The following is a 70,271-nucleotide window of genomic DNA, read 5'->3' on the forward strand; positions in this document are numbered from 1 at the left end:
TGTAAATATCCTGACATTCTCCATTACAATTTATATAAAATCAAACATTTGCTGTGGTTGTTTGTGTTTTGGGAAATCTAGTACCAATTCCATATAAATTTTTTAATTTTTAAAGAAAAACAATATTGAATAATAGGAGAAGCACTTATATTTTGGAGTAGAGAGACCTATACTTGAATTAGACTCAATACCTAGCTGTGTTTGAGCAAACAACTTTAGTTTTTCAGTCTTGATTTACACATTTGTAAAGTGAGGCAATAAAACCTGCTAACCTATTGAAGAATTGTCATTAGGATTAGAGATAATGGTTCTTCAATTCCCAGTGAACATTCAGTCAGACAAAAGGACAAAGCTTGATCTGTTAGGAAATTCTTCTATAGAACGGCATCCAATTTTATAATGTTAAGGGGTTCAAAATGGTCCATCACTCAGTATGATTTACTCTTAGGCATTATAGCTTGTCTGTTTTGCAAAAGGCAGTATAAAGTAATAATTAAGAACATGGACTCTAGAGCCAGACTGCCTGGTTTTGAATCATGGCTCCATTGTTTACTTACTGAATGATCTTGGACAGGTTATTTAACTTTGATGTTTTTCTTGGAGTAATAAAAATACCTTTTTAGTAGTTATTTTAAAACTAGGGACAAATCCTTTTTCAGTCCTGTAGAAAGAAAAAAGTTGGAGAGAGCTGGTACAGTACTAGTGATGTAGCTAAAAATTTAGCAAGTGGCTAGTCCAACCCCAACAGTGTATTTTTACATTCTGGTTGTGGACATGTTTTCTGCCTCATTTAAGAGTGGTGTTTGGTTGTTAAAAAACAATTCAGTATTAGTAATCATAGGTTTCGGGGGCGAAGGATCTTATACACCAGAAGAGATCTAAGGTTATTGTTAGTCCCTCATTTTACAAGGGAAGGTACTTGCTCAAAGTCACATAAAGCACATTTAGCGGCAGAATCAACCTGGATCCTACACACAGATCAGGACTTTGTCCTTGTTACAGAACATAGGATACTTTTTAAAAAGGCTGGATGAGCAATTCTTGCTAGTGAAGAGTAGCAAAACTTAGTATTTAATAAATTACAGGAAATCTGCAGACATGGGGAGTTTGTTTTTTCAGAGTTGTGGGCCATCAGACTCTACTTAAGTGTTTGGAAGACTGAAAGGGAATAATCAGTGAGGTGGGGCTGTCAGGTAGGACTTCTCAGAGAATAGAGGTCTGGAGCCAGAGCTCATAGGAAAGGGTGTGTTCCAGAAGTCTTGTGTAGGGCACCTGACTTGGAATGTTAGCCTCAAATGATACACATACCATTTCCATAAGAGTAGTGGAAGCATATTTGTAACCATTTTGCAGGAAATTTAACATCAGAGTAGCTAAGTAACTTGCCCAAGACAGAGCTGTAAAATAATGAAATCACATCTGATTCCAAAGCCAGTGTATTTACCAGAGTACAGGCCGCCCCCGAAGTGTGAATGAACATTCTCAGAACTGTTGAGTTTAGGCTGGAGTCACTTATCAGGAAGGTCTCTGAAACAGCATCAGAGACAGAGGCAGGCTGTCTGTGCCCTATTTTTCTTGTCTAGAGTCAGTGGTTATATAGATGTCTGCAGTTTGGGTTCCTTAAGACAGGGAGGTATCTGCCTCTCAGAGGCAGAGTCTGCTCACTCAGATGTTGGGGAGAGGGCATGGAACAGTTATTCAGGGAACCTTGGATGAGATTGGACTTAATACCAGTTTGAGGTGGTTAAGGCCAAGTTATTAGTGCTGGCACTAACAATGATAGATTAATTCGTCTGCTAAAAACAACTGGAAGGAAGGGCCTTAGGATATTTAGAGCAGTCCTCTTTTTTTGGTGGGAGGGGATGTGTGCAACAGTTTTACTGAGATAATTTACATATAATAGAATTCACTTAATTAAAGTAGACAATTTAGTGGTTTTTATATATTCACTGAGTTGTGTAATTATGACCATGATATATTTTAGAACATTATCTTGACTTAAGAAATAAATCCTGTACCCTTAGCTATCACTTTCTAAACCCTTGTTCTCCTGCCTCCAATCCCTTCAGCCCTAAGTAACCATTAATCTTTCTGTTGTGGTAGATTTACCTGTTCTGGACATTTCATGTAAATGTTAAGCATACAGTGTGTGCTCTTTTGTGATTGGATTCTTTCACTTAACATAATGTTTTTAAGGTTCTTTAATGTTTTAGCATATATCATACTTCATGCCTTTTTATGGCTAAATATTTCATTTTATGGATATACCACATTTTGTCCAATTTATTCATCAGGTGATGGGTTCTTGAGTTGTTTCCACCTCTTGGTTATTATGCATAACATTCCTATGAACATCTGTGTACCTGTTTTGTGTAGCCTCTCATTCTCAGCTGGAGAAATTGAGTGAGGTGATTTGCCTGATTCCCCCTGCTGTGTCTGGTGTATCCTGGGGCAAGTAGTGGTACTATCTATTTGACCAGAATGTTAACTAACTGTCAGGAGCTTGGAACATGCACGAATTTGTGGAAGAATTGAGATCATCTTTAGTGTTGGGCCTTCTTTTCCTCTAGGAGGAGTGATAACAATAGCATGAGGATAGACTTGGGCATCGTATTTTCCACTGGTCAAGTGATGTTACTTTTTTTTTTGTTTGTATTTTTTTCTGAAGCTGGAAACGGGGAGAGACAGTCAGACAGACTCTCGCATGCGCCCGACCGGGATCCACCCGGCACGCCCACCAGGGCCGACGCTCTGCCGCGACCAGAGCCACTCTAGCGCCTGGGGCAGAGGCCAAGGAGCCATCCCCAGTGCCCGGGCCATCTTTGCTCCAATGGAGCCTTGGCTGCGGGAGGGGAAGAGAGAGACAGAGGAAGGGGGGGGGGTGGAGAAGCAAATGGGCGCTTCTCCTATGTGCCCAGGCCGGGAATCGAACCCGGGTCCCCCGCACGCCAGGCTGACGCTCTACCGCTGAGCCAACCGGCCAGGGCCGTGATGTTACTTTTAAGCCTTGGTTTTCATATTTGAAAAATAGAATTCTCACTGTGCGTTGTTATGAAGACTAGCAATAATATAGATAAAGCACCCAACATAATGCTTGGCTGTCTAAATAATACCGTTATTTAGGAAAATGATGGAGGGACCAAGGAAAATGACCACAAGGTCGACCTGTGATACTCCAGATGAGCCACTAGATGGCAGAGAAATAGCAAGAAAGTCTGGCTGGTTGTGGGACTAAGCAAGGTTTCTTGAGTTTCTGTTTTTCTAGTTGCTCCTGGGAAGAGTGCAAACTCTCAAATTGATGGGAAAAGAGCTCACTAACCACAGTGTCTTGTCATCCATACTTGCAGCCTGTACTTCCAATTCTGAGAATCATTACTACCTTATAGAGTCAGTGATCTTGCTTGCTATTTCCAAATAACAATGTCTTTTAATTCAGTGTTTTTCAACTGCTGGTCTGCCAAGGAATGAACTACCCTGGACTGGCACTGTTATGGACCAACACTGGTGTGCAGACTGGCAGTTGAAAAACACTGTTTTAGTTAACGTCAGGCAAACATCAGTCTTTATTTTTTCTATTTTTTTTTTTTTTTTTTTTTCACTTTTCTGAAGCTGGAAACGGGGAGAGACAGTCAGACAGACTCCCGCATGCGCCCGACCGGGATCCACCCAGCACGCCCACCATGGGGCGACGCTCTGCCCATCAGGGGGCGATGCTCTGCCCATCCTGGGCGTCGCCATATTGCGGCCAGAGCCACTCTAGCGCCTGGGGCAGAGGCCACAGAGCCATCCCCAGCGCCCGGGCCATCTTTGCTCCAATGGAGCCTTGGCTGCGGGAGGGGAAGAGAGAGACAGAGAGGAAAGTGCGGCGGAGGGGTGGAGAAGCAAATGGGCGCCTCTCCTGTGTGCCCTGGCCAGGAATCGAACCCGGGTCCTCCGCACGCTAGGCCGACGCTCTACCGCTGAGCCAACCGGCCAGGGCTATTTTTTCTATTTTTAAAAAAATTTGGATCATGAACCAAGCCTTTGTGCAGACTCCGTCTTTGAGGAGCTTGTTATAGACAGATACACTCTGCCCCTATGAGCAGCCGCATCATATTTGGGCTTCCAGGGAAGAGTGAAATGTCCATGTGGGATGGGAGTTGGAGGGAATTGGTTTATTTTAGGGCTGTAGAGATGTTCTGGGGTCAGTTGGAATGTGTGCAAGCAGAGAACCCCTCTTAATGATGTCCACTGGGACTATTACACCAGATGTCCTCCGCATTCTCTTAGAGTTCTGAGCCTAGACGGCCAGAATGAGTAAGGAAGAGGAATCTCTGTGTCTTTCAGAAAGATTTTCTACTGTTTGGTTTGTCCCAGCCCTCTTGTGTTCCCAAAGAGGGAAGCTATATGTCTAATAGAGTTGAAGGTACTTAATTTGCCAAGGCCCGCGAGTTAAGCATGGAAAAAGCAGGGAGTTAGGGGCAGATGGGTCAACTCTTGGGGCTGAAAGTAGCCTTGAAAGATGCGGTCCTTATCCTTGCCTGTGGGCAGATAGTGTCTGAGTTAGGGGGACGCTGAGCCTCTAGTCCTGAGGTCCCACAGCCAGGCCAGGAGGGTCCTGGGCAGGCCTGAGGCTTAAACAGACCCTGGCCGTTCCTCAGCAGGCCAGCCCTTCAGTTCATTTGTAGCCAGTTGGTTCTAGTTTCATACTGTCTGATGTTAGGTCTCTATCATCTTTTCTTAGCCTGTATGTGAGCCTCTCCTTGTACCCAGCATGGTGTTGAGCACACAGTGAGTTCCAATATTTGAACAGAAGGGGGAATATTTGCAAGGCAGGGGGAAGAGGAGGAGTCAGAATGCAGAAGACACCAGCAGGAGAAAGAACATGCATGGAGCTGCTGATTAAAGCTTCTATGTCTGTCCTGAGGAAAGCTGGGAGGCAAGTAGAACAGGTGATTGTTTTCTGAACGAAAAAACTGGCTTAGAGTTGAGCTTCTATAAGTTCACTCATTGAACAAGAGTCCGAGTCTTTTGATTGAGTCCAGTGCTCCCTAGACTTGAGCATTTTACTGTTGTGTGGATGGTGCCCTTTGTAGTTGGGAAAGCTAGGACTGGCATTTCACTAATTCACAAAATGGATAGGACTGTCCTTCCCTCCGTGAAGCCACATGCCCTTGGGACAGATGGTTGCTAACATTTGGTCAGGTTGAGATAGGAATGACTCATGGGATACCAGGCTGGCAACTTTGGTTTTGACTTCCAGATTAAGGAGTTTGGGTTTTGTTTCCATCATGAATTTTTCTTTTTAGATATTAAAGGGTTAACTACTCCCTTTGAGGTTGAAAAGCTGGGCATTAGGGAAGAAGCATTAAAGGGAGGGGTGAATTTGTTCGAGTTGCTATAGAAATTGTAGGCTTTGGAGTAAACAGATCTGAGTTTTAAACCATCCTTGCCATTGAATAGTTGTGACTTTGGACAAGTCCATTAACCTCTCTTGGCTTCAGTTTCTTCATCCCTAAAATTGAAAAGTTCCTATTTTGGAGGGTTGGTGAGAATTAGAGATGCTTACCCAGAGAAAGGTATATTCCCCAAGTGAAATTCCACATCCTGGTTACTCACTGCCTCTCCTGTCTGCTGCCATGGGATGGAGCCCTGATTGCCTTCTGCTCTGGTGAGACGAGAGCAGGAATCCCAGGCCTGGTTCTTGGGAAGCTCATACCAGGGGCTATAGAATCTGATGCATTTGTACTTTCCCAGGAGAAGGGGGAGGATGTCTTTAAACTTCTTGCTGGCTGCTGGGCCCGGGGACAAAGGGGAGACAAGCCCCAGGGCTGAGACAATCATGTCTTTATTATCTCAGATGTCTCAGGCCTGTCCCCCGCCTGGAGATATATGGCCGGGAAGGCTAGCTCTATGGCCTCGGCGGGATTCCAGGTCCTAGGAATGTCTGGCTGTTTTATAGCAAACAGAATCACGCACAACAGCCCAACATCCAGGCATCTCCACCCCAGCAATCTCCTTTTCTCGCCAACTTGTAAAACAGTGAGACCTACAGCAGAGTGACAGAGGCTCCATACCTCTTGGGGTCCCAGCAGCTGGCATAGGGCAGCAATCCTGGGCAATGGCGAACTTATCCAAGACTCTGGGCACAGGGCCAGCAGTATAGGATGGGCCATACCCACAGGCCATCTTTCAGACCAGGCCTCCTGGTTCAGGTCTCTCTAGTAAGCCATGGGCTGCCCTGATTCTAGCCTGTTTTCCTCCTTTTTGACCCCTTGGGAGTAGCTGCAGGGATCCATTGAGAAGGCTTGTTTATAGATGCACTTGGCATGGGATGGGGAGACCAGCAGCAATGAGTCCTTGAGTTCCAACTTCCAGCTGCTCCCAGGTGCTGGGGAGCCTTCCATTCTGGGCCCCAAAGAAACAAGTCCACACTGTTGTCTTTGGCCGAGGCTCCAGGAACTCAGAGATGAGACCAGGAGACAGTGGGTCAGATAGCTGTTCAGGGCATCATTTATAACAAAGCCATGTGGGCTGGCCCTCCAGGGAGGTCTTACATGGGGATCAGGGGTTTTGGACCTAGGCGGAGGCTTTTTTTCTGGGGCCTTGAAAGGGCAGTGGGGTTCTGTAATCCAGGGACAGTAGTAGATGGAGGTGGTTTAATCTATTCCTCACTCCTTTATTCTGAAGGACTCCAGAATACCAGCTATAGAGCTGTTAGTGTTTTAGAGCTTTTAAGGATGTGAGCCCACTCTGTTGCCTCTCATCAGGCTGCAGGCCACCTTGTGCCTCTAGCAGATAGCCGTGTTGCATATCTTCCTAGCGTGCATGCCTCAGTTCATTTGACTTTTATTCACTGCTTCCTGACCCCTCCCCCCTTTAAAAAATAGTAGATCCAGAAACCACTGTGAAAGCTCATAGAAAGGCAAGGGTGGGACCGTGTAAGCAATAGTGTGGACGGCAGAAGGTGGCATGGTCCTCGGGAAGCACGGGTCTGTAGAAGGCGCACCCACCCATTTTTCTCTAAAGTGTCCTCTGCCCAGCTGAAGTCAGGGAGCTCACTCTGAAACATCTGGCTCACTGAGTCTCAGAATCAGAGGTGAGCGGTGACTGCAGGCACATTCTCCAGTGTTAATAGCAGTAGTAGTAATAGCTGATGGCTGAGCAGCAGTGGTGTGACAGGATGTGCTAAGTGCTTTATGTTCTCTATCTTCACAAGAGGTCTGTAAACAGGTTCAATGACTTATCCAAGGCACACAGCTAGGATGCAGTGGAGCTGGGGTTATTTGACTCCAGAGCAGTTAACTACTAGATTCCTCTTGGGAAGTATTAGAATAGCTAGTGGACAAATGGTATATATAATTTGAAATGCTTATTTTAGTCACAAGATTTATTTTGAAATGTCAGCTAACAAAGCAAAGCAGGGGGCATAGGTTAAAGCAGGCGTCCCCAAACTAGGGCCCCTCAGGCTGCATGCGGCCCCCTGAGGCCATTTATCCTCCCCCCGCCTCACTTCCGGAAGAGGCACCTCTTTCATTGGTGGTCAGTGAGAGGAACACTGTATGTGGCGGCCCTCCAATGGTCTGAGGGACAGCCCCCTGTGTAAAAAGTTTGAGGACCCCTGGGTTAAAGGGTGAGAACCTCTTTTTTGCTAATGAGCTGATTCCTCTGCTGGGTAAACTGGACAGCTCTGACCCTTGAGGACAAGTTGGAGGGGTGTAACCTGCCTTTCCCCTCATGATGTGAGGGTCTTCCTGTCAAACTTGAAGCTTGCTGTGTTTGTAAAGGGGCAACTGAGCAGCTTGGAATCATGCCATTTTGAATGTTCCTGAGGTGTTGAGAGGAGATGGTTGGGGTAAGGTGTATGGGGTGCCATCACCACGCACGTGACAGTAGTAACTGGCCAGATGGGAAGGGAAGAGTGCAAGTCCTAGTCCAGAAGTGAGGGGACTGGGACAAGGAACTGTTACTAGACACCTGTCTGCGTTATGATTCAGTTCCCACAGTAGCCTGTGAGATGGTGCAGGTGAGGAAGCTGAGACTCATAGGGTTAACTTATCTGGGGTCACCCAGCTAGTGAGCGGCCTTGAAGAGGTTCAGCCCCACATCTGTGCAACTTCAGCTCTCAGAATTCTTCCACGACACCATGCCTGTTCTTCTGAGGAATGAGTCTCCTCATCCCTTTCTGATTTGAATGATTGAGCTGCCCTCTCTCAGCCTCTTTCCTGACTGAAAGTCTGAATTCATAGCAGCAGCCCTGCATCCTCTTGGTCACTTCTCTGGATCCACTCAGCTCTGATGAGTCAGAGGGGCAGCAGCTCGCCCCGTCCTGGCTGTGATACCCATCAGCCATTCCTGAAGCTTCCCAGGTGGCTCCGGCTGCTGTCTAAGAAGGGGATGAGGAGGAGGCCCAGGCTGCAGGAGGTGCTGGGAGGAGGAGGGATGGGAACACTCAGAGAAGAAGAGAGACCCAGCAAATTCTGTGTCATCTAAACCTGATGGGACCAGAAGCCTACAGTGCCATCCCTGCTCCTCCCACACGTTTACCTCATGCTTAAAGAACCAGGGTGCTGGCTGGTGATGACCATCAGAGTCCCCTACAGCTCTTCCCGTCCACAGAGCACTTCCCCGTTCAGTGTTTCATGTGGTCCTCCAGCAGCCATCATGTCGCTGGGGAGGCTGCATAGTCAAGGCTGTCAAATTAGAACTGGGTTTGGCCCTGGTTCTGCCATTATCTACATATTTTTTTTTTTTTTTACAGAGAGACAGGCACAGGGCGAGATAAGAAGCATCAATTATCAGTTTTTCATTGCGACACCTTAGTTGTTCATTGATTGCTTTCTCATATGTGCCTTGACCGCGGGTCTTCAGCAGACCAAGTAACCCCCTTGCTCGAGCCAGTGACCTTGGGCTCAAGCTGGTGAGCTTTGCTCAAACCAGATGAGCCCGCACCCAAGCTGGCGACCTCGGGTCTCGAACCTGGGTCCTCCGCATCCCAGTCCGACGCTCGATCCACTGTGCCACAGCCTGGTCAGGCCCATTATCTACATCTTTGACAGGTGAGATATAGAGGTCATTGGCTTGCTTCAGACTTCACAGGCTGCCAGCAGTGGAGCTAGAACGAGACTCTGGATGTCTGGAAGGAGGTGTAGGAGAAGCAGCATCTATGGGGTTCTGGTCAGGTGCTGGTTAAAGTCCTCCTAGGCATCTGCTTGTTTCTGTGTACTTAGGATCTGTTTGTTTTTCTTCAGTTTCCTAGTAAAAAAACTTTGAAAAATATCTCCCTTTTTGGCTGAACTAAAGGGGAAAAGGACTCATCTACACATCTATACCTTGGTTCAAGCTAGATGTTCGAGAGCCAGGTGTGGAAACAGCCCAAAGAGAGTCCAGGCTGGCTTGTCAGCCCCTTCCTGCTGTGGACAAAAACCTGACAGCCCATCTGGCAGGCTAGGAACTGGACCTAAGTCTGCCACACCAGCCAGGGCAGGGGGTGGTGCGCCGGGCTGCTCTTTCCAGCTGTGGCTTTGTCAGCCCTAGCAGTGTGATTCCAGCTTTCCTACCCTATGTCCTAGAGAGAGCTGTCTGCAGAGGAATGTATAGGTCCCCAGCAGAGCGACCAAGTTGAGCTTAGCCCAGCCAGAGACAGATAATTCTGTTTTGTGGGGAGGAGGTGGGCTTAAGGCACTGAGGCCCTTTGGCCCAGGAAGCACCAAAGGCAGGTCTGGGCCAGCAGGGAGGAGAGGGAAAATGGAGAGGTATGTGGGATTGGAGGAGGGGACTGCTGTCACACACACTTGCCACCATAGTCAAGTCTCTGCTATGAGCCTTGGTCTCATCTATAAAGTGGGGATGAATCATATACCTGCCTCTCAGCTGGTTTATCCAACAGGAGCTATTTGCTTCATTATTTGCTTATGACCATGACAGAGGATAATGCTGGTGGTGGTATTTAGCGTGGGCCTGACCTCACTGTTGGTAGGTGCTTAATAAATAGTAGGGTATTGCGTTATCAGCACGGCTTCCTGGCCTGTCCTCACAGACCATGTCACTTTACCAAGTACAAGCTCCAGGGAGGCTACAGTTCTTGAAGTTGTTGCAAAGTCCACCAGTTCTTAGGTAGCTAAGGAACCACACTGAAGATAGAGGGCTTGGCTCCGGAAGGAGATGCTCCCTGGTCGAGGGCTGAGGAAGGCAGGATTGGGCTGGAATCAAGAAGTCGGGGTATAAGAGGAGGGCCTTGCTTGGGGCCTGGGCTCTCCCGTGGTTGCTGGGCTGTGCAGAGGAGTTACTTCCTGGTCCAGGACCAGTCGGGGCCAAAGTTTGCTCTGATTCCCTCCTGCTTCTCTTAGTGCCATCTCCCCATGGATCAATATCTGGGCCTCTGTTTCTTCTCCTGGGTCCCTTTTTGTTGATAGGACTAGAGTCTGGCCCTGCTCCAAGGTCATCCATGGTTTGTTCCCTTGCTAGACCATGAACCCTTTAAAGATAGGGTTGCCTCTGGGCTCTCCTGTCCAGCATGTAGCCTGTAATCCTTGGTTCCTGAGCAGTGGGCTCAGCCCCTTCTGACTTTGATTGTTGGGCTGGTCAAGGCAGCACAAGCCTGAGTTGGCCCTTCTCCCTCACAGGTGGCATGGGTGGGGGTGGGGTGGGTGCTGAATCAGAGTATATGGCTCCTTGTGTCCAGCTTCCTCTTCCTGGCTGGCCCAAGGCTTGGGAACAGTGGCTGTCTTTCTGGGGCAGTCAGGGCTCCTGCCAGAGTATGCCTGTCGGGCATGGTCAGCTCTTCGGCAAGCCTCGGTCCTCCTCTTAACCTAGAGAAGGCCCCGGGTTATTGGTGTTGTTCTTGGCGGACCACCGGGCCCCTCAGCAAACAGGCAGGCGAGTGTGCACCCGGCCTGGGCCTGTTTGTGTTGGCCTCGCCAGGCGGGGGATTAGCTCAGCTGGGCTGCTAATTGCCTCCGAAGTGCCGGCCGGGATGCTGACAAGGGCTGGGCCTCTAGGCCCCTCCTTCCCAGCAGGCACTATGCCAGGCTAGGGGGCCTGGCCCAGAAGGGCCCCTTCTCTCCCCTGTCAGCGCCTGCTTGGCCTAGACCCTTGAGATGCGGGCAGGGGGTCACTAGGGCTGGCGGCTGAGGAAGGAGTGGGGGGAGATGCCTGTGAAGTCATCGCCTGGGCCAGGCCAGGCCACATCCCCCCACCCCCACCTCCCTGAGACATCCCCTCACTCCCCCCTTCTTGAGTCAGACGCCTTCTCCTGAAGCTCAGCACTTTCTCCTCTTACTAGGAAGCTGCTGGACTCCTCTGCCCAGATGCCTTCTGGTTCCTCAGTGCCTTCCTCTCTCTCTTCTTGTATCTTTCTCATTCTGTTGCTGTGTCTGTCCCCCTACTCTCTGCTTCTGCCTCACCGTTTCTCAGCCTGTCTTAGCTGCTCTTAGTTGCATAGACCCTATACTTCCTTTTCCACCCTTCCTGTGTTTTCTGGCCCTTCCTTGGCCAAGATCTACCTTAGACGCTGCCTCTGGTCTCTCCAAATTTCCCTTAGACCACTGGCTGCCATGACGGGACTGAGACGGAGGTCTACTTTATTGCCCAGTTTCCCAACCCACCCAGAGACCTTGCCTGAGCTCCGAGGGCAGCTGTCAAGGATGGATGTGGACGCAGCCTCTCCATGAGCTGACCCGCTCGGACTGGGAGTTCTGCAAGCCCTCCATCCTTACAGATGGAGCCCTTGGGCCCCACTACATTTGCTTCCTACAGCTCTGACTCTCCCACCTCCACAACTGACTATGCCTTCCTTGGGCTGTGCTCCCTGTCCTAAGGCAGCTTCTTGTCCACATGGGGACCTTGGTTCAGCTTCTGCTGGTGCCTAGGGGCAGCTTTGCTATTGCTTTGCTCGTGGCTGCTTAGCTATCCCAGCCCCTGGGATTCTTTGTCTCTGTCTGTCTCCGACCTGGGATTCTCTGCCCCTGAGACATATGCCTGCTTCTGCTTGCTGGGGTGAGGCCAAAGGAGGACCACAGTCTCGGGGTACCTGCCTTCAACTCTTAACCAGTTCCCCCCTGTCTCTGCTTTGCTCCTTGTTCTATCCCCTTTTCTGGTCCCCCCATCTTAGAGCTACTTGAACTGCCTCTTACACTCCTGAGAAGAGAGTAATACTAATATAATAATTGACATTTGGCCTGACCAGGCGGTGGCGCAGTGCATAGAGTGTCGGACTGGGATGTGGAGGACCCAAGTTCGAGACCCCGAAGTCACCAGCTTGAGCGCAGGCTCCTCTGGCTTGAGCAAGGGTTACTTGGTCTGCTATAGCCCCATGATCAAGGCACATATGAGAAAGCAATCAATGAACAACTAAGGTCTCGCAACAAAAAACTGATGATTGATGCTTCTCATCTCATCTCCGTTCCTGTCTGTCTGTCCCTGTCTATCCCTCTCTCTGACTCACTCTGTCCCTGTAAAAAAAAAAAAAAAGACATTTGTTCAACTTTACATGTGTTATTTAATGTCCTCAATAAATAGACTATTATCATATTATTTAACCCCATTTAGGATTGGGGCAAGGGGAACAGTGCCATAATGTAAATGAAGAAAATGAGTCCCAGTGTGACAATGAGTTGTCCAAGATTCCTTATAGTGAAGGGATTCCAACTCAGGCCTGTCTTGATTGCAAAGCTTTGGTCCTTTTCACAGTTGTAAAAACCGGTTGGGAATGGACACCTACATCTCTTTGCCGTCCTGGACTCTATGTTACCAGTCCCCTCCTCTTCTCTTTGACCCTGATTTGAGAGTGAGGTGTCCTTTCCTATTCACCCGTAGTCTAGACCTTATATTGTTCCCCTCCCCAATTCTTCACAAATTTGTATGTACTCCTGCTGTTCTGAAAGCACTTTGCACCAGCCCTTTTATATCCCACTAAACTTCTGGAAAGCCAAGCAGTTTCCAGGCTGGAGTGAATTTGTTGCAGTGAGGGTGTTAGGTGGAGAGACTGGCCGTGCCCCGCTTGGTGGGGACGTGGACTTCTCCAGAGTAAGCTTCCTCAGAAGCCACCTTGGGTCTCCCCATCAGTGTGACTTGAGTTATGGTATTTTCCATCCAGACACCTCATTTTGATTGGGCTCCAAACCTGGAGTTTACTTCTAGCCATAGGCTTTGAATCCTTGTGTCCTTGACAGGAACTAAGTTCTTTTCCTTTTGTCCCCTATCTCCTCAGTTGGCACTCACTTCACCAGACCCTCACTTGTCAGTGTGTCTGTCCCTGTTCTCCACATCAACACTCAAGAAGGGTCCTGAGGCCTTGGCTCCGGCCAAGGTTGAAATAGCTGATCATTGCTCAGTGAAGTGCAGCAATAGCCTCTGGATGTTAAAAGTGAATTCCAGACAGCATACTGGTGGGCCTTTCACCTGTGGCCATCACGCCCCTTACTCAGAAGGAAAGCAGGCAAACAGGGGGCCCATGTCTAGAGAGTGCTGCTATTTACCTGCTTTTCTCACGTCCTTTCCCAACTCTCTCTTCTCCCTCTTCTCCAAAAAAGTCACCACCACAATTGCAAGATAAAGAAATAATCATTTTATCGTGCATCAGACTATTTCATGGGGATGTCACAACGGCAAGGAGCCGAGTATAAAAATTGGAGGATGGGGTGGGGCAGCAGAGGGGCAGCAGCATCCAGAGCTGGGGCTTATCCAGCCCAAGGGTTCAGAGGACATCACCTTTGCCTGTGGCAAGATTAGTGAAGGTTTTGGACAGGACTTGGACTCCCAGGCCAGCTTCCAGAGTGGGTGGCTGTCAGGCCTGTGCTGATTCTTCCTCTATTTGGGACAGTTTGGAGGAAAGTGTGTCCAAGGAAGCTCTATTTTCCTGTGGCAGTGGATCCCTTTGGCGTTTGGGGTGCTGGTTGGTGGTGGTGGGCGGCTGGACAGAGGTTCCTAGAACCGAGTGTGCTTTACCAAGTTTACACCTTTCAGAATCCAAGAGGCTCAGCTTTGAGGAGCCCCCTGCCAGGGGGAAGGTAAGACCTATGAATAAGCACAGACCATCTTCGCTGCTTCTGGGGGCATTGCCCAACATACCAGCATGCAGCCTGGACCTATTATTCCCCTGGCTCAGGGGAAAGGACTTGGGGATGGGGGAAAGTGGCTCAGCCCTATCTCTGGAGGGGGAGGGGTCCCCAGTGCTTCTTTTGTCTGGGTCTGGCCTTTGCCAGTGAGGGATAGTATTTTCCCTGGCATTGAGCAGACAGCTGAACAGAACCCGCCAGAGAAGGAGGGAGCCCAGCTGGGCAGCTGTGGGGACACTTACTCGGTTCAGCTTTCATCCACATCAGAGCCTGCCTGCCCCAAGATTATCCCCACATTCAAATGTGGCTCCAGCATCTCACTTGGTTTTGGCCTTCTTGGATGGACATTGAGCAGAGAGCTTGGTTGGAGGCCAAGAGTATTGACCTCTTCATGAGGGAGCCAACACCAGGAGGCACAACCACCAGGTCTGGAGAGCTTCTATAGGCCAGAGCCCATATTCTCACTTCAGGGCTTTGAATTCAGACTTTGAACCTGGGCGCCTAAAGCATGGGGTCTGAGAATCTCCAGTGGGGCTCCCAGAGCTCAAGACCTGAAACTAGGAGCCTAAAGCCCCAGTGTGGGGGAAGCCTGAAGGCAGGGCTGGCAGCGGGGTTCTCTGGTGGTTGGGAGCCCACCCTAGAAGCAGCTGGTTCAAGCCATTTTTGTTGTGTGCTTGTCTTGCTCACAGAAGTCTGGACTAGACTCCTGATAGTTTGGTTGGTGTGCAGGGCCAGCCCCGGGCTTATAGTGCTGTCTCGGGACCTCTTCATTACCCATGGGACCCCGGGGCAAGAGTGCATTCCAGATGTCCACTTAGTCCAGGGGTCGGGAACCTTTTTGGCTGAGAGAGCCATGTACACCACATATTTTAAAATGTAATTCAGTGAGAGCCATACAATGACCCGTGTACGTTATGCATTGTCCAATAAAAATTTGGTGTTGCCCCGGAGGACAGCTGAGATTGGCTCCAGCCACCCGCAACCATGAACATGAGCGATAGGAAATGAATGGATTGTAATACATGAGAATGTTTTATATTATTAACGTTATTACTATTTTTTATTAAAGATTTGTCTGCGAGCCAGATGCAGCCATCAAAAGAGCCACATCTAGCTCGTGAGCCATAGGTTCCCGACCCCTGACCTAGTCCCTCAGAGCCTGCTCTGCCTTCAGGAACTGTGTGGGCTCTAGCCAGCCTGTGGCCTGTGCCTCCATCTGCCTTGTAGCCCCTCTTCCTCCAGCCAGAGGTCCCCCCACCCCCAAGGCTCAGACCCAAGAAGACCTGCAGTTTCTGGGCCTTTGGGTACAGGAGCCCAGGAAGAGCCGTGGCTGGAGGAATTTTGTGGCTCTGCCTCTGCATCTTGCTTGATCTGGGATTGCCCTCTCTGCTGCAAAACAGGCACAAGCATCCATCCCTGTCTTCTCTGTCATCCAGTGAAATGTGGTTGGGAGAGGGCTATTTTACGTGGCCCTTTCCTTTCTGTGTGAGCGGTTTCCATTCTCAGTTTCATGGAGGAGCAGCACTGAGGAGGAGATGCATGAGGGCATCACTGCAGAGGCCCAGCTGGGGTCTCTGGTCCAGGATGGCAGCTAGGCTCCTGCCTGGGGGGTCTAGGGAGTGGGGATTTTCCTCTCTGAGGGGAGGCCAGGCAGGTTGGGCTCCAGGGTGGGACTGTAGGCTTCTCTTGCCCTCATCTCACCTGCTTTTCCTGCTGAGAAGGTCCCACAGAAATTGAACCTTCAGCTGCTCTTGGAGGGCTAAAGTTAACCCTTTGCCCTTGACCTGGTATCTGCCCATTTCCTTTCCAGTGGGCTTGAGAAGACAAAGTTACCATGCTGAAGCTGCCAGGGGTCTGTGTGTATGTGTGTGGGTGCAACTTCCAGCAAAATGGCACCGATCTCCCCACTGTAGGGCCACCCCTTTCCTTAATGGCAGGGTCAGTAGGCACGTGGCTGTAACACTCCTGTTACCCTCCTCACATCTACAAGTAGAAAAATGGATACAGATAACAACTGAGTGGTCAGTAGCAGCCACATGTGGACAGCCAGAAGCATGAGTAAGGTCCCTTTGGTCAGTGGTAGCCACAAAGGCCCAGGCTTGAGGGAGACCCCAGTTGGTGCCCTTGGGGTCACCTGCCTGGTTTCAGTAATAAATAACATGAGGACCCAAAAACCAAACCAAAACAAAATATAACCAGTATCTTTTGGGGTAGATGGAAGGGTACTGTTTAAATTATTGGCCTTCCCCAGGCCACTAGGTGGTTGCTGGGCGTGGGCAGGTGGCAGTCACCGGCACGTGTGCAATTCTACCAGCCGCTGGCATTGCCGGCACTTGACGAAGCAGCACCAGTGGAACTTGCAGCTGCAGCGCTCGGCCAGCTCCACCTGTGCTGTGTGGAAGCCACGGCCGCAGCACAGCAGCTCACAGCCGTCGATGGCCTTGGATGTCTTGTTGCATGTGCGGCCCCTTGTGCCCAGCACGCCACTGCGCATGTCCTGCTCACAGAAGTCTGGGCTGGGCTCCAAGTACACCAGGTCCTCATCCGTGTGTGGCTTGAACTGCGCGTTGCGTGGTACCAGTGCCCTGGAGGAGCCCACACGGCGTGGCTCTACCTCGGTGGCGCCATCAAATTTCTCCTTCAGTGCGTGGCCCACCTGCCGGAAGGGCGGCACAGCTCGCCAGCATGTCTTCACCTCGCAGGAGCCTGACACCCCGTGGCACTTGCATTCCACCCGCATGTGTGTCAGGATGGCCTGCAAAGGGCGGGGAAGGGAGAGTGCCATCAGCATATGTCAGGGAGGCCAGGGAGGTTTGCTGGCAGCAGACGAGGGCATGGCTGGGGCATGCAGCAGAATGGAAGCAAGATGCACTGTCATGCTTCCTCTGTATTAGGCACCTGTTGTATGCTATGGTGGGCCAGGAAGCTGTGTTGGGGACAGTTTCTGCCCTTGGGACATTTGCAGTTGACAGGGGAGAGACATTTTAAAGGGCAGTGTCATATGAAATAGTAAATGACAAGTGACATGATAGGGAAGAACACAGCTGCATTGAATCTGCACAGGAACCTTGGTGAGTAGGTGTTGAGAAGGCAGATGGTATCAGAGTTGGCACATGATCTTTGTTGGACATAGAAGGATTCAAATCCTAGCTGTGCTACCTGTTAGGGGTGTGTGTGTGACAGAGAGATGGAGACACCTATACACATAAATACGTATGGATGGGGGGGACGTGTGACCATGCGGGGGGCCACTCCCACTGTCCCCCACCCTGCCGTCTGGTACCCCACTGGCCGACAGGAGGCATCTCTGAGTAGCATGTGGGTGGGAGAGTGTTTCAGGGACTTTGCCGAGCGCGCCCTGCCCCTGCGGTGATGGTGGCGGAAGACATGCCATGCTACCTTCCTGCCAGCCTCATTGTTGTGGAGGTTCATGAGGGCCCGGCTGGACGAGGCCCCCTTGCTTCTCTCCCGCACATCCACGAACGACTGTGAGAAGGCCACGCCGTAAGCGATGTTGTCTGAGCATCCTGACCACTGGAAGCCTGGGGGGCGGGGGCAGAAGGGGCCATGGGTGAGGGACGGCCAGGCCACTGCTCTCCCTCTCACACCTCAGCACCTCCTGCACTTACCCTGGGGGCTGACCCCATGCACTGTCCGGTCACAGCCGCACTTTTCCAGCTCCCCACTACTGCATGCCCTTGTCACTGCGAAGGCCACACCTGCTGAAGAGATGGCGTACACGAAGGCCGCCTCCCGAGTCCCTGTGGGTGGCAGAGGGAGGGCAGGGCTGGGTCCCAGTGCTCCTCCCTGCACCCTTCTTTTCAGAGGTGGGGGGTATATGGGACCTGAACGATGGCAGCCCACGGAGAAAGCAGGGCAGGCTAACTCCATGGGCCAGGAATGACACTGCTGGTGATTAGTCTCGTCACACGGATGCTAAGTACACTTGCTACATGCCTGGTCTTTACATGTGCTGAGCATTTCATCCTCACAGTGCCTGTGAAGTTAGTACCATCATCATCCCCGCTTTACAGAGCAATCACTCAACTTGTCCCTGGTCACAGTATGTGGGTGAGCAGGCAGACAGTCCAGCTTCATTGCTATTAGCTTTTGTGGGGTTACTGTTCCCACAACCCCTCCGGAATGCAAGTGATGTTCATGTCATTTTTGAGAGATAAGACAGGCCTAGAGTGGTGAACTGACTTACCAAGACTACAGAGCTGTGAAGGGGCAGACTGAACTGCCAGCCCAGGTCTTGCTTCCTCTAAAACCTGTGTTCTTTTTGTGTCTATTTCCCAGCCAGCCCCCACGGGCTCTGAGGGGTCCCCCAACCTTAGGATCCTGCCCCAGCCTTCCTGCTCCAGCTGGGCTCATTCCTGGTCTCTTTAACAGTAAATTGTCATCACAGTGGCCCCTACTGTACCTTGATCACTGCTGATGAGGGCGTGCACTCTTCCCTGGGTACCTTTCTCTGTGCCTCTTTCACAGATGGTGCAGTGCAGGTTTGGGGAAGGGAAGTGATTTGGTCCCAGTCACCCAGCTAGGAGTGATAGAATCAGGACTCAAACTCAGGTCTGTCTGCCTCTGGGCCTGTTCTTTCCCTTCTGCCCATGACTTTTCAGTGGTTCTATTTTGGTGCCTGCCCTTGCCCCCCTGCCTGAATGGGTGTTTTTATCCTCCTAGGAACTGTGCCTCAAGGGGTGTAGCTTCTGTGGAGCCTCTTTCTGGGGGTGTGGGTGGTGGGAGGGAGTGTGTATGTGTGTGTGTGTGTGTGTGTGTAGTGCAAGTGTGGTGCATGTGTGCACGGCTGGCTGGGAGTGTGACCAGACAGGCCCAGCTCCTCTCCTGGGCCCTGTGAGGGCCTCTGTGTGCCCGTGACTGTCCTTCTGTCTCTTGCTGGAGTGTCTGTGTCCGCAGGAGTGGAGGGGGCAGGTTTTGGCCCCGTGGTTGGCAATTACCTCTGCGACACCCAGGCCTGTGCTCTCGGCTGCCCTGGGGAGCAGTCGCCGTGGTCAGACAGAAACAATCACCTCCTCTGTGCCCGTGTCTATGGACAGGCAGCAGAAAAAGCTGAGCTGGGGTGGGGGCAGTTCAGGCCCTGGTGGCTCAGGATGCCCTGTTCTTGGTTCGGCCCTTGAACTGGAAATACTGCCCACCACCCACTCACCACTGCCCAGCCTCTGCCCTGGGCTGGCCATTTTGGGCCGGCCGGCATCAGGGGCCTTGGCTGGGGCCATGGGGGCCTCGACAGCCTGAGATGGAATCCTCTCCAATTTAATCGAGGTTAATAGCAGGATCATGTTGGTTGGTTTTGTGCTGTGGCCACGCAAAGAGAGACAACTTTAGTTTCTGGTATTTCTGGTATTTCCAGGCCTGAACCAGCACAATTCTTTGCCCCAAAGACCAAGGGGGAAGGGAAAGCAGGAGATAGGGCCTTGGGCCCCAGCTTCTGGCCTGGCATGGTCCATTCTCCCTTGCTTCTCCGGGCTCTCAGGCAGCCCTGGCCCACGCCAAGCTCTGGCCTCACCTCCTTCCTTGAGTGATTGTGGCCCTGGGAGCAAGTTGCCCAGGGAGACCTCTGTCTCATTCCCCAAACCAACACCTATCTGCCAGGATTCTGGGTCCTCCTTGCCCTAGCTTTGAGAACAAAGATGCATGGTTTTCCCCACTTGGGAGTGGGCCTGAAGGAAGAGATTCTGGAAGGAAGATAATAATAAAAAGAGCTAAAATGCCTGACCTGTGATGGCGCAGTGGATAAAGTGTCCACCTGGAACACTGAGGCTGCCAGTTCGAAACCCTGGGCTTGTCTAGTCAAGGCACATATGGGAGTTGATGCTTCCTGCCCCCCCCCCTTGCTCTCTCTCTGTCTCTTTCTCCTCACTAAAATAAATAAATTTTTTAAAAAATGAGCTAAAGCTTATAGAGTGCTTACTCTGTGCTGGGCATCCTCTCAGTGCTTTCCATAATGTATATACAACCCTATGAAATAGAGACTTTTAAGCCTCATTTTACAGATGAGAAAACTGTGGCACTGAGTGGGGAAACAGCTTGTCTAAAAAGACCCAGCTGGGAAGTGGTGGAACCAAATTCGAACTCAGGCAGCCTGGCTCCAGAGTTTTCAATCTTGACATTATCCCACCCACCTCATGGCCAAAGCCCCTAGGAATATACGTGCAGCCCTTCTCTGCCCACCTCCCATGTTTGAAGCCAAGAAGGTCTTCCTTAGGTTTACCCTAAATCTCACATGTTGTAGGACAAGTCCAGTTCCTTTTGTGGGTTCTTTACTTGAGGATGGTGAGCAGTTGACCTCTGTGCTTAGCATAGGAGGCCCCAGGAGGCCTGGAGAATGTGGCCAAGCTACCATGCTCCTAAAGCTGATGTTGGCTCCTCCAGCTTTTTCTTTTTTCTTTCTTTTTTTTTTTAAGTGGGAGAAGGGGAGATAGTGAGATAGACTTCCCACATGCACCCTGACCAGGATCCACCTGGCAACCCTGTCTTGGGCTGATGCTCAAATACTGAGCTATTTTTAGTGCCTGAGGCCAATGCTCAAACCAATCAAGCCACTGGCTAGGGGCGGGGGGAAGAGGGCGGGGGAGAGAAGCAGATGGTTGCTTGTCCTGTGTGCCCTGACCAGGAACTGAACCCAGGATGTCCATAAGCTGAGTCGACCTTCTATGCACTGAGCCACCAGCCAAGGCCTCTCTAGTTTTTTCTAACTGACCCTGCATCCCAGCCCTTTGACTCTGTTGTTTTGGCCCCTCTTGGCTCCTCCACTCTGCTTGGGTGCCCGGGCTAGAGCCTTGCTCACTAGTGGGGCACCTGGCAGAGACCACTGAGAGAGAAAGATTGTGGTGCGCTTGAAAGTATAGCAGAAGGGAGTTCCCTAGCCACGTGGTAGATAACTGCTCCCTGGTCAGGGTTTTGCCTGTTCCAACTGCAAGAGAAAGACAGTCCTGGCTTTGTCCTCCTGGGACAGCAGAGCTGAGGAAAGCAGGACTCTAAGGTGCCAGCAGCCGCCCTGCAACCTCTGCCTTTTCCATAGAGCCATCTGCCTGTCCCACACCCAACTTCTTCCTGCTATTTCTCCTTCCCAGGGCACCTCCTTTGCCAGCTCCTGGTCTAAATCCTATGTGTCCTCTGTGTCCTGCCTCAGTGCCATCTTTTTGAAGGTGCTAAGGCTGCCTGGAGCTGGGAATTCAGAGTTCAGCAATAGCTCTCCTTTCTGAGGGTGCCGGGGCCTTTGCATATGCTATTAAGGCTCACAACAACCTTAATAACCTGCTCTCTCCAGCTCTGCTCTATGGAGGAACAACTGAGGCTCAGTGGCTTCTCTGGGGGACCTAGGCCAGTCCATGGCCAAGACAGAACTGGAACAAGTCCTGTCTGACTGAAGGCCAGTGCTTTTCTGAACACATCACATATGACATCTCTCCCAGATGTTAGAAGGAAGTACATTCTAGCAAGAAGGAATGTTTGGAGGAGAACCGGGTGAGGCTGAGTTGGGCTGGAAAGGAAGCCATGGGCATGGTGATGCCCTGAGTACCAGGCAAGGTTCCTAGTAGAAGTTCCATCCCCAGATTAAATCATGTGCTTCCAAAGCAGATTTAGTGGGAATCGTAAGAAGGGGGGAGGACAGGCTCAGTCTCTGAGAGACATCATTCCTCGTTCTCTCCCTATCCTTGCCCCCGGCCTGCCTTTCCAGTTTCATCTGCTCTTTTATCTGCAAAAGCTCATCTTTTCTTGAAATCAACCTGTGTCTGAGTCCTGGTTCTAGCACCTTCAGGAAGCCTCTCTGGATTTAAGAGACGATGTAGGAGTAAAGGCTTTGGAGCTGGACAAAGCTGTGTTAAGACTCTTACTAGTGCTTTGACCTTCCTCTCTCAGCCTCAGTTCCCCAATTTGAACATGGGGAAATCCTGCTGGCCGGCAGGCAAGACCCTAGTGCTTCTGCATATCTCTCCCACCACCAAGGATTCACCCCACTGGCCTGCCTGCCCCTTGCAATCAGGATCGGGTCGCAGACCGTTTCATCTTTTAAGTGTCTTGTGTGTTTGGTCTCTGCAGTCGAACAGAAGCTCCTGGGACCAGGCTGTCCCTCATACTTATCTAATCCCCAGCACCCAGCACAGGGCTGGCACAGCATGGATCCCTCACAGCTGCTTGGAGATGGGTGGGGCTGGGCGAGAGCGGGGATTGCTCACCAGGCAGGCCTGAGATCGAGTCCTGGCGCTGCCACTTCCTAGATGTGTGATTTCAGTTTTCTTGTCCATTGAATGGGGCTGATAATAGAACTGACCTCATCATGTGGTTCTGGAAATCTAATGAGGTAAAGTAGGGAACCTGCTTAGTCTAGTCCTTGGCACTTAGTAGGCGCTCAAGAGTAGCTATTATGAGACTTACTGTTGGGTGATTAATGCCACTTTATTCATTTAGTAACAAATATCAGTGGGGCATGTATGCTCGGAGGGCTAGTCAGTTGACCATGTCTTTGCCGTTGGGCTAAAACACTTTCTTAGGGAAGACTCTTCCTTTGCCGCCCCAAACGTTTATCGACCGCCTGCTGTGAGCTAGGCCCTATACTCTGCACTAGGGGTACCGAGGTGAGAGATGAATTTGTCCTCAAGGAACTCCCAGTGTCAGCATGTCTCAGGGGCTAAGACGCCACCCCTGCCCCCAGCCTGTAAATTATCTGATGGCACCAAGTGGTTTTGGATCTTCTCTTCGCTAAGGCCAGTGCACCGCATCCCTTCCCAACCATGGCAGCCAGAGCCCGAAGGGGCCTCAAGGCTCCCTGTGTCCCCTTTATCAGGACAGAAACTTGATCAAGCTCCCAGAGTGAGGGGCAAAGAGGCAGGGGGAGGCCCTGGTGTTGTCCACAGATGAAGGGAAGCAGGAGGAGAGGCATCTGCATAGCCCTTCCCACGTCTCCCTGTCCCACTCAGGCCAGCTACGCTGAGACCAATCCCCCTCCAACCCCATGCACCCTGCTTACGGCCACCTCCAACGTCCTGGCCTTCCCTCCCATCTTCAAACTCTTTTCATCCACTCAACACATACTTATCAGTTATCTACGATGTGCAGGTGCTGCTCTAGGCACTGGCATGAAGCAGCGACTGAAGGCACAGAGTCCATTCCACATCTGGCCCTTCATGCCTGCTTAGCCAAGAATTGCCACCCATCTGCCCCCGTTCCTGTCTTCCTCAGGTGCCAATTTTACCAAATTTCTGGTAGATTTTCAGCCTAGAGCACACATGGCCCTGACTTGCATATTGTCTTCACCGGTGACTATGTTCTCACCATCTGGTCTTGCCTCAATAGGACAGAGGCAGGGTGGCTTCCACTACGTGGGGGTGGGCAGAGTACAAAGTTGGAGGCTGTGAGGCCCCAGGCAATAAGAGAGCCCGAGGAGGGTCTCTGTGGGAGCCAGTTAGCCCTACAGGCATCATCTTTTTGAATCCTGATGAGTCCTGGAAGGGAGGTTGGTTCTAGGATTGTCCCACTTTACAAGGACAGAAGGACCTTACCCAAGATGTCACAGCCAAGAGATGGCAGGTCCCAGACCTGGGTGTGTTACCACTCTCTGCTTGCTGAGCCCCTTTATCAGCTGGGAAACCAGAATAATACTACACACTTGCAGAGTCAGAAACTGGAAAGGCCGGCCGGGGGCAGCACACGGGAGGCCCTCAGCAAGCGGGGTTTCCTGGCTCCGAGGGTGAGCTGTTAGCTTTGGCCTCTTCCGTGTCTGAGGTCATAACCCCAGCCAGGCAGCTCATGAATGCAGTAACTGGCCAAGCCCCCCAATTCCCAAAGCTGGGGGCTGAGAGGGAGACCTGCCCAGACCGGCTGCTGCTGCTGCTGCTGCCGCCGCCGCCGCCAAAAACGACAGCAGCTGGTGATGACGGACGGTTCTTCTTGGGGCAGGGTCTACACCACTAAGGGCTGCCATGCATTACGTCACTGAATCCTCATGACAACCCTATGAGGTAAGCGCACCTGCCGGTCTCACTAACAGGTGAGGATGCCGGGCTAGGAGGACTGAAGTCACTGCTGAAGGTCATGGTCACCACGCCCTCCCTCCGCCTGCCTCATCAACCCCTGCACCGTCTGAGAGTAGTGCTTTGGCCTCGACATGGACAAGTCCCTTCTCTTGTTCAGTGGAAACAAATGAAGACTTTTCCAAGAGGAAAAATCAGGAAGAAAATGAAAAATACATAAGTGCGGAGATGGATGGAGGAGAAAATAGACTCCTTCAAACACGACTGCCTGGTGTGGTCAGCTCGAGGGAAGGGCACCTTGACTCAGCTCTGAGGGGACTGGACGCTTAACCAAACCACTCTGGCCATAATCCGGAGCAGGTCCCAGCTCGGCCCGGTAGGATTCTCAGTGTCTTCCCAAACTTGCTGAGCCAGCACTGGGCCCCTCCTTCGTTCCTGTCTCAAGCACAGCTGAGGAATGGGGTCCCTCGCTGGCTTCAGGCCAGCACTGACCCACACCTGCCTTTCTTTGCCCTGTCTAGTCCTTGCCCTGACTTGTTTCCTGTCATTGGAAGACATCCACTGACTGTTTCCTGCATGCCAGGCTCTGCCACATGCTGGGAAACAGGTAAACGTGATGTCATCCTTACCTTGAAAGAGCTCAAGTTTTAGGGATGGGGGAGTCGGGTGGGGGACAGGCATTACAGTTCCGTCTAAACAGTGTAATGAAAGCCCTGTGCACACAAGTGGTTTAGATAAAAGTGTGCATGTGTGTTTTTAGAGAAACTGATAAGGCAAATGGGTTAACATGTGAACAGTTGGTGAATCTAGGTAAAGAATATATACACACACACACACACACATATATATATATGTGGAAACTCCTTGTACTATTTTTGCAACTTTTCTGTAAGTTTGAAATGATTTCAAAGCAAACCAAAGAAGGGAAAACCCCCAGCACGAACAAAAGAGCTTGAGCCCAGAGGAAAAAGCGAGCACCTGCTGTGGGGAGCTGGGGAGACTGGAGGAGGGGCCCGCTGAGTGGCACAGAAAGAAGGCTGGGGAGATGGGGGGGAGGACACAGCATGTGCAAAGACCTGGGGGTCTGAAAGGGCCTGGCATGTGAAACTGGCTGATCTACCCACCAGTCCACCCAAAACACCAAACAGCTACTGCGTAAGAGAGGTTTCCCACACTCAGCATCTGTAATCTGAACACAGTTTCTGGGCCTCATCAAACAGGCAGCCCTGGCACCTCAGCAGTGGGACCATTGTCCCGGGAAATCCTCCGCTACTAGGCCGCTCACCGGGTCTCAGCTTCTTCTCTGGAGCAGCAATGTGTAGTCATGCCAAGCATGATCGTGCCTTTTTGGCCTCTGCCAGCTCCCAGGAGAATGGCTTCCAAATTTCTATCACAGTTGGTTTCCAACAACATCCAAACGGTTTGCCACAAGCCCAGCAGCCCTAGCTGTCCAGGGCCACAGGTGCCAAGACAAAGGTTGGCCCAGGCAATGCTTTCCTGCTGCCTGAGCAAGTCATAGGGCCCCATCCACTGCTGGTGGCTCCGGAGTGTCAGTTTCATGCTCAGGAAGTAGAAAAAGAGGCAGCTGGTTTAGAGCACTTCCTCGAGGGCAGAGGCTTGACCTGGTGACCTTTCAAGGAGCCTTCCAGATAGTTGTATGGAACATTCTCTATGTCCTGGACCACCTTCCTTTGGCTTAATGCCTTCTCAGATTTCTGGTCTCAGCTGAAGGCTTACCTTCTTGGGAATGTTTTCTCTAAGCCCCAGTCCTGGTCAGAGGAGGGGTTTACCCTTGTGCTCCCAAGACTCCCATGTCGCCTCCATGACAGCGTTTTTCTCATCGAGGGTAAGAGCAACACCCTGGAGCTGGATTGCCTGGGCTTGAGTCCTGGCTCTTCCACCTTCTAGTTCTGTGACTCTGGGCAAGTTACTTAACCTTCGTGTGCCTCAGTTTCTTTTGTAACTTGAAGGCCTATCCCAAAAGGCCAGGTGAGTTAAAATACTTTGAACAGTGTCTGGTCCCTAGTTAGTGTTATCAGTGTGCAAGCCACTATCCCTACTAAGCTGCAGTTGTCAACTGAGAGCTCAAGAAGACAGGAGCTGGTGCTTTTCGTCCCTGAGTCTCAGGGCCGAGCATGGCGAAGCTCTCAATTTGGGTCATCAGAGGTACAGATGACTGAGACGGACTCACATACGAGAGGCTGAGTGCTCAGGCAAAACAGCACCGGGCTGGGGGGTCTGGAGCCCAGGTCTCAATTCTGATTCTGCTGTACACCCTCAGTGGAGCCCCTTTCTGAGCCTCGATTTCCTCCTCTGTAATACCGGGCTGAAGACGCTGCGCACTGCCGAGTGCTGCCTAGCACAAAGCACAGCAGCCCCCTCTGATGGCCCTCCCACCTCGAGCTCCCGCCACCGGATCACACTGCCCTCAAGGTCCATCCGTCGGCACCCTACGCCCTCGCTGGAGCAAGGTGCTGTTTACGCTTGATAAACGACCGAATCATCTGGCCACTAATGAGCATATCATTCCCCACCCAAAAATGGTAATCCCTTCTGGGGTCCCCCGGCAGAGAGTCCACCCCGGCGCTGCTGGTCCCCGGCACCCCCTCGAGCCCTTCCCTCACCTTGCGTCACCACCTTGCCGAAGACAGGCAGGGAGTCGAGCGTGGAGCAGTTCCAGCGCCGGTTGCGGAACTGGTACTGGCACTCCTCGATGGCGAGCTGTGCTCCGCGGCGCACAGAGTCCATCACCTCCAGGTTCCGCTTGCACATCTGCACCTGCCTCTGGATCAGGCCCTTGAGCTTCTCGCATGTCTCCTCCTCCGAGATGCTCCCCACCGAGGACAGCTTGGCCAGGTACCTGGGGAGAGGATGTGGGGGGGCGGGGCGGAATGTGAGGCAGGGCCCTGTCCCTCCTCTGTCCACTCCCAGGACGAGGCCATGCCCAGCCCGGGTCTCTGGCAACCGACTTGTCTCAGTGTAGGTTCTGGCTGTCAGCTTCTTCCGAGTCCAGTGACAGGCCCTCTTGTCCAGCTCTTGGGGCCTGAGGGGAGAAGTCCTATCTTACACAAGAAGGCCTCCGCCTCAAGTTGGCCAAAGCAGGCAAAACCCACGTGGGTCCCTCCCGGCCTGGGAGGCTCCTGCACCAGGGTCTGTGCTGTGCTGTTACCTCAGCCCCTGGGCGCCCACTCTGCCCATGCCCTCTAGCCGAGAGTCACTGTCTGCACTGTCTTTCCCACCCCCAGGCAGTGACCTCACTGACCTAAGCCCATCTTCTGGTTGCAAAGCCAGGATTCTCCCTGCCAGCCACATCCTGGGGCCACCAGCTAGGGACCAGCATCGGGGCTACAGCACTTGGGGGTGGGACAATAGGGGCTAGGGGAGAGGGGGTGGCAGGTAAAAGAGTATTCAAAATCCAAGCATGCCATGCTCTGCCCTCAGCCCCTTGGGTTTTTACAGTGTGTAGATGGGGTGCCAATGCTGAGGGGGTCCCCTCGGATTATGGCAAGGATCATGATCTAGATGAGATCATTTATGTCAAGAAGCTCTGAGACCAGGCACATGTGGGGAGAAGGGGCTTTAATGTGTCCCTTTTCAGTGGAGGATATCAGAAAGTACTACTCTTCATTGAACACCTACTATGTGATGTGCTTGGTGGCAGGCCCTGCATCCTTGCCCCAAGTCTATGAGGGGGTAATTACTATGCCCATTGTATGGATGCCAGAATGAAGGCTGCAAGGGTGATGTGCCCAAGGTGACATAGATAGCAAGTGCCAGAGCCGATCCTCAAACTCCTTCAGACTCCAAAGGCCTTCCTCTTGTCTGTCCTTCACAGCCATAAGGGGCCTCGGGAAGGCTCTCCCTCGTCTAATGACAGACACTTTGTGACCTGAGCCAGGAGGCAAGGGAGTAGGAAGCGAGACACAAAAATGCTCACTGGGTTGGGGAAAGGCCCTGTGAGGAAGAAGTGATCCCTCTCTCAAGGTAAGAAGAAGTGTATTAACTGAGCAACTACTGAGTGCCAGTTATGTTTTGGAGAGGCAAAGTGACTAGCTCAAGGTTACCCGGTTTGTAAGGGTGGACCTGGATTAAAATCCAGGTCTGGATCTCTCCATGACTTGGGCTGTAATTGCCGCCCCGCAGCCTCCCCCACCACCGGGTGTCCCTGGCACACAGTAGGTGTACGAATGGTAGCCTAATGGAGGAGCGAGAGTTGCTGGCGACTCTGGAAGACCTCCTCTCCTTTCCCTTTCCTACTGCTCAGTGAGAGATGCACCTTCTCACTTCCCAGGGCTGGGCAGCCTGGGCCTGCCTTCTGGGTTCTTGGGGGAACAGCAGAGCCCAGAGAACCACAGACTTAAGGAATGTACCTGGCCCGGCATCCGGTTCAGACCCCTCATTTTACAGGTGAGCACAGAGAGGCACAGGGGCCTTCCCACTGTCTCCCAGGAGGAAACTCCGCCTTAGCCACACAGACCCAGGGCTCTGAACAAGACAGTGAGTGTCCTTCCTCCTCCAACTCTACAGTGAACCAGGACCCCTCCCCCCAAGGGGCTTGGCCAGCAAACCTGGTCAGGGGAGCTTCCTGGGTGTGTGTGTGAAGATGCTACTGCATTTTATAAGGAAATCTGCACAAATTTCTTGTCCAAAGAAGATTCAAGGGGGGGAAGGTGGCCATTTCTGGGACTCAGTTTTCTCATCTGTAATGTGGGGAAGATACTACTGGTTCTGGCTAAGTCAGGAACTGTTGTCAGAGGCAAAAGCGATCTTGTATGTGAAAGATAGATGGTCTGACACAAGGCTGAGGCAATAGGGCAGGAGTTCAACTGTTGGCTGGATGAGGCAGTGAATGAACGAATAGAGAGACCAAATAGAACAGTACAAGAAAAGCTCTATTAAAATATGGGAAATGTTTATGATGGTCATAAAGAACTGAGCGAGGGGGCTAAGTATATTTTATGTACATACATTACTGTACTTGGCCTCTCAGCAAGACAGCAGACTCTCATTTTATAGAGGAGGAAACTGAGGCACAGGTTAAGCAATTTGCCTCGTGTGCAAAATCACACAGATAGTAAGACATGGAGGTAGGACTCGAACCTGGTTTTGCCTGACTGCAAAGCCGCTGGTAGAGACATCGTGGCTCAAGGACTAGAAGTGACACCAGTGGGCAGAAACTGCAGGGAGTTGGACTGGCTCAACCTAAGGCCGGCAGCCAAGGTGCCGCTGGCAGGCTGCCTGTAGTAGCTGAGCTCTCCATTGCTGGAGGTGTGCAAGCGGCCATTGAATTCTATTGGTCAGGCACATGGGTCGGGCCAGAGCAATGGTTCTCAAACCAAAAGACTGCCCGTGCATTTGTGGCTTTGTTGAAAGCACAGGTGCCTGGGCCCCACTCCAGGTGGGCATCTGGGCTTTTAACATGTTCCCAGGAGCAGCTGTGAAGCCAGGTTGGCACTGGCCTGGTCAGCACTTGAGGAGAAGCTCTTGGGTAACCACTGGAGGGGTGTCTCCTTCTAAGGATTCTGGGACCCACTTTCCTCCTCATCGCAGCGTCAGCCCCCTGCTATGGGGTCTGTCTGAGCCTGACTTCATCCACAAGTGGAGATAATGGTTCTTGTCCCAGAGGGTCACTGTGAGAAATTAATGTGACTTAATGTGGCTGGTGCACCTGGCTGTGAGCTGGGCATATTGTGGGCGTGCCGTGACAGTGAGGATCTCACCCTTCCCTGGCAGCACAGGTGAGTGGGAGGTGGGTGGTCTCGAACTAAGGCAGTCCAACCTCCACTTGCCTCTCGGGACCTAGCAGATGCACAGAGACTGGTAGTGTCCTGGCAGAAGTCTGAGCCTCTCAGAGGGACACAGGGAGGGAAGATGGCTGAGGGACAGGAGAGGGTGCATCTGGAAGGCAAGGGGGCCACTTGGCTCTTCAGTGCTGCCTGAATGCTCCCCGGCCAGCTGAGAGAGGGGGGCCCCCATGGAGCTAATCCACCTGGTGCTCTTATCCTGCAGGGGGCGCCAACAGCCCAGGTACTGGCTATGGGCCAGGTTTATGTGAGGCCACCTGTGAGGGGACAAGAAGTTGGACCTCAAGTTGGATTCTTTCCTGCTCAGACTCAGGGTTGGCCTCTTGGAGAAGGGTGGGGACCCCTATGTCCTATGTGACATGGAGGCACAGAATTGGCCTGTCCCCATCTCAATCTGTGTTCCCTCTGTGTCTAGCTAAGGAACCTAGTTGGACTATGTTGGGTCCTGGCTTCTGGTGAAGGGAAGTGTTCAAGGGCAGGGGTTCTCTGGGCAGGGGGAGGAGGATAGGGAGGAGAAGCTGAGCCACCAGCCCACTGGGTGACCTTAGAGAAGTCCCTGCCCCTCTTGGAACCTGTGTCCTCATGGGTACAGTAAACCAATGGGTCTGTGTGGCCATTCCCACTGTCAGAGTCGCCATCCCTCCTTCTAACAGACTGGGATGGGGGGGTCCCAAGCCTCAAAGGCCTCCTAGATCCATGCCAGGCTGATAGATGGAGCTCTTGGCATTGAATGAGGAATGAGACGACTGGAGGGGCCTCCTACCCCAGAGCTCAACGAGGGGAGATGGGCTGAAATAATAGTAGTAGGGATGTAGGGGTGAGCTGCCGGGCTGCCAGGGCCGTGAGTCACTGGGACAGCTTCCAGGAAGAAGCGGAGAAACCTCTTCCGCTGAGGAACGTCCCTGCCCCCACGGCTGGCACCAATGCCCACTACCCCCAGCCTTTATCTGGCCCAACAGCTGTCCCCCTCCATGCCACGGGAGGCACAGCGCGACACAGGAGGCACACCCTGGTTCTCCCAGAGCCCAGGGTCTTGTCTGGGAAGGGTGGGGTGCCAGAGCTGGAAATGGAGTTAGAAATGGGGTGGAGAGAGTGAGGAACCTGGGTATCACAGGCTCTCCCCTGCGTTGCTTGCTTATTCTGGTATCCTTCGGGTGTCTGGCCTCGTTTTACAGATGCATGAACTGAGGCCTGAGGAGGTGGAGTGACTTCCCCAAGGTCACACAGCTAGTGAGTGGCAAAGCTTGGAATGCAAATCCAGCTCTGGTTGGGGACTCTCCTTTGTACCCTGGTTATGGATCTGTCCTGTTTGACAGCTGCAGGGGGCTCATGCCACCCTTGGTGTCATGTCCAGCCTGGGGTTCCCTCGGTGCCTAACACGGTGTAGCACATAGAAAATGCTTAATAAAATCTTGCAGCATGAACAGAGGGCACTGTCCTGACTAGGTCCCCTCTGCCCACCTCCTGGCAGAGTACTCAGGATGGGTAAGAATGGTGTGTGTGGGGGTAGGGAACAGCAATAGGGGTGGCTTTTGCCTTTCAGTCTGCTGAGGGCCTGGAGACCCTTAGGGGTTAGGCCCACCTGGTCCTGGGGACCTCAGGAATCTCCTCTCTGCATCCCAAGGTAGCTCAACCTTTCCCCCAGAGACACACATGCCTCTTGCTGACCCTGGAGCTGGGTTGGGCTCAAACGTCAACTGGAGGAGACAGAGGGCCTGAGCATGATCAGTCTGGGCTGCTGCCGGGCTGGGCCGGCCAGTGGAGGGCCTCGACCATCCCCGCTTCTCCTCCCATCCTAGTTGCATTGCCCCAGTTTAGGCTTCTTCCTGCCACTGCTGAGTACAGGCTTAGCAATTTGCCACCTGCTGCCTCGGCCACCCAGGACTCTAGCCACAGCCGTGCCATCGATCAGGTTACCCCACCAGCCCAGAGCGCCCCGGCTGCCGCTGCCAGCCAGCTTGTGCCCCGTCTTCTCAAATGGGGGCTGTGGGTCCTTCAGGCCCCTCCCAGGAGGCCCTCCCCGCGCCCGGCCCGTGCCTGCAGCCTGCCGGGCTGGAGGGCCCTGGCCCTGCCAGGGAGATCAGATCCTCTCAGCCACCTGCTGTTTTCATTAGAAACTAAAATTAGCTGGGCTTGTCCCAAGCTTTTCCAGGTTTGCTTGCCTTTTTTTTTTTTTTTTTTATTTAAAAAAATACATATATACAAATTCCTAGAGGAAAATCCACACCTCTCAGACTCCTCCTCGGTTCTTACTCTGCGCGTCCAGAGGACAGGAGACGGGAAATAGCTGGAGCGTTTGGGAGGCCAGGCAGATCAGTGTCGCGGGTCCTGGCCCTGAGGGTGTCCAGGTGGGGGCTGGGATGCCGGCCCAGGCCGCTCTGCCCCCTCCCTCTGGCCTCCCTGCCTGCTTGGGCCACATTTAGAGCCTCCTCAGGAGCGGTTCTGCCTGTGACACCAGGGAGGAGGAAGGCCAAGTGGGAGGAGGAGCCCGAAGGGAACGCAGAGCCTGTCGAGCAGTGAGCCACCTTGGGCGACACGGGGCCGGGTGAAAGCGAGGGCGACAGGGTCCATCCAGGACTGTGTTCTCGCAGGGGGTGGGGAGTACCTGGCTCCCTGAGGTCCCTACCACACCTCCCAGCTGTTCAGACCTTTGACCATTTCTGTACCCGTGGTCTTAGGATCCTGCTGTCCTCTCCCCCGTGGTGTCCCTCCCTGTCCCTGAGACTCTTATCCCTCAGCACGGTAGGCAGTGTGGCGCATTGTGCAAGGGAGACGGACAGACTGGGTCAGGATCTCATCTCTGTGCTACCTGAGGCAAGTTAGTGCACATGGCTGAGCCTCAGTGTTTTCATCTAGAGAATAAGGAGAGGAGTAGTCCTTACTTATCTCAGGAGGCTTAAATGAATTAAATGTTCACATAGTGGGCACTCTGCCCCTATTGGCAACATTACTACCTTATCGTCATTATTAGGATGTTTACCACCGTCATAATCATTGTCACCACCATCTCAAAGCCTCTTCATAGCCCCTTGAGCTACACCCCCTGCTGGACCTCAGACCGGTTCTCCCCATTTGTCCCCTTTGCTTGGCTCTGTCAGCTCTCTTAGACCTGGGTTCCCAGCACTTTTTTTTTTCCAGCTGAGCACACTTAGGGGAGGACACACTGTCATCGGAATAGTGGGTCACTTCAGCCTCACCCCCAGCTGCAGACTTCTGACAGAATCTCCAGACAGAGTATGCAGAGTGGGGGGAGGGTGTTTTCCGTATGCTTCTGGCCCGTCAGATGGATCCTTCAGGGACCATGAGTATGAGACATGGCATGTGGGGTGGGGAAATGGTGCTGGAGAAGACCAGGAGCTGGGGACACTGAGGTGAGGAGAGCAGGGATAGCAGGTATCCAGGACATGCTCAGGTATGCTCAGGGGACTTGGAAACCATTTGTGGGCCTGGATGACTGGAAGAGAGGCACCTTACGTCCCCTGTCACTTGTGCCCTTCAAACAGTAGTCACTTGCTTTCATATTCCTTGTTGTATCCGTTCAGGGTTGGCCGGGTGGGTATTATCCCCCACATTTTACAGATGAGAAAACTGAGGCTCAGAGACATGTGTCCAGGGCCATGCAGCCAGTCGGGGGTGATCAGGATTTGAAAACAGGTCATTCTGGCTCCTAAGCCTGGGCTGGCTGATCAGGCTCCAAGGATGGCCCAGGGTACCAAAAAGGCATGATGGTTTGTCATCAACGGACAATGGCCGGAGGAAGGTGGCTTCATTCTTCCACTGATGAGTCTTTCCAGAACTATAGTGAAGGTGTCTGGGGTACTTTAAAGAGCAAGGGGTCCTGGGGAGGGAGCTGTCTCAGTGGTTGTGTGGCTGCCTGGACAGTGTCTGGGCATCTGGTCTTTGCAGCTTTTGGGGCCACGAAAGGAGTTGCTACGCCTGGAGGCACTGCCGGTAAGGAAGGGCCAACTTTGGAGATACTCACAGTGGGTGTGGGGTAGTGGGTGCTGCCCAGTTTTAGCAAAACTCTAAAGTCCTCAATGCCCAGGCCCAGTTCTCTTTGCTCCGAGTGCATTTCCCCCTTTGGGGGGAGGGCGACGGCCTCCTCTGGAGCCCAGGTCCCCACTCCCGCACCTAGGGTACTAGTGCCCTTCTTTCTGTCTCCTGGGATCCCCAGCTCCCTCTCCTTCTCATCTTCAGAAGATTCAGCACCCCCACTTTCTGTCTCTTGGCTTCCCAGCTTCCTCCCATCATTTCCACTACCGTGCTGTCCCATCTCCCCACATTTCATTCCCATGTATGTAGGCTCCATGTCTCCTACTTCCGGTCTGGGTGATGGTCCTGCCATTTTCCATCTCACAGTATTTGTTCCCAGGGGAGGGGCTGGCTGACCCAGGGCCAGGAAGTTGCCACTCGGACCTAAGCCTGCATGACCTCAGAGCTATGCCAGAAGGTAAGACTTTTCCTCCTCTCCCTGGGTGCGTGTGCTTGTGGGGGTGAGTGGCCGTCAAGTTTAGGGCACTTTCTGACCTCGCCTTGCCCTCTAATTTGCCAGCACAGAGTTTCTCCCTCGTAAAGAACCCCCTACCGGTTGTCCCAATTGCCTTTCCTGTCCTTGTAGCCACTGAACTGTTGAACTGTCCTCCCTCGTTCCACCGAGGGAGCCCTGGGGGTAGGGGTGCGGAGGGATGGGTGAAACCCCAGCTGAGCTGTCCAGCGCTGGCTTCCTGGAGTGTAGCTCGAGCTCTGGTAGCTCCAGGCTTCTAGTAAGTTCCTTGGCCTTGGTGGATCCCTTTTAAAAGCTCACTCCTGGGAGACCCTGTGGCCAAAGTCATGCCCACATCCTTACAGGGCAGATGAGAACATGTTTGGTTCCTTCCTTGCTCCAGTTGCTCACCACCTCTAGCAGAGAATGAATGGCTAGGGGTGTGGGCTGCAGGTCAGCTTCCATCACTGCAGGGAAAGTCCTGGGGACACTGGAGAGCTGGGGTGGAGTTCCAGCCCTACCACTAATATGCTACGGGATCCCCAGTGCCTAGCACAGAGCCTGATGGAATAGGTCTTGACAAATAAGTGTTAGCCAGGACTGAGTGGGGCTCAGCAGGCATTCCCCTGCCTGGAGGCTCAGTGTCCTGGGAAGAAGTTGAGCTGATTATCTTTGAGAGTCCCTTTCACCCTGATGGCTGCGATTCCATCCTTTATGCCTGGGGTGCCAGCACAGCTGGGCATCCTTGACTCAAGAGGGACACTTTGCGGTCTCCATCTCTTGGGGAAGAGTTCCTGGGACCCGATCCTGTATGACAGGACTTGTGTGTGAGCAGAGTGAGAAACAGTGTCTACAAGGACCACTCGGAGTCCCAGCAGAAAAGAGGCCCCTCTGGTCTCATAAGCAATTTCCTGCTGCTTCTAACGGGCTCTCCAGGGTCCCCCCTGAGCTGGGAGCTGTCAGGAGGGTCTCCCCTCCCCGTACACATCCCTCCCTCTTTCCACCCACATCCCTCCCCCTCTCTTCTCAGATCAGGTCCCCGCCACCGCGGGGGTTCTGACTTGGTCAGGGAACTTTTCGAGTTTGGTCTCAAGTTTGTCAGGAGATGGGGGAGGTGGAGAGGGGTTTGGATGGGGAAGGGGAGCTGGTGGGGTCACGGCAGGGAGCGAGCCTTCTCCTGAGTTTGGCTGAATCACAGAAGAAGTGGTTCAGGACTCAGAGATAAAACCTGGTGACTCCTGCAGAAATCTGGACAGCAACCATGGGGTTGTAGCTTGGCCTTCCAGCTGAGTGCCGTGCAAACCAGTGGAGGCTCTTGCAAGCTTGCTTGGAGTGGGGGTGACTGGGGGGGCAATGGCATGCAGCTGTCACCTCCATTAGTGGTTCCCTGGCCAACTGTGCCAGGTCGGCTCAGCCTAAGCCCTTCTCTCCAGAGGGAGGGACAAGAAGAGGAGACTTGGTGCGAATGCTCAGCTTTCCAAACGCACCCACAGGGCCTGAGTTGGGCGAGTTTCAACAGGTTTGGGGAGCACTGTCTTGTCAGATGCTTGCTGAGTTGCTCAATTGCTAATCCAGGGTTGAGGGAAGAAAGTCAAGCCATAGCAGACAGCTGGGTTGTGACTGCCGCCTGAGCAAACCCCTCGGGCAGAGCCTGGTCCCGGGGCCCTGCGATGGAGGGTGAGGGGGAGACAGTGTTCAGGCTGGCTCTCAGGGGTGTGCCCTAGCTGGGGAGCTGAGGCCAGAGCTGCAGATCTGCTGGGTAACTGCCACACTTCCTGACACCCACTTTGGCACTTCATAGCCTCACCTGAGACTCAGGGAAGTGGAGCGGAACCCTTCTCCTACTTGAGGTCTCTGAAGATAGGGCACCATTTGACCACAACTTAAAACCCTCTGGAGTCAACAAGCCCTCCCTTCTTATATCCATCAAATACTGGCTGAGCGCTGACTGCACTTCAGACGTGTGTCAGGCACTCTGAGGGTGCCGCGAGGTGTCTATGCCACAGCCTCAGCCCTCAGCTGTTTACATCCTTGTAGAAGAAGCCACACTGCTGGATGATAGCTGTGTGTAATACAGAATCATTCTGTAGGCAGGGGCTTAAAAACTAGGAGATCTGGTTATGTGAAAGAAATTCAAGTTCAAGTCCTGCTTTTCATTTTCAGAATGTTCCTGGGGAAGTCGCCGCAACTCTGGACCTCTGAAGTGGGACTGAAAAGAATGCTCTCCTTCCTCCGAACAAGGGAGGGGGACCGGTGATGTGGTTCTAATAGGGCAGTGGGTGTGAAAGTGCTTCGTAAACCGCTGATTCTCAACCACGGGTGATTCTGCCCCGCTGGTGACAGTTTTGGTTGTCGCCTGAGGGGGGTTCTACTGGCATCTAGTGGGTGCTGCTAAATATCCTACAATGCACAAGACAGACCCAACATATCAATGGGGGGGGGGGGGAATGTGAGAAATCCTGGTATAAGCCACAAAGGGCTGCAGGTGTGTTAGTGATGGTGATTCAGTGCCCTGAGCCACTCAAGGATTCGGAAGGGAGAGGGGTTGTTTCGTTTTTAGCTGGGGGCCAGAGGGATCCTACCTGGGGGGAGACAGGCCACACCTTTACCTGTGAGGCTGGCACTGGCATCTGGGCTGGCTCTGCCCACACCTGGCCCAGCGAGTGTGCCTCGAGTGCCAGGCCTCACTCTGCCTGTGGCCAAGGGAGTTCCACAGCCCGCCGGGCGAGCAGATGCACGGGAGCTTGGCTGGGAGAGGCACACCTGTGGGAAGTCAGACCCTGCGAGGAACATGATGCCTCGCCCAGTGGCACCGACGGGGCTCTCCCAGCAACAACTCCCTGGGCCAGCAGGATCTGCCTGTGAGCCATGCTGGGCCTCCCTCACTCTGTGAGGCTCTCGTAGGGGCCCTGGTTGAAGAACAGGCAGGCAGCAACCTGAAATCCCACCTGTGCGACATGTGGAAGAGCACAGGATCTGGACAGGATAGTTTGGAGGTGAATGGGGCTTGGGAGCAGCAGCTCAAAGACCTGCCCTCTCCATCACCCCTGTAAGCAGGAACACGACTCCCCCATCTCACTGACAACAGCCCTTAGTTTCCGGCAGCAGCCATGGCCGCTGTTTTCCTTGGTGTGCCTGGCACTGGGCTCAAACGGTACGTGCGTGGCCTCTCTCTTGCCTCACAACCCACTGAGGGTGGGTACTGTTTTAGAGATGAGAAACGTGAGGCTCAGAGAAGTTGAGTAACCTGTCCAAAGGTCACTCAGCTGGTCAGTGGCAGAACTAGAATGAAACTGTGGGCGATCTGTGGTCCTGGCGGCCCAGTTCCTAGCCACTCTGCTGGACTGTCTTTGAGTGCAGCGCAGACCCCCTGCCCTTGCTTCTGCTGGGCCTCTGCTGGGACCCTGGCTCAGGATACCACCGCCTTCCTCCAGGAGATCCATAATATCGAAACCTTAGCTTACTTATTCTCTAACTCTTCCCAGTACTTCCATTTGGGGTTCAGAGCAGTCGCTGAGGATTGCAGCCCCGAGGATGGAGGAGGCCCACCCAAGGTTACCCAACATGTGGGGCACAGATGGGACTGGAACCCCAGTCTTCCAATTCCCAGCACAGCCTCGGTGCCTGGGAGAACATTCGGAGACGGTTCTGAGCCCACGTCTGCGGCAGAGTCCACTGATGGATTGGGTTCATCTACCCATCCATCCCTCCCTCAGTGGTGGGAGCGGCCACAAGCTGTCAACTCGCTCAGGGTGCCAGACGCAAGTCTAATCAACAGCTTCCAGCTTCTCTGGGCTTGCCCAGGCCTCAGGCTGCGGGCCTTCCCAGCTCCAGACTTCGTCCTGTCCAACAGCTGCACGCAGCGGGACACCTGGCCTCCCTGCCAGGCCACCCGCCCTTCTGAGACAACAGACAGCACCGGCTCTGGCACCAGGACAGCCCGCCGCCCTGGACTGGAGCTTGAGTCCAGGTACTAGACGCGGAGTGGACAGCCAGGACTTGCCTCTCTTAGAGCCCTGCCAGCCATCCCCTCGGGGCCAGACGTCCAGTGTGGCTCACACTTGAAAAGACACAGTGCCAGCCACCGTGCCTGCCTGCCTGAAGCTTTTCCTTTTAGAGGCAGCTTTTGAATCAGATCTTTATGCCATTTACTAGCTAGGTGACTTTGGGCAGTTACCTCTGTGATCCCCAATTTTCTCATCTGTGAAATGGGATTCAGATGTTGTCAGGGTTTAGGCAGGGGTCCCCAAACTTTTTACACAGGGGGCCAGTTCACTGTCCCTCAGGCCGTTGGAGGGCCGCCACATACAGTGCTCCTCTCACTGACCACCAATGAAAGAGGTGCCCCTTCCAGAAGTGCGGCAGGGGGCTGGATAAATGGCCTCAGGGGGCCGCATGTGGCCTGCGGACCGTAGTTTGGGGATGCCTGGTTTAGAGAGTACAGTGGGAACTATTATAATTATTATTTTTATTGTCATGATTCTAACCTCCAGGCCAAGTCCCCCGCTCCGGGACTGCGCCAGCTCACACTTAACCCTTTCCTCTGCCAGCAGCAGCATGTATACTGCCCCGCCCATTTGTGGTTTTGCTTTTATCTTGTCTTTCTCCCTACACCCCAAGCTCCTTGAAGTCCACGCTGTGACACAGGTTTCCTCCAGAGCTGACTAGTCCCTAGCCTGGGGACGGAGGGTGACAAATGCAAGGCAAAGTCCCAGTCTTGGATGTGCCCAGAGATCTCTTCTCTATCACAGCCTCTCCGGGTGGGTAGAATCCTCGGGAGTTTCTATTTCTTCTGCCTCGGACTGAGCAGAGACCCTTGGCTTGAAGCCCGAAGCCCAGGGTGGCGCAGGAGTGAGCGGGGTCATCCAGAGACTGCTCCGTGGCAACCTGAACCATCACCATCGCAGAGAACAGGTTTGCCAACCTTGCTTCTCCCTCTCGGCCGCCCTCTCACCCCCACCCCCCACGGCGCCAGCACAAGAACTGAGCTGTCGGAATTCCCCATGGTTTGCATGACCCTAAGCTCGGCTGGGATTATGGACTTGGATGGGACACCACCTGGGCCACACTGGCTCAACTTTGGGACGGCTCCGGAGAAAGGGGTATATCTCTGCCTGGGAGTCAAAGCACCTGGGTTCAGTTCTTAGCTCTGAGTTTGGGCAAGTAGCTTCCCCTCCTGGGGCCTCAGTTTCCTCATCTGCAAATTGAGCCCAAACACTGGATGCTCTTGAAGGACTTTGCACTGTGGATGTCATTCTCTTCCCTGAAGGCTCGGGGCAGAGCCTGGAATTGCCACTTCTCTCTCCGCCCTTTTCATGGCCCTCTGCTGGGGGTCAGACCCAGTCAGTCCCCACTTTTCCTGATGATCACACTCACTGTGGAGACCCAGCTCTGAACCAATGCTTTTCAGAGTCAGCTTCAGGGACCCCAGACTCCTGCAAGTCCAAGTCAGCCCTCTGCTCAGCTTTTTGATTCATAACCCACTCAAGGGGTTGGCCTGCAGGGTATAGGGGGCAGTGGGAGGAGGTGGTGATACCCTGGATTCTGTACTCTGTGACACTGCCCATGAAGTGCTAATCAAATTAAGTGTCCAAGAAAAACAAAAGCTCTGCAGCCACTTCAGGCGGCCTCAAAGTCCTCGCTCCCAACAGCTGGGAGAATTCCACATCACGTCTGTCCCCAAGCCCTGGGTGGCTCGGACCCCAATGAACACTCTCCTTCCAGCCTGCAGGGCCCCCACTGGCCACAATGACTTCATAGCAACAGCCATTGGACACTCGGGGCAATTTCATGGGAGATATTTGTTCTTTGGTCTTGATGCAGAGAGAATTTTTTCCTCTCCTGCTGTCTCCATGGAAACCCCAGCTACACTGTTGGCTAACCCCCTTCCCACCTCATGCTTTTCAGATCAATATTGGAGCTTGGCTGCCTACTGGCTGCCCACTGAGGATGGGGGCAGTGCTCTGGGCCAGGGTTAAGCCTGGAGCCTGGGAGTAGTCACTGAGGGGGGATGGAGAAGGAGCCCAGGGTCCTTTTGCTTCCCTGTGGACTCACCCAAGCTCATCCCTTTAGAATCCCCCCATACCTCCCAGCCAACCTTCTGTCCCTTCACAAGGATACCCCTGAGTCAGGTCCTCCTCAAAGAGAAAAAGACAGGTCACCAGCAGTCACCACCCATCTCTCCTTAGGCGAGGCACCGAGAGGTGGGGGGGAGGCTGTTGTCCACTTTAAGGGCTAGACAGAGTTTCTTTCTGCCCCAGGGAGAACCAAAGCCGGCGAGCGCCAGCCACAGGCTCTCGGAGGCCATTAGTCCCGGTCCCTTCTCTCCTTCTATCCCTGGCTCCTGTCCCCCAAGCAGAAACAGGTCCCTGCACGCCTCCTCCAGCCCAGCCCGCAGCGCGGCGCAGCTCGGCGCGGGGAGCTCGCTCCTGGACGTCTCAGGATTAACCTGTTACTATATCCCCGGAGTTCCTTCCCATAATGGGCTTCCTTGGTGACCTGTCAGCCCCGCCTGGGCTGTGTCCTGCGCCCGACATCCCATTCCGGCGGCCGCCCTGCTCTCGCACCCCTTGCGCTCTCTGGTGCCCCGGGTCGCCTATGGGTGCGGACGCCGCCGCCACCCCTGGGCTCGTAGCCGGACCAGGCAGAAGGGGTGTCCAGAGGGAGGCCCGGGTAGCGGAGAGCGCGAGCGAGCCTCGCGTCCCGCAGCCAAGACACCTGCCGGGCACCCCCGTGCCCGCTGTCCCGCCCCTCCTGGCCCCTGCAGGAACAGCCAGGTCCCGGCCCGACTTACAGCCAGTTGCTCGCCGCGGCCGAGAAGACGGCGAAGACGAGGAGGCGCAGCGAACGCAGGCAGGAGCGGGGACTCATGGTGCTGCTGCGGGCGCCCGGCCCTGGGCAGCGGCTGCGGCCGCGGGGGGCCTCCCGTCGGGGCGGCAGGTGGGTACCCCGAGGGTGGGCTTGGGCGCGGGGCCGGGCGCGGGCCGGGGCGCGCGCGGCGGGGCTCTGCCTCCGTGCCTGCCGGCAGCCCTGCCCGCTGCTGCGCCCGCTGCCCGGCGCGGACCAGACTGTCAGCGCCGCCCAAGAGCCGGGATGCGGCGGCGGCGGCGGTGGAGGCGGGCGGGCGGCCGGGGGGGCGGGCCGGGGGCGGGCCGAGGATGGGGTTACCTGGGCGGGCCCAGCGGCCCGGGACACCCCCCGGGGGCGGGCCGGAGCAGCGGCGGTAGCGGCCGCCCTGGCCCGCGGGACTGGGCTTCTCCGGGGGCCTCCCCAGCCTGGCGCCCGGGACGACTTGGGGCCCGAGCCCTCTCCAGGCACGCCTGGCTGCGCGCCGCCTAGCCCGGCCATGCTAGAGGCGCGGCGACCCAGCTGCCGGGTTCTCGCCCGAGCCTTGGGGACAGGCGGGCACAGCTCCCCCAGCCCGCCGCTGCGGGCACTGCAGGGTCGCCCTTGCCGCCCCGCCTCGCCCCCGCCGGCGCCTCGGGGTCCAACCCCGGTCGGACCATAGCGGACCGACCCGGGCGCGCCTGCCACTCGCGCGCACCCAGCCGCTTGCGCTCCGGGCGCCCCGGGCTGCGCACCCGGGAGTTCGGGGCGGCAGGGCTGCCCCCCGCCAGGCCCCTCCCTGCCTCCTGGCCAGCGCGTCCTTTGGCCCAGCCCCTCCCTGGCGTTCACCTCCCTCAGCCTTCCGGGAGCTGGACCGGGCCTCCCCAGCTTTGGGCAGCTTGGGACAGTGGCCCGAGACTGAGGGAATCTGACACCTCGATTCTGGCTAGCCAAAAGATCTGGGCGCGCCCTAAGCAACAGGGTCTTAATAATGTCCCTTACCCCTCTGGACCTCCGTTTTCTCATCCAAGAAATGGACGTAAGACTCAGGCGTTGTGACATTGTGAGCTTGGAAGGAGCTTAGGGAAGGTCTCTTTTATAGCACATTTACCAAATTTTGCTTTGCGTTTTGGCTTTCGGGCACTTTTCTAATTTATCCTTCTGAATCCCAACAGATTCAGAGCCTAGCTCAGTGCCTGGTGCAGAGTAGGTGGCTGCAATGTCTGTGGGATGAATGAAATGGAATGGGAAAGCCTGTGCTTTGATAGCGCGGAGTGCTCAGTTCCTCACCATAATAATTGGCAAGAGTTATTTGCCCATTCCCAGGTAACTGACTCACCAGGTCCCTCATCTGATTCTCTGCCACTTCTCACCCTGTCTCAGCCTGAGTCCCACAGCTACCCATAGCTGGAGGGACCTCTGGTCTAAATGGAAAAACTAAGGCCCAGAAAGGGGCATGGCGGTGCCCCACCTCACTAGGGCTTGGAGACAGAGCCATAGACTAGGCCTATGCCGTCACCCCTGACCCAGGTGCTCGTCACTGTTTCGGGAGCATAAGGTTTGATCCCATGTAGATGGTTATGTTTGGGTGCTGGGATGGTGCCCTCCTTCATGGAGTCCCTGGACTCTGCGTAGAGGAGGGGCTTAATAAACATTTGGTGTTGAGAGTGGGGAGAAGGTGGCAGGGATTTGTGGGACTGAACACGAGTACAGATGGAGGCTCACATACCATATGTCTAAATATTTGCAAGTTATAAATCAAACTAACAAAATGTGAAATAAAATATGTTCTATTCTCCTCCCTTGACAAGCACACTTTCATAACAACCTGGAAGGCCAGCTTTGAATGTAGAATTCTCCGACTCCTCAGACCCTGCACTGGAGCATAGTGGAGCTGGGAGAGGAGGCCCCCTCCTTCCTCACCTCTGTCTTTAGCCTGCCCTGCAAGAGGCCTGTGCACACACATGTGAACATCTCAGCCTGCCCAGCTAGCGGGGGCTACACTGCCCCGCTCCCCAGATAGCTGCCGGGGACTGGGCATCTCAGTCATGCAGCCTCTCCTCAGTAGATGGATCTGCAGAAGAGACCCACCCAGACCCTGGCCATCTGGGCAGGAAACCCCAGGGTCCTGGATGCCCAGAGTGTGATCTATAGGAGGGGACACAGGCTCCAGTGGGCACATCCTTTTGGCCCCTGGTCTCCTTTTCCTGTGCTGAGAACTTAGCCAGACTGGAGGAGAACCGGAGTGTGGGGCCCCAGGGCAAGGGCCACTGTCACTGAAGGGTGCCACTTAATTACTGAACTAGATTGAGCCAATGTTTTTACTTCCTGGAAATTCAGTGTGATATGGTGGAAAACAATAATAATGATTATTAATAATAATAATAATTAAAATGGCAAAAGACAATTATTTTAGAGTGGCCACATAATTTTCTTCCAAACCAGGACATTTCTAAGAGTGACTGGGGATGCTAACTGGAAGATTTGCTGGGCTATCAGACATGAAGCAGGACTGTGCCAGGCAAACTAGGTTGTCTTGTTCTGCTAAAATGTTGAGCCCTCCTGTGCCAGGCATTGTTCTAAGTGCTGTCACTCATTCAATCCTTGCAACAAATCTTGGAAGTAGGTACTGTGATTTCTCCCATTTACAGAAGAGGAAATGAAGGGAATGACTTGCTCAAGGAAAGTGGTGGACCTGCGACTCCAGAGCCGTGCCCTTGGTCTCCATGCTGCCCTGGGCCTGGGGCTCAGGGGTTTGGGTTTGAGCCTGTGTCCCGTAGTACGTGCCCCTTGACCTTTGGGGAGCTGTGGAGCAGCTGCTGGACCTTCAGGGTCTGTAGCCATCAGCTGGGGACAACATAACCTGAGTCCCCTTCTCTAGGGGCTGTTGGGACACATGAAGCAGTGAGTGTGAATCCTGTGAGCTGGAATGAGCTGAGTCTGGGAGGGAGGGAGGGAGGGAGGGAGGGAACGGAGGCCCTCAGCCAGAGAGGCCCGGCCAGAAAGGCCCGCCCTGATCGTGATAAGGACGAGGAGGAGTCCTTCGGTCTGAGTCAGTGGAAAGTCTTAATGTGAGAGTCTCTTTGAGGAAATGCTCTTCTAACTTTCAAGAACAATTCAATTGTAAAGCTGTAAATGCAAATTAATTAAAAAGTTCAGCTGTCAATAGCTGTTTGATATGCAATCATATATCATAATGACACATGGGTATCTAGTGCTTTGGTATGCTGGCCACTGTTCCAGATGTTTTGCTTGTATTAACTCATTTAATCCTGGCCACAGCCCGGGGAGGTAGAGTTTGTTATTATTCTCATTGATAGGTGCTGAAGCCCAGATGTTGATCTAAAGTGCTTGAAGATATATCAACAATCCTGTAAGATAGGCTCTACTGTCATCTCCATTTTACATATGGAGAAACTGAGGCACAGAGGGGTAAAATGGGTTGCTCATAGTCACATAGCTAGTAAACAGCACAGCCAGGGTTGAGACATAGGAGGTCTGAGTGATGAATCTCCCATGACAGTGTTCAATATTCAAGAGTCTTCCATACATAAGGATTAATGTCTGGGTCCAGAGCAGAAGGTCCTGGAGTTTCTCTAGGGTCCTCCTGGAAGTAACTGTAAATCCCCAAGGCCTGAGGTGGGATTTTTCTTCTCTGTTCTCAGAGCATGGCATGCCCCACACATAATGGAATCTGAGCACATCTTGGTTATTTCCTACTCCTTGGTTGAAGGAACAATTCCTTAACTTCCTGAGTGGCTCGCTTTTTCTCCTGAAATGAGAAGCAGGAGGCAGACAGACAGGCTCCCGCTTGTGCCCGACCAGGATCCACCTGGCATGCCCACCAGGGGGCGATGCTCTGTTGCAACCAGAGCCATCCTCAGCGCCTGAGGCGGAGGCCATGGAGCCATCCTCAGCGCCCAGGCCAACTTTACTCCAATGGAGAGATAGAGAGGAAGGAGAGGGGGAAGAGTGGAGAAGCAGATGGGCGCTTCTCCTGTGTGCCCTGGCCGGGAATCAAACCCGGGACTTCCACATGCTGGGCTGATGCTCTACCGCTGAGCCAACCAGCCAGGTCCTGAGTGGCTCACTTTTGAAGTGTGTTCTCCTTTCTTTACTTGCAAAACTTGGGAAGTTTATAAAGGAAGTGAAACCTGGCCAAGGTTTTAACCAGAGAGAATCATGTGCAGTGGGTCTCTGTCATTGCCAACTCTCGGTGAGCAGGTCCAGAGCAGTGTGTGGATGTGTCTTCAGCCCAGTCTTAGATGCACCCAGTAAGGGAGTATCTGGGCAGCTGCTGACTGGGATTTCCAGTTCAGCTTCCTTGGTTTTTGAGGTAGAGAAATGAGGGCTTGGGGTCTAGGGGTCTAGAACATTCTTAAGCCTATACGCATTGTTCAAGCAACTAGAGTAGAGGGTTCCTTTCCTGCCACCATGGCCCACACTATTTCAGGCGTGGCCGGACAGATCTGCATAGTCCTCTCCTCTAGAGCTGTTCCGCGGTAACCTGGTCAATCCCAGCCAGCCACGGGTGTCTGGGTGGCTCTGGGCAGCTCCTGGCTCTCTCTGGGTCTGACATTTGCCCCCTAAAGAACACTTCTAGGGATTTATAACAGGGAACATCAAGTTCTCAGGAAAATCTCTGTTTGTTCCCAGACCTTCCATATCCCTTTGCCTCTCTGAGCCTCAGTTTCCTCATCTGTGCAATGGGGGTTATAAAAGATACTGTGAGGAACCAATGGGGTAATGTGTGTAAAGCCTTTTAAGGAGGGAGCCCAGCTTCAATGGCTGTTAGCACTTCCTCTTGTTCTAGGGTTTGAACCAGAAGTTACACTCCAGGGGTCTGCAGGTGTGTTTTGCTTGGCCCGCCCAATGTTTTTAAATATATGAATTTGTTCACAATATTTCAAGATTGAAAGACTCATGTAAGAAGCTGGACCCCCCCTCTCAGTTCCTTTTGAAAAATGGGGAGACTTGGCAATAGGGCACCCACATTCTTGGGTGAAGAGGTGCGACCTCCACATATCTTTGACAGCTCACTCATGTCTCTGCACCCCCGACAGAGCTCTCTGGGAAGGAGGGTAGCCTGTATTTCCTGAACACTCTACTGTGTGTCAGGAACCATATCTACTGCTGTGCCTATATGTTGCATTTAATTCTCACCATGAATTATTAATACCTTAGTATGCCAATGAGGAAATAGAGGCTCAGAGATTTGTGGAACGTTGTCCAAGCTCCCAGTGTTAGCAGATGGCACAGCCAGCCCTTCTAATCAGGACTTGTGTCACTTTTCTCTTTTTGGGTTCTCTTTCCATCCTAAGCCTAGCACCGGGTCCATGGAGGAACCCTGGTTACGACCTGTTGATGGCTTGATATATGGATGTGAGCATGTGATGTCAGTGCTTGTGGTTCCCATCCTTGACCTCTATACCCCCAGGGGGCTGTGGAGTTAGGGTAGGGATCCAGGAATCAAGGTGCACACCTAGAATTCTTGGAATAAAACTCTCCCACCTACATTCATATAAGGTGATCACAGTTTTAAATCTTTTATTATGAAAATGTTCAAATATACACAATAGAAAAAAGTATAAACCCCCCCCCCCAGGTATGTATCACCCAGACTCAGCACTCATCAATATTTTGTCCTGTTTTCTGTTTCTCTTTTTCTTTACTGATTTGTTTCAAACACATTCCAGATATCTCATGTCACCCGTATGTGCTTCAGTGTAGATCTCTAAAACCAATGCTGTGCTGGAGCCAGCTGGTTCCGGCTGCTAAGAGCTGACTGTGTTCCTTTCTTTTTAATTCTGATTCCACCGATATCGTATTGGTAGCTTGAAATTGGCCATGGTGGGGGTATTTACACCACGGAAATCAGCAAACGCGACAAACTAGGGCTCCCCTCCAGATCCCACCTTGGAGAACTGGTTATTAAACACTCACACCACTGTCTAAAAGGCGCAGCTATTCTCTTAATCACCACGCTATTATCTCATCTAATGAAATTAATGCTAACATTGTAATTAGATGGCTCCAACAGCTTTAAAAATTGTGCCTTTGCAGGTTGTCTAATCAAGACTCAAACAAGGTCCACTTATGACATTTGGTCATTATGTCTCTTAATTTTTCTTGATCTAGGGCATGCCCTTCTATCCCTCACCTGTGGCTTTTTTATGTCCCCGATCGCTGCAGGCATCAGAGTGGTTGATTTGTAGAGGGTCCCCATTCTGCATTGACTATTTGTGCTGTTAGTTAATGTGTTCCTCTGTTTCTGTATTTCCTTGTCTTTAAAGGCTGAGTAGATTGAGCTCAACTTTTTGTTTGTTTGTTTGGTTTTTTGGAGGGAGCCAGAGGACTCCATAGATGGTGCTGGGATGTACAATTAATTTTTCAGTGCTCATAGATGATTTGTGCTAAATGAAATGCAGTTATTGAAAAGCATTTTAAAATTTATTGTGGCCTTTTCTTACTTTATCATCAACGTTACTACAAGTATACCCACGATGGAATCTTTTGCTGTGAAGGAGGGGCTTCAGCGTCAGGGAAGCTGGGTCCTTCTGATTGGGCCTCACCAGTCGGGGCAGGTCTTTCTACATTCCGGTCTCAGGGATGAAGAATTGCTTTTGGGAGTCCATTCCAGGATGCTGTCACTTGGATGGTCAGGTACTCCTACTTCATGTCTAACATCAGTCTTTCCTGCTTGAGGTGCAGGCCATATTCTTGACCCGGAATGCTGGAATTTCTTAACTTCCCCTCTCTCAATCTCTCAAGTCTTTTCTAGAGCTGAGGGAAAAAGCAATCATGAATATCCTGTGATTCTAGGATTCTAAATCCTGTACTTGAAATAGTAATCATCTCACTCAGAAGTGGTTCTCATCTCATGCCCCCAGCCCCAGAGGAGTTGTGCGTACCTTCCCCATACACCTGAAGGATGGGGGTCCTCATGGGTCAGGGAAGAGAACACGCACCTTTGCCTACTGTCCTGGAATGCCCCTGTGCTCCCTGGCTGGCGGGTCTGTGGTTTGTTGTAGTCCACATTGGGTTGTAGCCCTCAGCCCAATGTCATGTTTTGGTTCTCATCCCCAACAGGAAGGACTCCTGTCCTTGCCCACTCTTCCCATCTGGATCAAATCCCGGAAACTGATTCCTTTCTATCTCCATCCTCTTGTCTGCTCCTTTGGGTTTCGGCCTCACTTCACTGAGTCAGCTGAGAGCTCGCTCTTTCCTTCCAGAAACAGGGAGCTGTGGCAAAAACACTTCTTGGGGCTGAGCATTCTGCTTGAACCTTGAAAGTGGCTTGATCTAGAAGTGATGCTGCTTCCTTCGGGAAGCAAAGAGGCATCTGGGTAGCGCAACAGCTTCCTTAGTGCTATGCCTTGTGCCAGAAGTTTTAATCCGAGTCTGTGTTAAAGCTGCTCTTAGGTCCCGATCTCAGTAACAAACTCTTCAGTTGCAGAAAGGCCCTGTTAGACCCATCTTTTGCTCCTGGCGGTACTCTAGAGCAGCTCATTGGCCTGAAGGGAACTTGGGGTGGGCAGTGTGAACTTGACTTTTTCTCAAAGGTAATTTCCATTACATACGAGGCCTTGGATACTTATAATCCTGGAGTCTCAGAAAAACGGTCTGAGTGGAAAAGAAATATTCAAGGTAAGTTAGAAGAGACTTTCTGTTAAGTTCATGGTCACAGGGAATTTAATCAACAGCTAAGGATAACTGCATAAGGGGCTAAATAACTCTTGAATGTTTATGTTCTTGTTTTTATTAGAACCTCTAAAAAATGGATTGCAAAGATATTTTAGTAGAGGACTTACTGATAATTTTCTTAAACATTCCCAAGTAGAATGAGTGATGTTAATCTGTTTGTATGCTTATATTGAAAGCCAACTTTCTGGACAAGAGGCAATAATGGAGGTAACTCCCATAACTGTTTCTTTTAGCAGCAACCTGCACTCATATTGGAGAGGCACAAGCAAAGGCCCTGAGGTCAGTTAGCCTTGAGATCTGACCCAGGTAAGTCCTTCACTGGCTGTGTCGCTTTCAGAAAATCATTTATTGTATCCCTCCATTTTCCTTCTATCTTCCCTCTGTTTTTCTTTTCTTTTCCATCTCCCCTCCATTTCCCTTCCAGGCCTTTGCACATGCCATTTATCTGCTGAGAATGCCCCTCAACCTGCCTGTTACTGGGCTAGTTCTCTTCAGGTGTCAGCTTACATATCATGCCCCAGAAGGCTTCCTTGGGCTCCTGGTTACATATTCTCTCTCAGCCCCTTGGACTTTTTCTTTGAAGAACTGTCAACCTCATCAAAATGATTACTAAGTAGTTATTTGTAAAATTATCTGTGTAATGTGTTTCTTCCCATGGATTATGACTTCCAAGAGGGTGGGGATTATGCCTGTTTTGCTCACTGCTGTGTTCCTGGTGCTACTGTGTGCCTGGCACATACCTGGGGCTGGATTAATAAATTAAGTGCAATTCCTCTAAGTCTCAGTCTTCATCCAAAAAATGGGCCTATGAGTATCTTTCTTTTAAACTGGAACAAATATACCTGATAAACCTTAGTTTCTTTTTCTTTCTTTCTTTCTTTTCTTTCTTTCTTTCTTTCTTTCTTTCTTTCTTTCTTTCTTTCTTTCTTTCTTTCTTTCTTTCTTTCTTTCTCTTTCTTTCTTTCTTTCTTTCTTTCTTTCTTTCTTTCTTTCTTTCTTTCTTTCTTTCTTTCTTTCTTTCTTTCTTTCTTTCTTTCTTTCTTGTGAGAGAGACAGAGACAGACAGGAAGAGAGAGAGATGAGAAGCATCAACTTGTAGTTTCGGCACCTTAGTTGTTCATTGATTGCTTCTCATATGTGCCCTGACCGGGGGACTCCAGCTGAGCCAGTGACCCCATGCTCAAGCCGGTGACCATAGGCTTCAAACCAGTGACCACTGGGCTCAAGCCAGCGACCATGAGGTCATGTTTATAATCCCATACTCAAGCTGGCAACCCCATGCTCAAGCTGGTGAGCCTGTGCTCAAGCCAGCAATTTTGGGATTTTGAATCTGGGACCTCAGCATCCCAGGCTGATGGTATATCCACTGAGCTACCACCTGGTCAAGCAACATTAGTTTCTTTCTTATTCTCACTTCTTGCATAAAACTCAACAGATATAAATGGTCTTTTGAATTGTTAGTCTGAAAAACGCATAATTCAAAGGAGCAAACACAAAGTTGGAATTGTAGTTCTGGAATGGTGGAGACGTCCCTGGTTTCTGCCACTGGGAGATGAACTAAATGACTCTCAGATCCTCAGTGAAGGAGTACTTTCTTGTCGGGCTGAGAGAACTGGTTTGCCTGTGGGTGCAGGGTTCAGGGCTGGGCTGAGGGATCCACAGAGAATTGTGGGGACTTTACTCAGTCCTGGGAGTGTCCTTTGAGGTGGCAAATGCTGGCAAGACTTCCTGGTGAGCCTGACCAGTGGTGGTACAGTGGATACAGTGTCACCTGGAATGCTGATGTCGCTGGCTTGCGTGTGGTCTCATTGGCCTGAGCATGGGTCATTGGCTTGAGTGTGGGGTCACTGGCTTGAACAGGGAATCATTAACATGACTCCATGGTCACTAGCTTGAGCCCAAGGTTGCTGCCTTGAGCAAGGGGTCACTGGCTCAGCTTGAGCCTTCACTCCAATCAAGGCACATATGAAAAGCAATCAATGAACAACTAAAGTGAAACGACAAGTTGATGCTTCTGACTCTTTTTTCTCCCCCCTCCCCTCTCCCTTTCTATCTCTCTAAAAAAAGAGAGAGAGAAAAAAAGACTTTCTGTCAAGTCAGGGGAGACTTCTTGGCAGAGGTGATACCTAAGTTCAGCCTGAAGGGTTCATAAGGTTAGCTCAGGGAATGGTGAGAGACAAAGTGCATATTCTAGGCAAAGAGGATAGCATGTGCAAGGCCTGGAGGTGAGATGGCATGACGTGTCTGAGTGGTGGGTGGGCAGAGGTGGAGGAGTGGGTGGAGCCTATGATGAAGCTGGAAGAAATGATCAGGAGCCAGGGCAAGAGCAGAGAAGAGGAGGCCACCTAACTTGTCAGTAATGCCCTGAAGGAGACACAACTCATGGGTTAGTGTGCGCGTGCGTGCACATGGGCATGCGCATGCACGTACATGTATGTGTGAAGGGACAGTGAGTGGGCAGCACCCTCAGCCTCCAGCCAGGAACCATGCACACAGATGCCCAGCCGGCATCCCCACAGATGCAGACACCCCGGCACTGGAGTGTCAGAAGCCCGTCGGGGCAGGAGCAGCTGCTTCTAAATCAAGGCAAAGGCAGCCGAGGGGCCGGGTCGGGTTTGGTGGCTCTGCCGCATGGGCTGACGTGGGGGCTGGGGCCAAGGGGGCTCTCCGTTAAGGGTTCTGGGCCAGAATGAGTCCGGATGGTTTGGAGAAGTTTATTTTGGAAGCTGGAATGATGCAAAATTAAGTGGGGAGGAAAAAATAGATGAGGCGGCGGTGAGGGTCTGTCTGTGGCTGGCGGGGTTGAAAGCGTCCAGCTAGAAGAGCGTTGTTGGGTAAACAGATGGGGGTGGCAGTTTTTCTACACGTCTGCTATAAATACCCCACAGCTCGTCAGCCCTGCTGGGCTTTCCTGGCATCGTGGGTGTGGAGATCAAGGTGCAGACACGGGGCACTTCCGGGAGCAGCCCAGGGTGGCAGGGCACTGCTCTGATCCCAGCCTCCTTGGGGCGGGTGGAGTGGGTACTGAGGTCTGAGGCTGAGGCCCTGGGCAGGGTTGCGAGGTGCTCCTTCACTACCAACCCGCTGTGGATCTCAGGCAAGCCTCACACCTCCGTGAGCCTCAGTTTCCTCACCTGTACCATGGAGACAGTGAACTAAGGTACGGGAAGTGTTGCTCGTGTCACAGGGTGGACACTATAAACACTCAGAAAATGCTCTCTCCTGTGGTCAAACATATTAGCTTCTCTCTGAGCTGGGTGAGTTCTCTTATATCTCTGAGACCCAGTTTCTTAATTGAAAATATGAGGTGGGGAGATCTGGACCCCCAAAGGATCCCTGAGGGATCTCCCTCATCTCTACAATATTAGGGCAATTTGTAGTAATGATAACAGTCATGAGAACAGCCATGCCCGCTGTGGCTGGCCCGCGATGATCCAGGGACTTTGCAAATAAAGTCATCTAAGTTCATTATTTTCCCAGCCACCCCTGCTTACGGATAGAGAATCTGAGACTCAGAGAGAAAAGAACTGGCTGGAGGGACAGATCTGGGATCCAGAAGATCCTTCATCTAGTCAATAACAGTCAGTGAAGATCAGCCACGTGCCAGGTCCTGAGCCAGTGGTTAGATCAGTGAGTCTCTGCATCCATGGAGCTCATAGTCCTGGTGGTGGTGGTGGGGTTAGGTTACAGGTCAATGCAGGGCTGATACACAGACAGGCTTCTAGTGGAGCATGGCCTCCTGTTTTCCTGCATCTTTAGTGGATGTATTTGAGCTCCTTCCTGACCCAGGGATTTTGTTATCCAGACAGCCACAGTGCCAGCCCCTTGTTGGCAGGTTCCTGCTGAAATGAATCAAGGACAAATTAATTCAGCTCATCACAACATTGCCTGAACACTACTCTGGGCAGGACGTGTGCTGGCCTCTGGGCTCCAGGGCTGACTGGGGTGTTTGGGGAGAAGGGGTTGAAAACACCTCCTTGTACACATCTGCATGACATGTCACGATGGAAGAGACAGTCCCACATCTTCCCAGAGTCCAGTGAATTAGGCAGGGCAGCTATCTTTGCCCCCATTCTACAGATTAGGAAACTGAGTTCAGTGAGGTGAAGTGACTTGCCTAAGGATACTCAGCTGGGGCCCACGTGGTGACACAGGTCTTGGAACCTGCCCAACTTCAAACTTAGTGCTGGGGGCCTTTGGCCCATGTTTGCATGCCAAGCTTGGCAGTCGAGCTCTGGCCAGGGGAGTGGCAGGCACTGTACCCTTTTCCCCCCGGTCCCATTATGAAGGTGCCTGCCTGTAGTCTGAGGGTCAATGGGACTCTGTACAGAGGTTCTGGTCTCCAGAACCTCTGTACAGAGTCCATTTACAAAAGCTGGGAACCACTCATTCTCTCAGTTTCTGAGCCTTAGTTTCTCTGTAAATGATAACCTCCAGGGAACAATTTTGGCTAGGATGTTCTGTATTTCTCCTCCCAGGTGGCCTGTCCTTGGGCCCAGGAGGGCACAGCTGGAAACAAGGGTCCAGATAGGACCAGGACAGGCTTTGTGCTCCAGCCCCCCAGGGAGACTTGGGCTCATGACTGATCCTGAAGTCTGCACCCACGGCACGCAGGACCAGAGAGCTGAAGAGTGACCGTGTACTCCAGGCCTCTGGGATCCCTGGATTGAGGAGATGGGCCAAGGCCTTCATTCTCTGTTTTCCCTTCCTATCCAGTTCCCATTTCACTGACTCCGGGGACAGTGCTCCCAGGCACGGGGCAATGCTAGGGCTGCTCACAAATATCCAAGTTCTCCTTGTTTCAGATCCATGGTAGGAATGCACTGTTCACTCCTTGGAGTTAGACAGGGCCATGTGACTGGCTTTGGCCAACAAAATGTGACAGCAGCCAGCAACTAGCAAGATGATGGTGGTTTGGTCCTGAGTTAGGACACCATGGAGCAGAGCCCCTGGCAACTCACAAGCATGTGGTGTTAACAAGAACAAAAACTAAACCTTTGCTGTTTTGGAGCCACTGAGGTTATAGAGTTGTTTGTTATTGTGACATAACCCAGTGTATCCTGACTGATAGGTTTGGGGACAGAGTGGTGGGGTGGGTGGAACAGCAAGAGGCTGCAGCCTTGGGATTAACAAATCATTGTTCTTTCTTTTACTTTTTCATATATTTATCCATCCTTTCACTCATCCCTTCATCTGTTCATCTATCCATCTATCCACCTGTTCACCCATCTGCCTATACATCCATCTATTCGTCCATCCATCCATCCATCCATCCATCCATCCATCCATCCATCCATCCATCCATCCATCCATCTGTTTATCCAAGGATTCAAATCCTTGGATGGTCAACTTGGCCATGAAAACCAACCTCCTCTGATGTGTCAGGATGCCTCTTTGGAGGAGGCACATGCTTCTCTCTACCGGCCTGAATTATCTCTGTCCACAGGGCGTGCCCAACCCTCACTCCTCTGGGAAGCCTTCCCTGACCAGCTCCCAGCCCCAGCCAGGGTGTCCAGGAGGCTAGAGAGACCACGGAGCCCTGGTCACCACAGCTGACCCAAAGATGCGTTGACTGAGTCACAGTCTGGAGACACAACTGCACTTTTCCAGAGTGAGCTGAAGTGTTGTGGGAATTTGCCAGCAGTGTCTCAAGTTCCTGATTTCCCTGAATGTCCCCAAGTTCACATATATGGGAACCCTGTTCCTTGGCAGGCCTCATGTATCCATTTCGGGTTCCTAGAAATATGCTCCCAGCTTCCCAGTCCCACTCTTGGCTTTTCCAGAGTTCAGAGTAGCCTTAGAGTCTACCTTGAAACTCAGGTCTTATTTTGAAGAAAAGGGGGAGGATACTCAATGCAAGGGAAATTGAGTTTTAGTGAAATGGTCAAATGTTAGGGGAGCCACTTGGGCCTCTGCTGTGTTCTCTGGGCTTTCCCCAGCAGTCCTCACTGAAGTTCTGTGACAGCAGAGGCTTCCCTCAGTCTTAGGAGGCAGGGTAACCTAGTGGTGAATCCTGAGTTTGAGTTCCTTTTCACTTCTGTATGGTCCCTGAGCCTCAGTTTTCACATCTGCAAAATGAGGGTTTCCTCAGCTTGTAGGGTTGTTGCGAGAATGTGAGGGGATAGTGAAAACGTGTGAAGTACCATGCACATAGTAGGTGTGTAATAAATGGTAGCTACTATCAATGGTGGTAGGGCCGTGCTCTGGACAGGACCCCCCTCAGTAACAAATGTGCAGAGATTTGGTGGCAGGAGAGGGGCTGGTGGTGATGTTTGTATTTTTGAACTAAGTCCAGTTCCTCTTGTGGAGGAAGCTTAGACTCTTGGTTAAATGCTGGGATCAAGATCAAGGACACAACTCAATTTACATTTATTAGGAGAAGGGAATTATTTTTTTCTTTTAAAAAATATTTTATATATTGATTTTACAGAAAGAGGAGGTGGGGGGATTGAGAAGTATCAACTCCTAGTTGTTTCACTTTAGTTGTTCATTGCTTGCTTGTGGCATGTGCCTTGACCAGGCAAGCCCAGGGTTTCAAACTGGCAACCTCAGTGTTCTAGTCTAGGTCAATGCTCTATCCACTGCGCCACCACAGGTTAGACGTGATTTTTTTTCTAAAACCTCTGCTGTGTGCCAGGCACTGAGATGGGCAGAGTAGGTCCATGATTTCTTGGGAGCCTCAGAAGAGGCTCTCAGAAGAACCATTTGACCTATTCTACAAATGGCGCAATTGAGGCTCAGAGAGGCTAAGGGGTTGGTCAAGGTCATCCAGTGAATAAAAGATGGAGATACCAGCCTAGGTCCCCGTCTTCCCCAACTCCGGTGCTTTTTCTTGCACAGACAGTGCTGTGCTCAGGCCTCTGTGCTGCTCACTTTCTCTGGCCCAGGTCCAGTGTGAGGCCCAAGCAGCTTTGGCAAAGCCTTTCCTCAATCCCACAGGAGACTTGCCTTGCCCTACGCTGGGCTTTGGCTGACACCCTATTGGAGTGTGGGCTCGGGCCTGCCCTGGGGCACCTGGGCCAAGCTCCCTGGGAGCCCGCAGGCAGGAAGCGGGCCAGTGGGCAGCAGGTGGGGATGGCACTGGGGAGTCGGCAGGTCCTTCCCAACACCTCACTCTTCATCCCAGGGCCCTTCCCTTCCCTTCCAGCTCCTCACCAGGGCCACCACCACCTTCCTTCTGGAGCCCATTCCCCTCCTTCTGGTCAGAGATGAGAGCCAGCCTGAGGGCCCCTGCACTTGACTTAGGACACAGACCCCGCTGGAAAGAAAAGCCCTGGGACAGGAAGGGAGACTTGCCAAGTGGCAGAGCCAGAACCAAGAACCTGGGCTCCAGATTCCCTGCCCAGGGCCACTTCCTCTGAATAACCCACTAGGATGATCCTATTTCCCAACAAGACACCAGTTGGTGTCGTGGGAAATGGGAACAGATGAGCTGAATTCAGAACCATCAAGTAAAACTCGGGACAGAGTCAGCACAAGTAAACCACACAGAGTTCCTCCTCCTCACTCCCCATGTTAGGGACCGAATGCATGGTTTCTTCTAGGAGTGAGGGTGCTGAGCATTGCTTAACCCTAATCCCCAATTCTCATAAGGAAATCTCAGGCACAGTGGTACCTGGGCAGGGTGGAGATTTTGAAGCCAAGGGACATTCCTGGCTTCCCTTCTTCCTACTCCATGATGGCCTTTGGGAAGGCTGACCAGAGCCCTTAACACCAGGCCGGGCCTCCTCAGAAGACTGTTTCTGTGCTTTCCTGTTGCGGTTTTGACTTTGGAGAAATGCTCCGGCCTTGAACTCATCAAGGGCTGGCCCCATGTGAAGCCTGAAGTTTGTTCAGCCGTTTTGGGCTCCTGGTGGCAGAGAGTTTGGCCTTAAGCAAAGTCCAAATTGACCGCAGGTTTCCAGGGTGACTCTGGAGCGGACGGGCCTATTTATATGTGGTGGGCATTATATCACCACTTCCCTCCACGCTTAGTTTGCAAAGGTTTTTCTCTAAGGGGAGGAAGCATGACCTTCTTTCTACCATCTCTTTTGCTTTTCCTGGCCCCTCAGAATTGGGAGGCTGACTGGATGAAGACAGGCTGAGCACCACAGTGGTCAGGGTGTGGATGTAGAGAGACTTGCTTTTGAATCACTCAAATGTCACCTCCTCCAAGAGGCCTTCCTTGACCACTCTTTCTGTTTTATTCTTCTGATGGTATTTCCCACTCTTTGAGCTATCTTGCCATAGATTCATTTATCTTCCTCTCTCCCCCTCCAGGATGGCAGTGCTGAGGCTGGGCTGTGTCTGTTCACAGATGTATCCTCCGTGCTAAGAAGAGTGTTAGGCATATAGTAGGTGCTTAACAGAAGCTTGCTAAATAAATGTTCGAAGGGGGTGTGTTCCCTCCAACAGTGGTACTCAAACTTCAAGGTGCATCAGAGCCCCAGGGTGCTTGTTAACTACACTAACCTGGTGCCCCACCCCAGAGGATCTGATTTGGTGGGTCTGGGGTGGGCAGGGATCTGCAGCTGGTCAGGAGACATTGGGAAACATCCTTTGGAAAACACTGGTCCAGGGACCCGGGGCTCGTGGGGCCCAGAGCATGGAGTGATGGGTGCAGTTCCCTGAACTCCCTTCCTTGAAGGGCTTGGGAGGGGGCTGTGCAGCAAGAGGGGCCTTAGGGACCTCATCTGAGGGTACCAGAAGGTGGACTTCCAAGTGAAGCCAGGCTGTCCCTCATACAGGCATTCATATCACAGCTCCTACTTTCTTAGGGTTCTTAGTTTAATGTCTGTTCTCTCCTTCCCCAGAGCAAGAATTCAGTCATTCCCTAACTGCCTTTAGACTTAGGCCCTAACCTTGACCTTGGCCCCTGCTCTGGTCCTCTTTTGCCTGCACTCCATCTCATAGGGTGAGGGGCTAGGGGGATGTGCTCACCTACAGCCCAAACCACACCCCCCATAGACCACCCTGCAGACGCTGCAGCACCCTGGCCCAGAGGCCTGAGCCTGCTTCCACGGCCCGTGTGGGCCTCTTCCCTAGGCCAGCCTCTCGGGGGTGGCGGCACTGCGGGTGTGAGCCCGGCGAGGCCGAGGTGGCCGTGGAGCAGGTGTTGGGTGGGCATGGACAGTTTGGATGTGCGGGCTGGGGTAGCCACGCACTGAGCCCAGGGTGGGAAGGGAAGGGGACAGGCAGGGGCGGGAGCCCTCAGACACACTCTTGATGGGGAGCTGCAAAACTTAGCCCTGTTCCTAGTTGTATCCCCAGGGCCACTCAGGGCCTGGTGCCTGGTTCACCCTCTCCTTCCTTCCCCCTTGGCCTCTCTGCTTCAAGCCTGCACTTTCCTTAGAAAGCAAGCAAGGGAAGGGGTGGGAAGAAGAATGTAAATGTGTCATTTCCTTGCCACGTATGTTCATCATTTATTTAGGGCCTTCTGGCGTGTCCAGAACTTCCTTAAGTTTCCATGTTTAATCCTCATGGTGTCCAGGGGGTTAGGTAATGTTTTCCCTATCCTATGACACTCAGAGAGGTGAGGCGACTCGTCTGAGGCCACACAGCCAGTAGAACACCCTCAATCACCAACTTCAGAACCAGTGCCCACCAGGTTGGGGGAACACACTTTTAGGAAATAGCAAAACTCTGGGGAACTGGGTGGGTGCACGTGCTGAGGAAGGCCTGTGTGTAGAGTGGCGATGGGGAATGGGGGGTGGGGGTGGCTATGGCTGCACAGGGTCCTGGAAAGGTCAAGGACAGATTCTAGTCACACAGGAGGACTGGGGCCACCAGAGTGCCAGCAGTGTTGAGGGACAACTTGGGAGTTCTTCAGACCCCAAAGCCACCATCAGACCTCCCAGAACCTCCCTAAATAACCACCAGTCAAATTAATACAGGGTTTTGGCTACATAAATGCAGCATCAGCTCAAATCCTGTGGCTCCCTTCCAACCAGGTGACTAAGAGAAGGTGGCCCCCAAAAGAAGGACTCACCACTGGATGGGGCTGAGCTCTCCCAGGCCAGTGTCCCTTCAGGAAAGAAGTGAAATCTCAGTGTCCCCTCAGGAAAGGGCTGAGTCCTCTTGTCTCCTAGGTAAGGAGTGAAGCCCTCAGAGCCCCCTCATGATGCCTGAGCCTGTGGCCAGAGCTCCTCATGTCAGTCAGTGTTGAATTGTGTGGCAGGCACTGTGCTAATTTCATTGTCAGAGCAGTCCATGGGGTGTTTACAGTTACTATCCTTGTGTTGCATATGGAGAAAACGGAGGCTCGGAAAGGTGAAGCGTATTTTTTTTTTATTTATTTATTCATTTTAGAGAGGAGAGGGAAAGACAGAGAGAGAGAAGGGGGGGGGGGAGGAGCTGGAAGCATCAACTCCCATATGTGCCTTGACCAGGCAAGTCCAGGGTTTCAAACCGGCGACCTCAGCATTTCCAGGTCGACGCTTTATCCACTGCGCCACCACAGGTCAGGCAGGTGAAGCGTATTTTGCTGAAGGTCACAGAGCTGCAAGTGGAGAGGTCTCTCTGACTCCACAGTCCAAGGGCTCGTCCTCCACCATCTACCTGGTCTTTGCTAAAGCCTTGGGCAGTGGGGCCGGAGGTGAGTTCTTATTCCGTTCTCTTTGATCCCCAGGCAGAACAGAAGGTGAGGGTGTGGCAGGCTGAGACTGTGGGGAGCTGGGGTGGACAGGGAGCAGAGTGGGGGGTGAAGGCATGGAGGGGTAAGAAACCCAGCCTGGCAATGCCAACCTCTAGCAGGAAACACCTTTGCTTGTTCAGCCAGGCTGTGGGCAGAGGACAGCTGTGTGGGGTGCCCACTGCCACAAACCGGAGATGGTTTCTAAGGGCAGAGGGTAAACAGTCGCCTTGGCTACTTGGGTATGCACCTGGGATGATGGGTCAGCTCCGGAATATTCCGGGAAGTGAAGGAATGGACCCAGAGGCCTCACGTTTTGAATGGGAGGTAGAGGGCACAAGCTGGAGGGCCCAAGAGGAGCCTGCTGTCACAGAAGCTGGCCCCAGCTGGACAGCTGGGATTGTCTCCTCCCCGGGGAGGGGGTCCTAGAGTCAGGACATCAAGAAGGCTCCTGCTCTGGTCAAGCTGGCAGCCCCTGTGTGACAGGAGAGAAAGAGGCCATCACGTTTCTTAAGAGTCGTGACTCTTCTCTGATCCCATACTGGGCTGTCGGTTTCCACTCCATTTGTTCATCCAGCAAGAGGTAATCAAGCGGGCTCTGAGCTAGGCCTGGGGTACAGCACTGAAGGAGGCAAACTCATAGTTGTCTCTGTGGAGTTTCAGTCCAGAAAGCTTGTACTGGCTTCCTCTCATTCGTAGTTTGCACGGTGAAACCTGCTTAAGCAAAGCAAAACCAAACAAAAGATGGTGCGGGACATTTGGTAATGGGGGGACTTTCAGACACCGCTAACTCCAGGGCAACGCCATATTTCCAGGTTCAGCTGTCCTCTCTGTGTCTCTTGGCTCTATGTTCTCTGTCTGGGGGCTTCATTCTCATCTGGGTATTCTCCATGGGGCACTGCGGATGCCTGCTCCAACTAATGTCCCTACAGCTCCCCCTCCTCTATCAATATTCAGATATCTAATTTTAATCCAGACCCACCTCTGAGACCGTTAGGTATGTGTGTGTGTGTGTGTGTGTGGGGGGGGTGGTGGTTCACCGAGGAAGAGGCAAAAATAATGTGTCCATGACTGAGAAGACAGATATCCAAGGACCAATTCAGCTACTACTTATGTAATTGTAAGTGTGCTTGGTGCTGCAGAGGAGAAATACAAGGTGAGATCAGTTAAGTGGAAGACTCTGATCTGCTCTGAGAAATCAAGGAAGGCTCCCCTGAAGAAGTGGCCTTTGAACAGAGATGTGAGGCACATGCAGGAGTTAACAAACCTAGGATGGGGAATAGTGTTCATGGCAGAGGGAACAGAGTAGCCATGAGGTTGGGTGTGTAGAACTCTGGGCAGACAGCAAAAGACGGGTAGGTAGGGTGGCAGGGTCAGCCCACAGGGGGCTCTCTCTGGAGGTGACAGGAATCCTAGAGCAAAAGGAAGCTACTGGAGAGTTGTAACTTAGAGTGGCATAACTGAATATATGTTTTAAAAAGATCTCTCTGGCTGCACTATGGAGAATGGATTGAAGGGACTAGTAGGTACCAGGAGACCCGTTGGCCACCAATTTAGTAGTCCAGGCAGCTGGTTTGGATGAGGGAAGTGACATAGGAGACACGAGAGATGAATAAATTTGAAATATATTTTGGAGATAAAATGAATGAATTTGGTGTATGATTGGATGGGGGATGGGTGAGAAGAAATAAACACTAGAAGGATGGCTTTTAGGTTTCTGGATTGCTCAGCAATTTACACAGTGGGGATTATTGGCTCTCATCTAACAGCTCTGGAAACTGAGGCTCAGAGACAGGACTTGCCCAAGGTCACACACAGCATGTGAGTGGCCAAGCCAGATTCAGACTCAGGTCTCTGTGTCTTCAAAACCCATGCCCTTTTTCCTCCATGGTTTTCTTTCCATCTTTATCTCCTCTTTTAAGGCTCTGAGAAATGAGTGGCAGATTGAGAGAGTCTTTGGGAACCCAGCTTCCTGCTGAGGGAATACCCACAATGTGGGTGGGGGTTCCCGAAAGTCGACAGCTAGGAGCCCAAGTCAGAGGACTGGTTAGAGAGAAGCCTAGGGGAGGGTGGCTCAGGAAGGACACCAGCCTCTTCTACCCCTAACAACGAGGACATGTAAAGCAATGTGTGTAGCCTGGGGAATGTTAGTGTGTCGGTACAAGCAAGGACTCTGGAGTCAGGCCAGGAAGTTGAATCCTGGCCTCATGACCTCTGAATTCTGTCTCCAAGACTCAGTTTCCTTGCTTGTAAAATGTCTACAATCCCTACCTTGCCGGGTGACGAAGTTTTGGCACCAAGAATGGGCCTGTGAATTGTAGCTATTACAATTCTCACGTGCTAACCTGGGGTTTTGAGTAATAATACCAAGAGAGTCAAGCAGATTTCCCTGTTTGGGATTCTGGGATAGGAATACCTAGAGGTGGGAATCTTGTGAACATAAATACCCAGAGTACGTGGAAGAAGAGGTGGGTACTGGTTCCAGCCTGGACACCGTGAATTTTTACCCCTACTCTCCACAAGTTCAGAAAAACTTATTCTTCTCCAAGAAGCCTTCTCGACTCATCCCACCCACGGCATACCTCTCCCCCTCCAGGCCCTGAATTCCTGGTGGCCTTGTACCTTTTATAGCTGTCCTCTTGCTAATCTGACCTTTGCAACTCCCAGAAAGTGAGACCAGGTAGAATTGCCCAAACAGCTGAATGACCTGGTGTGACTTAACATCACTGTCCCTCTGTTAACTAAGGGATCCATATCAGATAAAACCATTTACCCCAGAGCATGTTTGAGAATTCAGTGAGATAAAGTGAAATGTCCACCACAAGAATAAACAGTACTTCCTGTTGGGTTTTCATTATATGTTTGTGCCTGTCTTCTTTCTAGGCCATGAACCTCACGGAAGGTAGAAATTATACCTTGATGACCTCTGAATACTCAGAGCCTGATAGGATGCCTGACACATAGCAGGTAGTTCGTTAAGGACCGTTGAATCAATGGGCTCTATTTCTTGGTATCTCCAGCAGTGCCTTGTGCATGATTTAGATGCAGGTTGAGGTAAAGTTAGAAGAATGAATTTTGGTATCAGGCAGCTTTTGGGTTCATCTCTTGCTTCTGACACAACAGCTTTGATGCTTCAAGTCACTTCACTTAATCTGCTTGCTTTTCTGCAAAATAAGATTCGAAGGCCACCTCCCAGGGATCTGGGATGATTTATTAAATCAGATTAACTCATGCATTTGAAATGCTTAATGTAGTTCATGATGGGTGCTGCAATTATAATTAATCAACTGACTCCCATGTAGGTGGCTGCCCAAGGCAGTGGGCCTCTGTGGGTGGCTCAGTATCCTGCTGCCCTCTCAGATAACCCTGGTTTTGGTTTGGGGTGCCATATAGTTTCAGGGACTGACTCCACTCCTGATGCTAGGCAGGAGCAGGGCTTAGTCAATAAATACATTTCAAACCCCTGGCTCAGCGATTGGTTTAGGGTTGGACATGTGATCCAAACCTGTCATGTCAGAGTGAACCTCAGGGATTTTGCTAGGAATTCTGGGACAAAGATGGTTCTCTAATACTCTACTGAGCACAGATGAGGTGATCTTTGTCTTTGGAACTGCGGGCAGATCTCTTGACATTGTATGGGGAGTCAGTCTTGAAAAAGGCAAGGTAAGTGAGAGAAGGAAACTGGGTCCTTGCTGGCACTGTTAAGCTGCTTGATCAAGCCTTTCCTGAAGGACTTTTAAAAAAAATTGTGAGCCAATAAATTGACTTTATTATTTATGGCTGTTTGAATTGGGTTTTCTGTTCCTAGTAACCAAAATCATTCTTACAGATACAACCCATACATTTCTCCACCTTATGTAGCTGTCACTTCCTTTCTGTGGGTGGGGTGACATCGGCTCAGGCCACATTTCCTCCATGAGCACATGGACTCTGTGAGAACCAGCTGACGCTGCTGCCTGTCGGAAACCAGACCACCCAGGAGTCGAAAGATTATGGAAACATAAAGAAAACCAGAGCAGGGAAAAATCCAAGTGAATGCTTCCAGAATAACCAAAAAGAAAAAAAAAAAGCAGTGGCAACTCTAATAGCAAAATAATTGACCACCACACTCCTGATTGAAGAGGAGTGTACCTTGACCTGAAGGATATGTCATCTCTGCAGGGAATGTTCGTTGCTTCTGGCTGCCAGCATCCACTCCCCTGCAGGCCAGCACTCTGGTTTCCTTCCCTTGAATTACCTCCGAGGTCCCACTTTCCCTAGCTAAAGGTGGGCAAACAGTATCTCCTTTACAGGGATCTAATCTTGAGCTGAAGAGGCTGATCCATTCACCCCTGAGTTGGGATCCTTACCATACTATTCCAGTTGTGAACCGAATATTGTACCTTCTGCTATCTAACCTCTGCTGTGTCCTTGGTTCCCAACCTGGTGCTCCAGCCCACTTTGGATCCTCTGAACTCCCAGCAGATGAAGCTAGAAAGGGTTATTCTGTTGCTTGAAACCAGAGAATCCTCAGTGATACACCTTTGGAAGGGTCTGTGACAATGTGTGAAAGGGGTCTGTCATTTGTTGAGAGTTTATCAATCACAGTCTGGGTGATTCCCCACCAGGTTCTGGCTATGCACTCGATGGGTCCATTCTTGAGAAGACAGACTGGGTAATTGTGAAAGGTCTTCAAAGTCATAGTGCATTGTCAGGCATCGGGCATTGTCTGCAGGTTGAACACATACATTACACATGTATAATGATGCTGAAGTAATGAATAGAATATAAAGCAGTTTCAAGGAATTCTTAAATTCACATTTAGGAAAATCATTAGGTAGTTTATCATCTAACGAACACTAAATGTAAAATCTAGGAAAGTGTCCTCATGAAAGGGTGCTGCTCTTGAAAATGTAAGAATTACAGTGGGGTTGTGTTCATTCATCCTTCTTGCCTCTCAGAATCCCCTTTCCCCTCAGGATTGCGTTCAGATAGAGCTCTGGAAACTGGCTCCTCCCACTGGCTCCAGAGGTGGCATGTGACTCAGAGCTGACCAATCAAAGCATTGGATTTCTTAGGCCACAGTGATTGGTTCAGGGTTGGGGAATCGACACAAGCAGAGCCAATGAGAAGCAATAAGAGTTTTAGCTGAGCTGCTGGGAAGGAGCCAACCACCAGCGCTGAGAGGATTTAAACCTGAAGGGTCGCAAAGGTCTGGAGCCCTGGGCCACAGGCAGTGCTCTGTGAGGGAAGAGTCGTCTGTGAGTGGAGATGTTAAGTTAGGTAGCTAGTTAGACATGAGCCGGAACAGGGCAAGTAGGGGAAGGGATAAATTGTACCCATGCATTTCTGTACATCCGCAAGGTCGATGAATCTTTAAGCCGGAGCAGACCTCAGGACACCCAGTTGAGGTCTCCTCATTTTACCGGTAATTAAGACAGCGCAAAGGAGGGCGACCTGAGAGAGGACCTGGGTCCTGGGAAGGTGGGCTTGGGCCTCTGCTCCGGCCTCGGAGAGCCAGCCCACTCCTGGACTCCTCCGTGACAGGAGCCAAAACCCCCCCTTTTTCTGAAGCTGCTTGAGGGTCCTACCGGACACACGGCCCAGACTCATCTAGAAAACCGTCCGTTGTCACCCCAGAGAAACTGGCATCTCGGGAAAGGCACGTTCTGTGTAATTCAACCAAGATTTATCAAGAGATCTGCCTTCCTTGGGAGCTGTGATTGCAATTGGTACCTGCCTAGCCGAGGAGATTCATGTCAGAGTTGCCAGCAAACGATAATACAGAACTTCTAGTCAAATTTGAAATTCTGTTACACAAGGAATAGTGTTTTAGTATAAGTATGTCTTATTCAATATTTGGGACATACTTATACCAAAGAATAATTCCTTGTGTATCGCAACTTCAGATTTAATGGCGTGGCCTGTATTTTATCAGGCAACCCCACCCCAGATTTCCTCGGGAGGCGCCCTGAACAGGTGTGCTCCCGAGGTGAGGGGAAGGGGCCGGGTAGGTGCCTGTGAGTTGACACTGGGTGCAGTGGGAGCCTGGAGACGTGAGAGGTGACTGGAGAGGAGGTGAAGAAGGGGAGAGAGGACTGGGATCCTGGAGGGTGTCACCAAGTGGGGACCCTGAGGCTCAGCAGGGGAAGTGTACGGCAATCATTGTGCCTGCAGTGGCCACAACCCCCTTGAAGAGGAAGCTCTCTCATCCTCCCCCTCTGCTTATGGGGTCCTTGTTTGTGCCTCATGGCCCCCCAGCTATAGTTGATTGGATAAGGATGGGCCCTGGAGCAGCCAGTCCAGGGCCACACTTCCACTCTGACTGATGGGAAGACTTAGAGTGGCCTGTTCAGATCTCATGCCTGAGCTTAGAGATGAGAGGCCAAGGCAGCTGGCCTTGGGAGCCAAAGCCTGATGTTGATATGGAGAGAGGCTGAGAGGCCATGAGGGGCCACAGGAAAGGCACGGGGTGGTGTGGGGGAGGATCTATGCCAACTCAGAGGCTGTGAGGTCAAGAAGTTAACCTAGGTCTTGGGGTTCCAGCTATGACCCCACTCTTGAGAAGCTCCCAGTCTCACAGGGAGCAGACAGACCCCCTAAGGAATGAATACTGTGTGAGGATAGGGAGAGGCACAATATGCTCGAGGAGAAAGATGCCAACTCTGCCAGACAGGTTGAGGAGGGCTTCCTGGAGGTTGGAAAGAAGGTTGGATTAGAGACGAGGACTTGGCAATTGACTGTCTCGAGGTGACAGGTGGACGAAGCTGGCCAAGAGAGCAGAGAGACCAGAGTCACAGGCTGCTGCTTTGGGGAGCCAGGTTGGTCAGGTGAGAAAGAGATCCTGTGACATTCTGAGGATAGCTTCTATCTCCCACTTTTAAAAGGTCAGGGATCCCATAATTGTCCTCTAATTAAAATAAATCACAGTGAAATGATAAAGAGCTGATGTCACTATGGCCAACTGGAAAGTCCACAGTCTGTCTAAAGCAGCTACCCAATAGAATCACTGGGATCCTATTTTACCATATAGGATTCCTGAACCCCAGCCCCAGAGAATTTGACTTAATTGGCCTAGAATGGGCTCCAGGCAGAAAAGTATTTTTATAGCTGCCCAGGTGATTCTAATTTGATTCTCTGGGACAGCTGAGGCTGAGAACCACCAGTCCAAAAGGAATGCCGGTTGGTGCTGTGCAGGAATATGTCTTCCCAAATCTTTTGATTTTTCGAGGAAAGCTTGAAATATGGATTTTTCTGTGAAACCTCCTTATTTTGAAATGTAGGCTCAACTTTTTAAAAACAGCAAAGTTAGGAAGTACGTACTTTGGGCTGTTCTAAGGTCCTTATCCTCACAACTCTATGAGGTATTTCTGTCTATTTTGCAGATGCGGAAACAGAGGCTATGTAACTCACCTATAGCTAGAAAATGCCAGACCAGGATGCACACCCTAACAGTCTGGCTCCAGAGAGCAGCCTTTTCTCCACGGCACCCATCTGCAGCCTGGATCTGGCCCATGGCCCAGCAGTTGTGACCTCTTGACAGGTGAGTAAGAGGAGAAGAGGGCCTGGGGCAGAGTCCTGGCCCTGATGAGGAAGGACGGATCGGGCTTAGGGTGGGTGAGCTGCATCAGACATTGGTTGAATGAATGGAAGAATGGAGCCCTTTGCCAGCTGTCATGGCCTCCAGCATCTCCGAACCCCCATGTGGCCCTACCCAGGGAGTGGAGCCCAATGGCTCAGCTTCCTACAAGGCCTAGCAGGTTCAGACTTGGGTCTCCATCAAGACAGTGCTGGCTGGGCCAAGATGCTGCAGATAAATGGGCTCACCTGGTGCTGGAGCCGTTGCTGGGGGATGCTGCAAGGTTTGTTTATTGCCGTGACTCAGGGCAGGTCATCATCTGGTGGCAGCCATCATACCTTTTGTTGTGGGCTCCAGTCTGGGCCCTGGGAAGTGTCTCGGTCTGGGGCCAGTGAGACCCACCCAGTGAGCATTGTTCCTTGTAGTCACTTTAAAAGGGGATGCTATTCTCCAGACTTCAAGGATGGGGCTGGGGTCATTCTGGGTAAGATAGGAGAAAGGAGTCAATGAACCAGTAAGACTGAGTAAGAAGAGGAAAGTGGGCATTTTCTGTATGCCTCCTATGTGTGCTGCCCCATGCTACGTGCCTTTATATCAGATTTCTTAATTTTCTCAATTTTGAGGGGTCAGTGTTGTTACCCCCATTTTACAGATTGGGAAGTTGAGGCTCAGAGAGGTGAAGTGACTTAGCCAAGGTTTCCTGGCTTGTAAATGGAGCTGTGATTTGAGTCCAGGTTGTTCCCTGGCCATTTATCTTCTCTAGATATGTCCTAAGACCTCTCCTCAAAACCCACCCAAATCCTACTCACTCTGGACCCCAAGACCTAACTGCCCTGCCTTAACAGGCCAGGATGAGTACAGCTCAATAGACATTTACAGCTCACAGGCATCTCAGACCCAATCAAGAGATGACAAGTATACAGAGACATGGGCATTTGTATAGATGACTTGCAGAGAGATTTGGGGCTGGCAATTGTTAAAACACCAATCAAATCATATAATAAATCTTTGGCCACTAGGCCAAGAATCATTTTAATTGAGTTAAAAATAAGAACAAAGCTATATGTTTTTATCTAGCTAAAAAAGCAGTGATTATTTTGTTTTTCAGTTCATTTTTAGCTTTATAAAAGTTCTTTAAAAATTAATATTGTTGTATATTTATCTCTGCTAAGAACTCGTCTTCCGGCCCTCTGCAGACAGGCTGGCCAGGTGGTGGATGGGCCTGTGTCTTAGTTGCTTGGCTCCCTTTACTTGTCTGCTCAGCCCTGCTGCATCCAGATGAAGGCCCCACCAAGTGGAGAGTCTGTACTTGGATGCTGGGGAGTTTCCTGGAAATGTCCCTGGGGCCCAGGCAGGAGTACTTCTCAGGAGGGTCTCATTTTATGGGGTGGGCTGAGTATTAGGTCGCTGGAATCTGGGAGGGAGGAGGTGTCTGCTCAGTCTTGAACATGAGGCCAGGTTTATGGCCTGGTATCTAGGTTTTTAGCCAGGCCCTACCTGATCCAACCCTCCAGCCTCCTCTGCCCTTCCTCCCTTGCCTCCAGACCTGAGCCACTCAACAAATTACGGTTTCATACTTCCACACCTTTCTGTGGACTCTTAGATTATGAAAGAGACACAGTACCAAGCCAGACAAGCCTTTAGTCTACGTGCATGGAAGAAACAATGTCTGAGGCCCATTGCAGAGGCAGTTGGTTGGGTTTTGATTTTCTAGCCCCCAGGATCCCTGAGGCTCTTCCCCTGCCCACTCTTAGTCTACTGTTTTGCATGAGGCATCTCCCTCTTAGAGGTGAAACATGTGACCTGCCTAAGCCAATCTGGTCTTGTTTTTCTTCAGCCACAGAGTTGGTTCAGTCAGAGCCAGTGGGACATGCTGAGATGTTACTGAGGCTGCTGGACAGCCCCAAGCCCTCCTTCTCTTGGACTTGACTCTGGTCCCGGTCTCCAGCCTGCCTTCCCCTCTGTAAGCTCTCCGAAGCTTCCCAGTAAATCCCCTTGAGCATAAGGAAACCAAATTGGATTCTGTTGCTGCCAATCAGGAGCTCTAGGGAAGACGTCCCTCAAATCTACAAAGGTGCCCCATAACTCCTGGTATAGAAGAACCCAATACCTCAGTTGCACCTATATGGAACTGAGATCCAGGGCCCCAGTGGGGAGGGGAAAGTTGTGGTGAAGATATCTAGAGGGAAGGGAATGCCTGATCTTGGCCCTGGTTAGGACCACAGTCGTCAGTCCCTGAGTATGTCACTTGCTTCATTGATTGCTTCTCTTACGTGCTTTGACCAGGGAGCTCAAAACCAAGCCAGTGACCCCTTGCTCATGCCAGCAACCTTGGAGCTCAAGTCAATGACCACGGGGTCATGTCTATGATCCCACGCTCAAGCTAGCGACCCCACGCTCAAGCTGGTGATCCTGCACTCAAGCCAGGAACCTTGGAGTTTCGAACCTGGGACCTCAGTGTCCCAAGTCCCAGGTTGACACTTTATCCACTGTGCTACTGCTGGTCAGGCCACCAGTGTTTACTTTTATTGTTACTAGAATAAGAGCCCTGATTCTGACCAAGCTGGGTAAATTCCTTAGAGTTGCCTTGGTTATAATTCCAGTTCTGAGCTGATGGACCTTGGGCAGTTGACTATGGGCTTCCTCTTTGGGTGTCAGTTTGATCATCTGTAAAATGGGGATATTTCCAGTTCAAGAGTAGACATGAGGATTATATGACACAGTTCACAGAAAGTGCTTAGCATCCTGTGTAGCAAACAGCAGATGCTTGGTTAATGCCAGTTCCCTCCCTACCCCCTCCCTCCTCTGTACTGGATGTGGAACAGTAGGAGGTGTGGGGTGTAGAAAAGCCTAGATCTGAAGGTAGAGAACTAGGCTCTGCCCTAGGGCTGGCACTGAATTGCTGGGCTGACTTTGGGTGGGATCGTGACCTCTGGGTCTCAGTTGACCTCCAATCTTTTAAATGATGACCTTGAACTTGATGGTACCTGTTCTGACTCCAGAATTCCATTCTGTGAAAACAAAACCATTGCTACTTAGAAGTCTGAAGGCTGCTGCTCCTTGCTTGGAACGGAGCTGCACCTTTGCTTCGGAAAACCCCTTACAGGGCCCTTTTTGGCTATGAAAGGGCAGGGTCTCCCCACCCTCCATCGGGCCTGGTCTGGAAGGACGTGTCATCACAAAGTGAAGGGCATGGCTCTATGTAACGAGGAACAGGAATTTGGGAGTTATCTCTCTGCTTCTGGAGAGAGACTTTG

At 51.9% G+C, this 70,271-nt stretch overlaps 1 protein-coding gene across 1 annotated transcript; it reads right to left on the minus strand.

Moving 5' to 3' along the window:
* Window positions 1-13,531: 13,531 nt before the first annotated feature.
* On the minus strand, window positions 13,532-41,415 carry WNT4 (Wnt family member 4). Its single transcript, XM_066375367.1, has 5 exons — window positions 41,112-41,415; window positions 26,656-26,891; window positions 17,666-17,797; window positions 17,436-17,578; window positions 13,532-16,791 (listed from the first exon to the last, which is right to left on the minus strand). The coding sequence occupies exons 1-5, from the start codon at window positions 41,186-41,188 to the stop codon at window positions 16,324-16,326; spliced, it is 1,056 nt and encodes a 351-aa protein (XP_066231464.1). The 5' UTR covers window positions 41,189-41,415; the 3' UTR covers window positions 13,532-16,323.
* Between the last annotated feature and the right edge of the window lie 28,856 nt (window positions 41,416-70,271).

This window comes from Saccopteryx leptura, chromosome 3 (genome assembly GCF_036850995.1).
Source record: "Saccopteryx leptura isolate mSacLep1 chromosome 3, mSacLep1_pri_phased_curated, whole genome shotgun sequence".
Classification (NCBI taxonomy): domain Eukaryota; kingdom Metazoa; phylum Chordata; class Mammalia; order Chiroptera; family Emballonuridae; genus Saccopteryx; species Saccopteryx leptura.

Bases quoted from the DNA above. Each gene is read 5' to 3' on its own strand.
- WNT4 (XM_066375367.1), bottom strand. From the start codon at position 41,188: ATGAGTCCCCGCTCCTGCCTGCGTTCGCTGCGCCTCCTCGTCTTCGCC. The intron at 26,892-41,111 runs GTAAGTCGGGCC...TCCTCTCCCCAG, and splicing joins GCCGCGGCGAGCAACTGGCT to GTACCTGGCCAAGCTGTCCT. The intron at 17,798-26,655 runs GTGAGGGAAGGG...TGCCACCCACAG, and splicing joins CGGCAAGGTGGTGACGCAAG to GGACTCGGGAGGCGGCCTTC.